General features: G+C 35.5%; 2 protein-coding genes across 18 annotated transcripts; both read right to left on the reverse strand.

The window, feature by feature from the left end:
• Window positions 1-35,219: 35,219 nt before the first annotated feature.
• Window positions 35,220-50,560, reverse strand: LOC141664082 (uncharacterized). Of its 17 annotated transcripts, XM_074469949.1 has the most exons (11): window positions 50,372-50,560; window positions 50,164-50,216; window positions 49,893-49,972; window positions 49,644-49,819; window positions 49,387-49,426; window positions 49,056-49,271; window positions 48,760-48,820; window positions 46,949-47,027; window positions 46,767-46,870; window positions 35,731-35,820; window positions 35,220-35,499 (listed from the first exon to the last, which is right to left on the reverse strand). In XM_074469949.1, exons 6-11 carry the CDS (start codon window positions 49,150-49,152, stop codon window positions 35,490-35,492), a joined length of 441 nt encoding a protein of 146 aa, XP_074326050.1. In that variant the 5' UTR covers window positions 49,153-49,271; window positions 49,387-49,426; window positions 49,644-49,819; window positions 49,893-49,972; window positions 50,164-50,216; window positions 50,372-50,560; the 3' UTR covers window positions 35,220-35,489. The 17 variants fall into 17 exon arrangements, 10 of the variants coding, with proteins under 10 accessions (XP_074326050.1, XP_074326052.1, XP_074326049.1 ...); XM_074469951.1 differs by lacking the exon at window positions 50,164-50,216 and having other exon boundaries at window positions 49,644-49,721; XM_074469948.1 differs by lacking the exon at window positions 50,164-50,216.
• LOC141668880 (uncharacterized) lies at window positions 42,268-43,434 on the reverse strand. Its single transcript, XM_074475924.1, has 2 exons — window positions 43,063-43,434; window positions 42,268-42,981 (listed from the first exon to the last, which is right to left on the reverse strand). Exons 1-2 carry the CDS (start codon window positions 43,390-43,392, stop codon window positions 42,433-42,435), a joined length of 879 nt encoding a protein of 292 aa, XP_074332025.1. The 5' UTR covers window positions 43,393-43,434; the 3' UTR covers window positions 42,268-42,432.
• Window positions 50,561-72,089: the final 21,529 nt, after the last annotated feature.

Below are 72,089 nucleotides of genomic sequence, written 5' to 3' on the forward strand. Positions count from 1 at the left end.
GATTCTGGAGCTACTCGTTCATTTATTTCTGAAAAAATTCTTGATAAGTTACATTGTGAAATCGAATAGTTGGGCGAAACGTTAATTATAAAATTAGCAAATGACGACCAAGTTCCGGTAGATCGAGTATGTTCTGCGTGTTATATAGAAATAGCCGGACATCATTTTTCGGTAGATTTAATTCCTTTTAAGCTAGGAGAATTCGATATTATTTTGGGAATGGATTGGTTAGCATGTCATAATGCTCAGATAGATTGCGCGAATAAGAAAGTCAAATTGCGGACTGCGGAAAATGCAACGGTAATATTCAAATGCGAAAAATAGCGGAAGAAATTTCTTACTGTGATGCAGACTAAACGATTGCTTCGATAAGGATGTGAGGCGTACATAGCTTACGTGTTAGATACTGAAAAAGAAAGTCCTAGAATAGAAGACATTCCAGTGGTATGCGAGTTTCCAGATGTCTTTCCAGACGAGCTTCCAGGGTTACCGCCAGATCGAGAAATCGAGTTCACGATTGATCTAGCACCAGGCACAGAACCAGTTTCAAAAGCTCCATATCGGATGGCTCCAGTCGAAATGAAGGAATTGTCAATACAACTGCAAGATCTTTTAGACCGAGTCATCATACGACCTAGTGTATCCCCATGGGGTGCACCGGTGTTATTTGTAAAGAAGAAGGACGGCAACATGCGATTATGCATCGACTCTAGGGAATTGAATAAACTCACTATCAAGAACAAGTATCCCTTATCGAGAATCGACGATTTGTTCGATCAGTTAAAAGGAGCAGCATGGTTTTCAAAGATAGATTTACGATCAGGTTATCATCAATTGAAGATTAAAGCTGGAGATATTCCAAAGACTGCGTTTCGTACAAGATATGGGCATTACGAGTTTTTGGTAATTGCATTCGGTCTGACAAACGCACCAGCAGCATTCATGGATTTGATGAACAGGGTATTCAAGAAATATTTGGATAAATTCGTGATTGTATTCATTGATGACATCTTGATTTATTCCGAGACGGAAGAAGAGCATGCGGAACACTTGAGGATAGCTTTGGAAATTCTGAGGAAAGAACAACTATACGCAAAATTTTTGAAATGTGAATTCTGGTTAAAAGAATTACAATTTTTAGGGCATATCATCAGTAGAGAAGGCATCCAAGTTGATCCAGCGAAGATTGAAGCTGTGTTAAATTGGGAAAGACCAAAGACGCCGATAGAAGTTCGAAGTTTCTTGGGGTTGGCAGGATATTCGAAGGTTTGTCAAAGATTTTGTGAAAATAGCAACGCCGCTGACCAAGTTAACTCGAAAAAGTGAAAAGTTTGAATGGAATGATAAGTGTGAAGAAAGTTTCCAAGAGTTGAAAAATCGATTAGTAACCGCACCAGTACTTGTATTGCTAGACGAGCAAGGAAATTTCATCATTTATAGCGACGCTTCGTATCGCGGGTTAGAATGTGTACTGATGCAGCACGGTAACGTCATCGCATATGCTTCGAGACAACTTAAACCTCATGAACAAAAATATCCTACTCATGATCTGGAATTGGCAGCGATCGTATTTGCGTTGAAGCTTTGGAGACATTATCTCGACGGTGAAAAATGCGAAATCTACACGGATCATAAAAGTCTGAAGTATATCTTTACGCAAAAGGAGCTGCACATGCGACAACGTCGATGGTTGGAATTGATAAAGGATTACGATGTCACGATCATTTATCATCCAGGGAAAGCAAATGTTGTAGCAGATGCGCTGAGCAGGAAAGAAAGATTGAATCGATTAACTTCATGTGAAGAATTAACCAAGGAATTCGACAAATTGGAAATTGAGATTCGTATTTCCCATGAATCTGCAGAAGCTATCTATACTATGACTTTCCAACCGGAGTTGTTAGAGAAGATTCGCCGCTGTGAAGATGAAGTGATGAGTCAAGATGACGACCTGACGGGAGAAGAGATCACAACTCAGAGAGATAATGAAGGAATTTTACGCTTTGCGTCGAGAATCTGGATCCCTAATGTGGTAGAATTAAAAGAAGAAATAATACAAGATGCACATAGTTCAAAGTATTCCATTCATCCAGGAAGTACAAAAATGTATCGCGATCTGAAAGAAAACTTCTGGTGGCCGAACATGAAGAAGGAAATAGCTGAATGGGTGAGTAAATGCTACACATGCCAGCGAGTTAAAGCAGAACATCAATGTCCGTGCGGATTATTACAACCGTTAGACATTCCAGAATGGAAATTGGAACATCTAGCGATGGATTTTGTAGTAGGACTACCAAGGACAAAAGCAAATCATGATGCGATATGGGTAATCATTGACAGACTCACAAAGTCAGCACATTTTCTACCAATTAACGAAAGATTTTCACTCGACAAGCTAGTGCACTTGTATCTCAAGGAAATTGTAATGCGACATGGAGTTCCAATATCTATCGTGTCCGATCGAGATCCTCGTTTCAACTCAAGATTTTGGAGACAATTTCAAGAATGTCTTGGAACCAAATTGAACATGAGTACCGCTTATCATCCGCAAACTGATGGGCAAAGTGAAGACATTTCAAACATTTATTATGCATTTATATATTTTATTATGCATTCATAGGTTTCATTTCAAACGTTTTACGACCCAAATAATGATTTTAAAGCCAGTATTTCAAATAAAATAATGGGCCTTATTTTTCATCAAATGGCTTTTACAATCGCAATATTCTAAACATCTAGATATTTTATAAATTTTCTCGTTTTACGAAAAATGATTTTTCCGGGCCCCATTGGGTGTCAAAAACCCCACAAAAATCACATTTTTATTTTTATAAAATTATAGGACTTTCATTTATATTATTTCTTTGCATTTTTGCATTATTCACAATTTTTGGGAAATTTTGGCATATATATTGTATATATAAAATATTTATAAATTAAATTTTAATACTCAAAAATTATAAAATTAGGGGCCTATTAATTTTAAAAAGTGTAGAATTAGGGCCTTAATTTTAATTACGAATATTAATTTTACTACTATAAATAGCTTAATTTTTATTTAATTAATTATAATTAATCATTAAAATCTGCAAAAATACACAAAATTCTCTGAAATCGGGTCGGGAAGAACAGGTTCGGGTCGAAGAATCAAGTCGTTATTTCTCACTGATTACAGCATCAAATCGTGTGATTCAAGTACTCAAATCGAAGGTTTTGATCCGTTCTTTCTGTTTCTTGCATCAATTTCACGTTTTATTGCATCGTTTTTGATTTTCGATTTCTAGGGTTTATGTTCGAATTAGGACTTTTTGATTCTAGGGTTATTTTGATGTTTTGATGATTGATAAAGCTTTGTTGGATGATTTACAGTCGATTTATGGTATTTAATTGAACAAACGATGCCTGGATAGTGATTCACGATTTCTAGGGTTTATGTCAGATTTTCAAAACACAACTCGATGATTTCTATGAATATTTGGTTCTTATAATGTTAGGGCTTTGATTGTATATGTTCTTAGCTTCAATTTGCACTATAGAACGTTGAGTTTGGTTTACAGAATCAAAAGATGATATTTTGGCCGGAGTTCATGTCGATTTTGACCGGAGATTGTGATTCTGAGATGTTTTTGGTATGTTTTGGCCGTGGTTAGATTGCTGTGTTGATTTGCAATGAAAAGCACTCAAAAACAGCACCAAACGGTGTTGATTTGAGGCTGATCGGAGTTGGTCGGACTCCGGGAACTCACCGGATTCTGGGAAAAATCCGGTGATGTTCTTTGCAACCCGGAATCCAACTCGGTTGACCCATTTCCAGAACCCGGGTTTGATCTGATTTTGTCAGGAATTGGGTTCTGACATGTGTTTCTGTAATTTTGATTTTTATTAATTTTAAAAATCAGTTTTATTTATTTTGTAAATTGATTAATTAATTGTTTAATTAATTGATTTATATTATAAATAATTCTGAATTATTTTCTAAAAATCAGATTGAATTATTTTCTTAATTATTTATTATTTATTAATTATTTAAAAGTGATTAATTATTTTGATAATTAATCAAATAATTTTCAATAAATCATAATAAATTCATTTTTATTCCAAAAATTATAGAAAAATTATTTTTAATTCTGATTTTTCTTAAATAATGATTTAAAAATTATTTTTGAGTTTTAAGAATTAGTAATAATTATTTATAATGATTAATAAATGGAATTATCAGTATTTAATTGATAATAATTCAACCGTTAGTCCGATTTGCGTGAAATGAAAGCCTGTTGACTCAGAAAAATGAATTCTTTTCATTAAAAATAAAATCAAAGCTTAATTTCTTTTAAAAAAATTAGTTGATTCTGTTACTTGTTTGATTATCAGTCGAGTTACGTGCCGAGATGAGTCCGAAAAATTCCGGAAAAATGGGAAATGAGTCAGATAACGATTAGTTGAGCGATCAGCGAGTCGATTTTGGTTTTAAAAATTATTTTAACCATAAAAATGATTATGTGCTTATGTGCTTATGTGTATTACGTGGTTAATCGAGTCTTACTTGCTTATATGTAATACATGAGTCAGTCATAAACGAATGGGTAGATGTTAAGAACGGTTTGAAATCGATTCAAGATGCAAATGAAGTACGACGTGACTTAACCAGTCTGCTTTGCCAACAGAAGCTAAGCCAGCCAGGCAAGTTGAGTCGGTAATAGTCCAAGGTGATAGACATAAGTGATTCAATTGCAGTGAGTCACGTAGAAGGCAAGTTTTTCCCCTATTCTACTTTCAGAATAGTGATATTGATTCAAATGTTTATCACATTTGCATTCTCTTGATTATTATTCTTGATCACTGATATACACTTGCTATTTCTTTGTTCATATTTCATTTCGATTCTTGATTTCTCCGTTTTTTTGGATTCTTGATTCATATTCTATTAGTGATACATGGAGATTGATATATTCTAGTGTTTGGAATATATCAAAGCATACCGATTATTCTGGTTGCTAAGCGATGGACTGGATAATGATATTTTTGGGATTGAGTGTGTCTTAATCCTGAGGACCGGGATGACTGGTGCCCCGACGGGATCTATATATTGAGATATGGATCTGCATTATATTCTGACTGATCAGCAGAATATAGATGCGAACTTGTGTCCAGTTTAGTTCATTTGTAATCGCCAGTAATGGCCTTCTTGTTATTCTCGTGAGGTTATATCTTTGCAGATATACCTGGAATGACGAATTCATTTAAAATACTTTGACACTGTTTATATTTTGTGGACTTATTGAGCAATTTTTGTCTCACCCCTTTTGTTGTTATTCACCTTATTGTTTATTGAGCAATTTTTGTCTCACCCCTTTTGTTGTTATTCACCTTATTGTTTTAAGTTAAGAAGGAATATGAAATCAATCAGGACTCGAGTGGTAAAGAAATGGGTCAAGCCTCGGGATCCTCTCATACCCAAGGTGTTGATCCCAATCCAGGAAGAAAGCTTTGAATTGCCCGAGTAGGTGGAGTGTTGATAGATAGTGTGTGTGTTTGAATAAAAGTTGAACTTAGTTTAAAATGAATTAGACAATGGGTTGTAATGAAGAGAGTTTGTGAGATTTTGAATGTTGGGTTGTAATAAAAGCAGTTAGTGGTTCTTGTTTTCATACTTCAACCTAAAAAGATCCTGGTTAGTGTTAAAGGGGTTTAATTTCATTTCTTTATTAATTGTTAATCAGATTGTACAGTTTTGGTGTTGGAACAAAACACAATTCCACTGTACCTTCCATCATATATTCCCTTATAAAATGGTACCTAATGCATATGTGCTTTGTCAATAAGTGTTGAACTGGATTACCTGTCATAGCAATAACACTTTGATTATCATAGTAAATAGGTATTTTAGAAAATTCTAACCCATAGTCCAGTAACTGATTCCTCATCCAAAGAATCTGTGCATAACAGCTTCCTACATCAATATAATCTGCTTCTGTAGTTGATGTGGAAATTGATTTCTGTTTCTTGCTAAACCAAGAAACCCGTCTGCCTCCAAGAAATTGGCAGCTTCCACTAGTGCTTTTCCTGTCTATTTTGCATCCTGCAAAATCTGCATCTGAGTAACCTATTAGCTTAAAATCTGATTCTCTAGGATACCACAATCCTAGATCAGCTATACCCTTGAGGTACTTGAAAATTCTTTTAACAACTATTAAACGAGGTTCTCTTGGATCAGCTTGAAATCTTGCACAAAGACAGGTAGTATACATGATATCAGGTCTACTTGTAGTTAAATAGAGTAAAGAGCCAATCATACCTCTGTAGTTAGTAATATCTACTGATGAACCAGTATCTTTATCTAACTTGGTTGCAGTGGCCATGTGAGTGGATGCAGTTGAACTATCTTGCATTCCAAATTTTTTGAGTAAATTTCTGGTGTACTTGGATTGATTTATAAAAGTACTTTCTTCATTTTGCTTGACTTGAAGTTCTAGAAAATAACTAAGTTCTCTCATCATACTCATTTGATATCTTTACTGCATTAACTTTGCAAACCTTTCACAGAGTTTGGCATTTATAGAACCAAATATGATATCATCAACATATATCTGTACCAAAAGTAAGTCCTTTCCATGGTTGAGATAAAAAAGTGTTTTATCAATTGTGCCTCTGTTAAATCCACTTTCCAGAAGGAATTTAGCTAAAGTCTCATACCATGCTATTGGAGTTTGCTTAAGGCCATAAAGTGCTTTGTCAAGTCTGTAGACATGATTAGGAAATTTTGGATCTACAAATCCTGGAGGTTGTTAATATCTACCTCTTCTTCCAATTCTCCATTGAGAAAAGCACTTTTCACATCCATTTGAAAGACTTTAAACTTTTTGTGAGCAACATAAGCCAAAAAGATTCTTATGGCTTCCAATCTAGCAATTGGTGCAAATGTTTCATCATAATCAATACCATCCTGTTGAGAGTAGCCTTTAGCAACCATCCTTGCTTTGTTTCTTGTAATTATTCAATCACTGTCAGTTTTGATTCTGAACACCCATTTTGTGCCAACAATTGATCTGTTCTTTGGTCTTGGAACTAGGGTCCAGACTTTATTTCTTTCAAATTCATTTAACTCTTCATGCATTGCTTGCACCCAATCAGCATCTTGAAGAGCTTCTTCCACTTTCTTTGGTTCAGTCTGAGATAGAAAGGAATGATAGAGATATTCATTTGATGTTTCAGTTCTAGTTCTGACACCTGCTTCAGGATCACCAATTATTAAGTCAGGTGTATGTGCTTTAGTCCACTTCCTTGCAGATGGAAGTTGTTCTCTAGAACTGGATCCTCCCCCATGATCCATGTTGTCTCCATCAGTATTTTCTGATGCTCCCCTTGTAGTTATACTCTCTGAGACTTCAGAATTTGAGTTGGATACTTCAGGATTTGAAGAATCAGAGTTTCCAGAATTATCAGAATTTGGCTCATCAGAACTTGAAGAGCCAGTGACAGGTTCTGATGCTTTTTGAGAGTCTTGAGTTGTGGTAGGATCTTCAGCTTGCTCCCCATGGACAGGTGCCTTTTCCCTTGGAGTAGTTACCATAGTTTCAATAACATCAGAACTTAACCCGTCAGAACTTACAAGATTAGGATTTAAGTCATCAGAATTTACAGAATCAGAATTTAAATCTTTATTTTCAAATCTCAGGTGATCATGATCATTGAAATCTTCAAGTCCAGTAATCTTCTTATCATTAAAAGATACATTGATAGATTCCATGACAACCCTTATTCTTAAATTGTAGACTCTGAAGGCTTTTGTGGAAAGTGGATATCCAACAAAAATTCCTTCATCGGCTTTTAGATCAAATTTTGACAGCGGTTCTGGACGAGTCTTAAGAATAAAACACTTACATCCAAATACATGAAAGCATTTCAGATTTAGCTTCATTTTCTTCACCATCTCATATGGTATTTTTCCATGCTTATTTATGAGTGTAGCATTCTGTGTAAAACAAGCAGTCTGCACAACTTCAGCCCAAAAGTAGGTTGGTAGCTTTGCTTCATCAAGCATAGTTCGTGCAGCTTCAATGAGAGTCCTGTTCTTTCTTTCTAGAACTCCATTTTGCTGTGGATTTCCAGGTGCAGAAAATTCCTGCTTTATTCCATGCTCTTTGCAGAACTCTTCCATGATTGAATTCTTGAACTCAGTGCCATTATCACTTCTTATAATTTTGACAGAATCTTTGACCAATTTATCTAGCTGTCTAACATGATCAGTTAGAGTAGATGCAGTTTCATTCTTTTTGTGCAAGAAATATACCCAAGTGTATCTTGTGAACTCATCCACTATAACCATAGCATATTTTTTCTTTGTAATGGACATGACATTTACTGGACCAAATAGATCAACATGCAGTAAGTGATAAGGCTCAAGAATTGAGGATTCAGTTTTGCTCTTGAATTAAGATTTTCTTTGTTTTGCCTTTTGACATGAATCACAAAGGCCATCAGGAGAAAATACTGATTTTGGCAGTCCTCTCACAAGATCTTTCTTTACTAGCTCATTTATGTTATTGAAATTTAAATGAGAGAGTTTCTTGTGCCAATTCCAGCTTTCTTCAATTGATGCTCTACTTAACAAACAGATTGCAGAGCCATCAGAGTTTGTTGAAAGTCTGGCTTCATAAATGTTACCATGCCTGTAACCTTTCAGAACTACTTTACTTGTAGAATTACTTACAACTTCAAAGTGTTCTTCAAAGAAATCCACATGATAATCTCTGTCACAGATTTGACTCACACTTAGCAGATTGTGTTTAATTCCTGAGACAAGAGCTATTGATTCAATGATGACATTCCCTAGATTGATATTGCCATATCCCAGAGTTTTTCCCATGTTGCCATCTCCATAAGAAACTCCACAGTTATAACATTTCTTTCTAGGAGCATTAGAAACAGGCATGTAATTATTGCTTTTATTCACACCTTCCTTTTTATTCCTATTTTTCCTATCTTCCTTTACCTTGTTGACATTTCTAATCTCTTTCACCTTATGCTTAAGCTGCTTCTTTGTCATTAAGCCTATGTTTACTTCAGCTGGTTTATCCTGTTTTAATTTATCAGAAGTTGATTTTTCTTTTACTTCTGTCCTAGACTCTTTCATCTTTTCAGAAGCAGACTTTACAGTTTTTGCTACAAACTTAACAGGATTTACCTTTGGCTTAGCAGTCTGTTTAATAACAATTGGCTCAATTTGCACAGTTCCTTTCTCACTTTTATCATCTCCATAACCTAAACCCTCTTTCTAGTTTCCACTACTTAGTATATCTTGAGTTGTTCTGCCAGAGTTAGTCCAAGTTCTGATAATCTCTCTTTCCTTTTCTAAATCAGTTTTTAGAGATTCATTCAATTTTAGTACTTCATCTCTAACATACAAAGCCTCTTCTATTTCTTTCTTAGTTTGATGAAGAAAAACTAACTCCTTTTCTAAATAGTCATTTCTGTTTTTATAAGCAAGATTTTCAGATGTTAATCTTTCACATGTTAAAGTCTGATCTTTATAACTAATGAACATGGTTTTAAGATATAATCTCAACTCAGTAATATCATCAGTATGAAAAGTATAAGTTGTTTGAGGTACCTTCAATTCAACAGTTTCAGGACTGCTATCAGCATTTGCCATCAAGGCATAGTTCACCTCATTTTCAGAATCTGAAGTGTCTGTCCAGCTTTTCTTCTTTGTGACAAGAGCCTTGCCTTTGTCACTTTTTCCTTTCTTGTAGTTAGGAGATATGTGGCCTCTTTCACCATAATTGTAGCGTTTGACATTTGAGTTGTCTCCTCTGTCAGATTTTCCTCCTTTGACTTCAGACTTTCTGAACCCTATCTTATCAGAACTTTCACCTTTCCTGGAAAACTTCTTGCCCTTTCTGAATTTCCTGTAGGCTATCTTTGTGATACCCTTTACCATAAGAGCACACAGTTGCATCATCTCTGCATCATCAACTTCAGATAAACTTTCCGTTTTTGAATCATTATCATCAGAATTTGATGACTCTGAATCATACTTTATGATGAGAGCCTTTCATTTGCCCCTTTTTGAGGTAATCACTTGAGGAGATTCCTCCTCAGCTTTAAGAGTAACTGTCCTTGACTTTCTTCCATGCCTCTTGCTCCTTTGATCCATCTCAAGTTTATGAGTCTTGAGCATACCATAAATTTCATCAAGAGTAGTTTCAGTAAGGTCATAGTTGTCTCTTATGGTAGTTGTCTTCAAATCCTAATTTTCAGGAAGAGCTAAAAGGAATTTTAGATTTGAATCTTCAAGATCATATTCCTTGTCCACCAGTGACAGATCATTAAGGAGTTTGACAAACCTATCATATAAGTCAGTTAATGACTCATCAGCTTTTGAGTCAAAGTGCTCATACTCTTGAGTGAGTATAGTCCTCCTTTTCTTTTTGATTGCATCAGTTCCCTGTCATCTTGTCTCCAAAGCATCCCATATCTCCTTTGCAATCTTGCAATTAATTACCCTGTTTGACATGACATTATCAATGGCACTATGCAGTAAATGCCTTACCCTTGCATCCTTGGAAATAGATGAGATGTCTTCAGCTATGTAATCACCTTTCTCCTTTGCTATGGACTTTGCTGGTTGATCAGCAACTGCAACAGAGAGCTTGGTAGGCTTATATGGTCCTTCATTAATCCTATCAAGGTATTCTGGATCTATAGCTTCCATAAATATAGCCATCTTCACTTTACATATGGGATACTTAGAAGGTCTTAGTATGGGAACCCTAATAGTCTCATATCGACTGTGGGTTTGGGTGTTTTGAGTTTCTTGAGTTTTTGTGGGCTTAGTTGGGTTTTGTGTTTCTTCAGACATGATTTTTTGGATCTTTACTGTATGTGTGTTAATAGATGGCTCTGATACCACTTGTTAGGTCACACAACACTGTAGAAGGGGGTTGAATATAGTGTTTATACAATCAAATCGATTTAACACAAGTATGTAACAAATATCAAGTATATTCAATAAACTCTGTTACAATATGAACTGTTGTTCTCTCTCAGTGATGAACAAATATCACTAAGAGCTGCTAGGTTACAATATATAATCTTCTCGATAATGATAACAAATATAGTGTAAACCCTAAGCCGCATTTATATAGTACACAGTTACAAGATAAATTCTAATTGATATGGAATATAATTCTGTCTCCTAAAATATATCAATCAGATATCTTCCACAAGTCTTCTAGTCCTCTAACTCTTTCCATGCATATTTTCTATTGTTTTAGTCTCGATCTTCTCCTGTAAATCAGCTTCATTCCTTACCTGAAAGTCTTCACGCACTTAAGTACTGCTATGTATCTTCTGACGACTTAAGTTCTGATATTAAGTTCTGACTTCAGTAAGTTCTGATTTTAGTAAGTCCTGATATGTTATGTTGTTAAGTTCTGAAAACTAAACAAAAATCATATTAGACATGACATCTCAAATATATCTAACAATATGTTATTAAGATCCCTGAGGAGTTAACAAAAGAATCGGAAAGAGTGAGGGTTGAAGTTTCAACAATTGAAGGTGAAAAGAAGCCTCTTTATGAAGTTCATCCTTAGTCTAAATTGATTGAAGAGATAAAGGAATTGTCGGGTCCTGAACTAGTTTACTAGATTGTGAATGCATAATATTGATTTAGGAAAGGTTAAAATTTACTCATGATATACAAAGGCCGAATGCGGATTTGTGTCGGAAGGATATAGAGATAAAAGTCGGAACATTAATATCACTGAAAGTTTCACCTTGGAAAGGAATAGTAAGATTTGAGCATAAAAGTAAGCTAAGCCCTAGGAATTTTGGATCGTGTGAGGAATTGAGAAAAGTATGTAAAGTCGTCTGTGAGCTAGCGTTGTTGCCATAGTGGCAACATAATCCTAGTGTATTTTGCGTCTTTGTGTCAAAGTAATATATTCTTTATTTAATTAAAACAGGGTGTATGACCCAATCTAAACCCTAGATCATAGAAAGCAAGACCTCAGGAATAAGTCTATTCCTATAGTAAACATGCTTTGGAGAAATCCCCGAGTGGAAGATTTCACCTGGGAATTAGAGTCAGATATGCTTGACAAATATCCTCACTTGTTAGGTTAAATCAGATTCTGAGGACGGAATCTTTTTAAGGGGGAAGGATGTAACGACTCGTATACTTTTATATTATTTAAAAGTGTAATTATTAAATAATTAGTTAAATAAAATATGTGTATAGTTTCTGTCAGCTATGTGTTGTTCTATTATTATCTATGTATGATTTTTCGGTGTACTTGTTCGCGTAATTAATTGTTGAGTAGTACTGAATTGTTTTCATTTTTAAAAGTGGATCTAATGCAAATTTATTTGCATAAATATTTGGAATATCTCTAAAATTGTTTTTATGGTTTTATAATTAAAATAATTATTTTTGGGATTTTATATAATTTAGAAATCAATATTTCATCAATTATTTAGTCCTGTATGATTTTCTGATTGCATTCATTCGTAAAATCCGTATTTAATTCCAGAACTCTTCAAAAATTATGAAACTCATATTTATATAAGTTTGAAATATTCCGAGAATTTAAAAAAAAATTGGGAATTTTTGGGATTAAGTTCGCCCGCGCCTTAATTCGTTTAATTGATAAAAGCAGGTATAAATTGCGTTTCAGAAATTATTTTAAAATTACAAAATTTATGTTTTCATAAACTTCGGGATATTTGTAACATTTTAAGACTATTTTCATAATTTTCTGAATTTGTTTTAAGTGCAGCTCGGTTCGTTAATTGTGAAATGCGGGTATGAGCTGCTTTTCAAAAATGGTTTAAAAATTATGAAAATTTTATTTGATTAGTTTTTATTTATTCCGTAAATTTTAAAATTAGTCTGAAAATTTTTTCGGGTTATTTTCCATTGCAAATATACCCATTAAAATCCAATTGCGGGACAAAAACCGGGTTACGGGAAGTTTATATCAATTTATTTTGATATGTGTCCAAATTTTTTTACTCTTCAAACACGTGTTAAGCATTGACTGGGGAGGAAAAAAAATATAAACAACAGAAAAACCCCACTCCTATGCTCGACTTCATTTCTTCTCGATGGTTCTGTGACCTTCTCGAGCTCAATCTGTCACTTTTCTCTCTATTAGTCTCTTATCTCCTCATTCTCCTTCTGTTTTCCTTTTCGTTCCCTTCTATTTTCTGTTTCTCCGGCGAATTGGTCACCGATGCTATGCCTGTTCTTCCTCCTCGCCGCCGCCTTATTCCGATTACAGTTCCGGTAACCGTGGTTCTGCTCCTCTTGTTGATATATATATACTTAGCTGTGTGTATGTGTGTCAGTCGAGGAAGTAGTGCTGATGTTGCTCTTTGTTATGTTGTCTTTTGGCGACCTATTGTTGCCGTGTTGCTTTCCGATGGTTCGTTCACTGGTAGTACACGCGCGTGTGTGTTCCTGTTTGAAGTTGATTTTTTTTTATTTCTGAAATTTCTGATTATTCAGATGTTTTGATGAAATTATTCGAGTAATTCTTGCTGGTTTATTCGAGAATTTTTCTAAAATTCGAGTGAATATTTATTTTATTTATTTGAATAACTTTAGCAAAAACTCAAATGAATCCTTGTAATTATTTGAATTAATTGTTACGAGATTACTACAAATTTTATCAGTAGAGTTAATTTGGAAACCCGAACATTATCGGGCACCAATAAATTTTACCGCCGTCGACGATGAGCCTCGACGAGCCGACGATGGGCGGTGATGATTTTTATTTGAGTCCTACCTTTATAAAACAAACAAATTTAGTTCATATAGTTATTCCCAGAACGAAGATATTTATTCAAAATGTAAAGGTTGTATCGAGGATCGAGATACATAATTGAATTGGTTGTTTGGTTGTGATGTCGGTTGGATTGTAATTGTAGATTTTTGGTGGCTGTTGTTTTGTATTGACATCAATGATATTTCGACGGGATAGTCCGATAAATAAAGGAAATGCTGCCCGATTTTCGGGAAATCAAACCACGGAAATATGGGAGCGTATCCGGTAATTATCGGGACATCGAGTGTATAAATATATAAATATACATATTTTATTCGAAACTTGATTGTATAATATAGTGAAGTATTTTGCCAAAACCAGTAACCCTAATTTCGTAAAATAACAAGTATACGAATTTTCTGGAAACAAACACCAAACCGATTTTCGAGAACGAGAACCCTAATTGTTGCGTGTGTTATTGTAATATGTATAATTATGAGTCGGGTTATGATATTGTTGGGTAGAATTGGTATTGAGGATATGTCAAGCATACCTAGACGTCTGTGAAGGGTTTCAAGCACATAAACGTAACGGAAACAATATTTAAAAATGTAAAAATCAGAATTTTCAAAATCCACCGCAAGATCCGTGCGAAAAACATATATTTTATTCGTAGATCAGATTATTTACCTTAAGAAACTTTACCAATTGAACGACTAATGGAGATCCAAAGCTTGTTCAATCACTACGCATCCCGCTCTCGCGATCTACGCTTTATCGGTATCCAAACGAATGCTTGAACTCAAGGATTGAATGTGTACTAGCATAAACTCGTTTCTTCTTGCTCTCTCCATCTTCTCCCTTGGTGGCTAGGTTTTTTTTGTAAAAGTCTTTCAAACCCTTAAAAAATCAGCCACACAAGAGATATTATATAAAGAGTAGAAAAATGAATTCTAACTCTTAACTAATTAGGAGTTATTATTAATTCAAAATTCCTATTTATATTATAATTAAGTCTCACTTAATTATTTAACAAATAAATTTCATAATTAATATTAGTAAATTTGAATATCATTATTTATCTAATTAATTAAGTCAAACTTAATTAATATTATAAATAATTCAAATTATTTTAATTTAATTTAAATCCAATTTAAATTAAATAATCCTTCAAGCATTCTTTGTGTGTGACCCTATAGGTTATTATTACATTGGCAGCGAATTTTAAATCTATTTTAAAATCTTAAAAAATGAGCGGCATCTAGTAATACATCATTGCTACCCAAGTAATAATAATTGGATCGGTGATCGATTAAACCTTTCGTGAATAATGTACAATGTAATATAATCCCTTTAACCAAATATTATAGATTAAACTAGAGACATGTAATGTGTCATCCTCATCATAGTTTAATCCAAGTTTCCTTGATCAATGAGTAGACTATCATATCAAATCAATATTTGAGTGTGGCCACACATTTCATAGTCTAGCTCACACAAGAGGCCAATAATATCACTCCTAAAATAGAAGGGTTAAATCCCATATAGATCATTCATATTTCTCATATGATTCATAGTATACCCAATGTCCACTTCAATCTTTACCCGATCAAGAATAACTTTTAATGGAGTCAATGTATATTAATTCTCGTATAGAAATATAATGACTTCAGGTCTAAGGACCATTACATCATTATCACTATGAAAATTACTTATGACACAACAGACATGTAAAATCTCATATTGGGTCTGTCTAGCACCATGTACATATACATTTGCCTGTGTTTTTGACTTTAGTATCAGTATACCTATGATGATCAATGAGATGTGATCATCAGTCAACAAACACACCAGTTTTAATGCATTATTATAGTCCCTTAATAATAATACTCGACTAGGGACCTTTAGGAATATTGATACTATTATCATAATCTCATTTCTAAGTCACGTACTTAGAGATATAGAATTGCATATCATATTCCAAGGACATTTATTAATCTACCATTTATATCATAGTAAATTAAGAATTAATAAATTATAAAGAGCATAATCGATAGAACATAAACATTAATAATCCTAATGTCTTAAACTAAAACATTATAGTGTTGTCTCTAGAGCACAAACACTAACAATCTCCCACTTGCGCTAGAGCCAATCACCCATGTATCTAATACTCATGGAACTAGTATGACCATCATACTTCTGCTACGACAAAGCCTTAGTCAGTGTGTCTGCAACACTATCATTACTATGCACTTTACATTTATATCTCCTTAATCATTAATCTCATTAATAAGGCGATATTGCCTACGGACATGCCTAAACAGTCTCCATGGCTGTTTAAAAAAATATCAATATATTTGGCTTCCATAGAATCATCAATGTTCTTGCTGTGTACTATTCAAGCTAACATTAGTTATATTTAGACAAAACACGAAACAGACATATACTCGTAATCATCCTTGTCTGTCCAAAAATTAGGTTCAGAAACTAGTATCAGTGTAACCCTTTACAACCAGTTCCCTATCTTTTCCATACACCAAAAATAAATCTTTAGTCCTCTTTAAGTACTTAAGAATATTCTTGAAAACTATCAAGTGACCCTCACCTGGATTAGACTGGTATCTGATCGTCATGCTCAAAGCATACGAAACATTAGGATAAATACATATCATTGTACATATTATAGATGAAACTGCTGATGCATCTGGAACTTTCTCAAACGGCCCTTATCATCTAATGATTTAGGGGGCAATTAGATTACAATCCCATGAGACATCGAAACATATCCTTTCTTTGTCTCTTGCATCATAAAATGATGTAATACTTTATCAATGTATGTACTCCGACTAGGTCGATTAATCTTTTCAATCTATCTCTATAGATCTTGATCCCTAATATATAGGTAGCATCGCCTAAGTCTTTCACCGAGAAACTATTTCTCAACCAAGTCTTAACAGCCTGTAGAGAAGGTATGACATATAATACTAGGTATGTCACATAGCTCCCACTAACCTTATTGCAAACACATGGTTCATCTTCATTTTGAATAAAGTCAAACTATTTGACGGTTTCATCAAAATAAATATTCATTCTCCTTGAGGCTTGCTTGAATCTATAAATAGATAGAAGCAACTTACACACTATCTTAGAAAACTTTGGATTGACAAAACCCTCAGGTTGTATCATATATACATCATCTTCAAGGCTCCCGTATAAGAAAGCAGTTTTGACATTCATTTACCAAATCTCATAGTCAAAGTAAGCAACTATTGCTAACAAAATCCTGATGGACTTGACCATAGTAACCAATGAAAAAGTCTCATCATAGTTTTTACCATGAATTTATTTGAAACTTTTTGCCACTAGTCGCGTCTTATAAGTCTGTACTTTACTATCCATGTCAGTTTTCTTCTTGAAAACCCACTTGCACCCTATAGGTTTTACCCCTTCGAGTGGATCAACAAAAGTCAGTACTTTATTTTGATACATGGATTCCATCTCGGATTTCATGGCCTCTAGCCATCTCTTGGAGTTTGAACTGTTCATAACATCTTGGTAGGTGAGAGGCTTATCATTATCCGTAAGCATCACATCACCATCTTGAGTCAAAAGAAATTCATAATTTCTCCCGGGCTCATGGTGAATCCTACTAGATCTACGAATAACCTGTGTTTCTTGGACATGATTACTTTCAAAATTTTGATGTACATCTTGATCTTATTCCAACTCTGGTTCAATGTTATCATATGGTTCTCAATCTTCATCAAGATGTATTATCCTCCCACTGATTTTCTTAGAAAGTAGTTCTCCCTCAAGAAATACAGTGGCCCGAGCAACAAACACTTTGTTCCTGGAAGGATTATAAAAACTATACCCTAGTCCTACTTAGGTATCCCATAAAATAACATCTATCTAATTTTGGTCCAAGCTTGTCAGAGGCTAAACATTTTACAAACGCTTCACGTCCCCAAATTTTCATAAATGACATGCTTTGACATTTATCACTCTATATCTCATATAGAGTATTTTGAACCGCTTTAGTCGGAACTTGGTTAAGTGTATATACAGCCATTTCTAGAGCATAAACCTAGAAACTGAATGGAAGATCCTCTTGACTCATCATCGATCGTACTATGTCCAACAAGGTACGATTTCTCCTCTCAGAATCTCTATTCCATTGAGGTGTTCCAGAAGGAGTAAGTTATGATACACTATTACACTCCTTCAATAAACTCTTGAAATTGAGGTTTAAGTATATTCCTCAACGATCTGATCGTAAAACTTTTATACTTTTCCCTTGTTTGTTTTTCTACTTCGTCCTTATATTCTTTGAACATTTCAAAAGAATCGGATTTGTTCTTCATAAGAACCACATATTTATATCTACTGAAATCATCAGTAAATGTTATGAAGTAGTATAAGCCACCCCTTGCCATGATACACATTTGACCACATACATCATTATATATAAGTCATAATCGTTCGGTGGCCCTTTCACCTGATCAGGTAAAAGAAGCTTTAGTCATTTTGCCAATGAGACAAAGTTCGCATCTTCCGTATGATTCAAAATCAAACTTATCCAAGTATCCATCTATATGTAACTCAGAAATGCGTTTCTCATTAATATGGTTTAACGACAATGGTAGAGGTAATGTTTGATTTGAGTCATCTTAGAACATATAAATTGTTAACTAATTGTGCAACATTATAGGCCTTATCATTAAAATAGAATAAACAACTATTTTTTATTTAATTAAAATGAAAACCTTTCTTGTCCTGACAAGAAATTGATTTAATGTATCCCCTAAAGGCAGGCACGTAATAACAATTTATCAAGTTCTCAATATCGCCTATATGTGCAAAATTGGGTATCAAGTTCCTTCAATTAGAGTAACAACTTTTGCTCCAATTCTAACCCGATACCTGAAGCTTGACCATTGCTAGTCTTCTTCTTTAGATCTTCCAAACAAGCTCGATAATTTAACTTCCAAACATCCAGTTATTTCCACATAAATGACAATCATCTCCTTTAGGAACACCACTATCAGGCTTCAAAAGCCCTTTGGGATTGACTTTGGTTTGGCACTGAATAAGATCAAACCTTCACCTTGCCTGTCACTTTCCTTTCCCATTTGCATTCCATATGTACATCATCAATATGGACGTAATTCATGTCTTTACCGTGTTATTTTTAGCAGTTCTAAACATGCTTAACAACTCAGTGAGTGTTCTGTCTATCTCATTCCTTTTGTTCTTAACAAACTAAGAATATAAGTTGTTCAAAAAATGTTTGATCAAATCAAGCTGAGTCTCTAGACTATTCTTGAAACCTAAAATATCAAGGTACATATACCTATCATCTTTAGAACATGTGGTCCAACCAGATATCATTCTCCCATTAATGCAAAGTATGGTGCCTTATTTTGTTAAATCTTTCTGACGAGCCTATCCTTCAAACATCCTTTGAAGGTGCTCAATTATTTCATAAGCATCATTCTGTTATTGTTGCTTTTAAAGCTCAACGCTCATAATTACAAGCATGAGACATGAAACATCAGTTGCATAATCAATTTGATTCAGGTAAGCATTTTGTCCATCACATGTTTCTTTCTCAGCTAGAAGAAATAAGGGAGGGGTTTGAGAGACATCCTTGAACCTGAGGAAAATCCTCAAGTTCCCATGTCAATTGAGGAAATTATTTCATGTTAGCTTGTCCTTCTCAAGGACTATTACATAAAGAAGTTAGTTATGTTATTTTTCATTTGATATCTACAATATTAAAGTGCATAAAATGACTTAGTCTACAAATGATCATTAAATTATGTTCAAGTGATTATTCATATATATATATACATAATATATATCTCCCACTATTTTTATCAAATCAATAGCCCTAAGTATTAATTCGGAAAGAATATCTTCTATATCCTTTCTAGTGAGCCAAGATCCATATTTCACCATGCGTTAGGTTAGCTTTGACTTTTCTCCTAAAACATGATTATTTAGGTAGACAACATTTGTCAATTATATCAACTATATAACTTTTGGATAGCTTGTTGGAACAACATTTGTTCATATTAATCTAATAAATATCTCCAAACTTTATCCCTCTAAGTTCACAATTCTATTGTGGTAACTTAGTTAAGTCAAACCCAATAGTCAAAAAGTATCAATATACTTCAACACATGTCCCACAATAGATGGGAGTACTTTGCTTTGGAGAACCCACTCCTGGTCGATCTAGGGTTAACGCATTGCACTCATTGGAAGGCATCTGATCAACTTAATATTAACTTTAGGGTTTTGTAAAATTTAAAATGATCATGATCCCATCATAAAGAGATTCCCAATTTTTCCTTGAATAAAATACTTTAAATTAATATTCGTCAATGGTTTGATTTCCAGGTAGTGAGGTACTCACAACGGTCTTGCTTAAAACCCACAACCTTACAAGTTCAATGAACTCGCTTTTGACAAAATCGCCCCATGTCAGAAACAAAGAAAATTTGTATTTTATTCCGTGTTTCATAAACACGAGAATCTCATAATCGTTTGTTCATTTTAAAATCTTGAATTGTTACAGATTTTATCTCGTTTAGCAAGCATGGCATGGGTGTCGTATCTAATACATACATCCTTAATCTAATTAGGCATGCATCTTTATAAACTACTCTACATATACATTCATCATATGCGCATATATATGTAAAGTGCAATAAATAAATGTGGCTGCTTATGGCTTCATCCTATGTGATCTTTATCAAGCTAATGACAAAGATATAAGTCAGTCTAAGGTGGAAAATAAATATAGGCTAACTATTACATGTCTTCTTTCTTGTATTGCTTCCTTGGATGGCCTCGGTGTGAGATTATCCTTGATCTTCAAATCTTCATGTCTTCATGTAAATTACAAGAATAAAATATGACAACTAATCTAATGAACTTACAAGAAGAACTCGAGTTACATTCGAGATTTAAAAATTACAAGATTAAACGACATGCAAGCCGTATTTGAAAAACCAAAACCATTAACCTAAGGTCATAAGCCATAACCATCCAGCATGCTCAATTAACACAAAATAATATGTTAAAACACATAATCTGATCTTAACATATCATACCCATCATGATGTAATCATAAAAATGAAATATTGAAAAAAATCAGAAAATTCGAAATTAAAACTGATTACATTAAATCGCAGATTACAGGAGCTAAACGACGTCAAACGCCATACAGATCAGTCGATGATAGCATTTGCTATCAGTTACGTTCAGATGCTCGATTCCATATGAAATAGCGTATTTGTTTGCCAAAATCGGATACCAGACATAGATTTCAGGAAATCCGCTGCATCCGATTCAGAATCGTATCAAATACGATTCTTATAATAAGAACAAACACAAAACATGTATATGTAAGTATATATACAGATTATACAACTCTCATGCCATATGAGAGTTGTGTACAACTCTCATATGATTATACAACTCTCATGAATATCAAATATTCAAAACATAAATATATACATACACATATATAAACATAACAACATGTAAAATATACAAAATTGTATACATAACAGTCATGGAATATTGCATATATGTTATCATCATAAAACCAGTTAACACATAAACGAATTAAACACTTTTCACAAGTAGCTTTGATGCCATTGAAGGGTTTCGAGCACATAAATACAATAGAAACAGTAATTAAATATGTAAAAATCAGAATTTTCGAAACCCACCGCAGGATCCATGCGAAAAACATATATTTAATTCGTAGATCAGATTGTTTATCTTAAGAAGCTTTAGATTGGTTGACTAATGGAGATCCAAAGCTTGTTCAATCATTTGAACTCAAGGATTAAATGTGTACTAGCACAAACTCGTTTCTTCTTGCTCTCTCCATCTTCTCCCTTGGTGGCTAGGTTTTTTTGTAAAAGTCTTGCACACCCTTAAAAAAATCAGCCACACAAGAGATATTATATAGAGAGTAGAAAAATGAATTATAACTCTTAACTAATTCGGAGTTATTATTAATTCAAAATTCCTATTTGTATTATAATTAAGTCTCACTTAATTATTTAACAAATAAATTTCATAATTAATATTAGTAAATTTGAATATCATTATTATCTAATTAATTAAGTCAAACTTAATTAATATTATAAATAATTCAAATTACTTTAATTTAATTTAAATCTAATTTAAATTAAATAATCCTTCAAGCATTTTTTGTGTAAGACCCTATAGGTTATTATTACATTGGCAACGAATTTTAAATCTAATTTAAAATCATAAACAATGAGCGGCATCTAGTAATACATCATTGCTACCCAGTAATAATAATTGAATCGGTGCTCGATTAAACCTTTCGTGAATAATGTACAATATAATATAATCCCTTTAACTAAATATTATAGATTAAACTAGAGAAATGTAATGTGTCATCATCATCAGAGTTTAATCCAATTTTCCTTGATCAATAAGTAGACTATCATATCAAATCAACATTTGAGCGTGGCCACGCATTTCATAGTCTAGCTCGCATAAGAGGCCAATAATATCACTCCTAAAATAGGAGGGTTAAATCCCATCTAGATCATTCATATTTCTCATACGATTCATAATATACCGAATGTCCACTTTTATCATTACCCGGTCAAGGATAACTTTTAATGGAATCAATGTATATTAATTCTCGTATAAAAATATAATGACTTCAGGTCTAAGGACCATTACATCATTATCACTGTGAGAATTACTTATGACACAACAAACATGTAGAATCTCGCATTGGGTCTGTCCAACACCATGTACATATACATCTGCCTGTGTTTTTAACTTTAGTATCACTATACCTATGATCATTGAGATGTGATCATCAGTCAACAAACATACCAGTCTTAATGCATTATTATTGTCCCTTAATAATAATACTCCACTAGGGACCTTTAGGAATATTGATACTATTCTCATAATCTCATTTCTAAGTCACGTACTTAGAGATATAGAATTGCATATCATATTCCAAGTACATTTATTAATCTAACATTTATATCGTAGTAAATTAAGAATTAATAAATTATAAAGAGAATAATCGATAGAACATAAACATTAATAATATTAATGTCTTAAACTAAAACATCATAGTGTTGTCTCTAGGGCACAAACACTAACAGTCTGACATAGAGTATTTCGACCCTGTAGGTTCTAGTCGTAAAACCAAAAGTTGATGTCGAACAAAAGATAGCCTAGTGATCAGTCGACCAGCTCAGCGAGGTTCCAAGCAAATAACCTGAGTGTTGAAGTCGGATCCAGGATAGTCTACTGGCAAGGCGATAAAGTCGAGCGTCCAAGTCAGTCCAAGGTCAATCGGTATTAGTTGAAAAGCTCTGCAAGGCAAGTATCCCTGACCATACTCTTATGGTTCATTATATATCAATAGCTGTTATTTTAATCTCGTAATGGAATAGAAATGTTTTAAGTTACGTATCCCCTGTATTTGGAAATGTTATTTAAAATATATTTTGGGGAAAAGTAACTTCTGAAAGCACCAATCTTTAAACATGATTAAAATAAAAAGAAGTTTTGAATAGTGTGCTATGACAGAATGGTTTTAAAAAGAGATAGGTGATAGTGATTTTGGAAGATGGATAAAAGAAGTGTTTTGATCCACCTATGTCATGGAATGTTTTGATCCACCTATATCGTGGAAGGTTTTGATCCACTTATGTCGTGGAATTTGAAAAGAGGTAAAAAGGGAATTCAGTTGATCTATTGGAATTGAGTAGGCGTAAGTGGCTAATTCGGTTGGGCGTTCTGTTTAACCGATTAGTCCAGCGTGGGGGTAAGACCTAGCTAGTCTTTTCCCAAGTTCTGGAACACATTATTTATTCTGGATTGCCTTTAATCGTTGTCCGGTGAGGGTAGACTGATCAGCTATCTTCACCCATTGAACGTCCAATAGATTCGATTGATTCAGTTTTGAAATTGTTTAACAAATCAACTTGTTTGAGACAGATGATCTGAAAATAAAATAGCATGTTAAGATTTAACTCTTGTATTTATATACAGCACATGACTGATATTATTATTTTTCAGAGCATGCTAGTTTTGAATATCCAGTTTATGAATGTTTACCATGTTTTGCAAACGAGCTATAATCTCTGTTCCTATCGCTGTTTTATCATAAATTGCTTAATTGTTATTCATATAGTTGTACTGCTGAGCAATTAATTGCTCACCCTTGCAGAATGTTTTATAAATGTATTGCAGATGCTGGGAGGTTCTTTCGCAATAGTCAGGGCAGAGTTCAAGTTTCTTCCGTGCCAGGCTCCTCTGAGGTAGTTGTGTTGGAACAAAGATGGTATATTGAGTTGCTGTGTTAAGTTAGTTGTGTCAGGATGGTTTGTGTAAGTTGGTATTGTAATAGTTGTAACCTAAATCATACTTAAACCTGGAAAAGATCTTGGTAAAGGGGTCGTATTATATTCTATCATTGAATTGATTATATTATGTTTGTTATTGTTGTTGTTGATGACGTCAACTCTTGACCCCGGGGTTGAGGCCGTCACACTAATGACAATTCGTATACTATTGATCTGAGCTAAAATTTACCTTTTAATTAAATATAATAATCTTTCGTAAACACGCCTATAAATATCAATAAAAATATAAATTTTAATCATTACATTATTTTTTAAAACTGTAGTATCACTAACTTATACACTTATGTGTATATTAATATGTATTATCAAATCATATTATTAAAATTTCAAATAAATAAGTTTCATAATTAAAATTTTTACTTAAAATTAAATTCAAAATAATCATGTAATACTAAAAATAATCCGTGCATCGCACGGGTTTTAGGCCAGTACTATATTATAATAGGCGAAATATTAAAAGTTTGGTAGTCGGTCGGTCAGTACTTGCTGAAATTACTTAATTGCCCTTAATTAGTTATTTTAATTCTAATTGTTTAGTCGGTCTATCGGTCAATTTTAATTCTAACTGATAGTGAAGTCAATTTTTTCTACCAATTTAAATTATATTTTATATCAAACTCTTTACCATTATTATGGATATTAAAGTAAACTTCTTCTACCAGCTTTAAATTCTAATTCACATCGAATTACTTCTTCTATCAATTTAAATTATATTTCATATCGAACTCTAATCACTATTACTAATACTAAAATCTACCAATTATAAATTCCAATTCAAATTTAGTTTTATATTATTCTAATTCATACTTCTGACTAAAATCAATTTAAAACTAAATATAATACTACTGATCCGGCTAAAATAGTTATACTATTGAATTAGGAATAATATATTTATTAGTCATGTCAGATAAATAATCTATTATATAATTGATCCAAACTAACACAAAATTATAATCAATAATTCGACTAACTAAAATAAAATCATATATACTCTTTATTCGGACGAAATAAATTTATTTGATTGATCAGAACATAGAACAATTAAAACTAAACTAAAAAATTAGTTAAATTTGGTCACATTAATTGGCCTCGGGCTAAAATAAAATAATGTACACCACCTATGGGGTCCAATTAATATCATACTAACATAATTCGTATCCTATTGGTAAGAACCAATAATTAATTTTTAATTAAAACATAATAATAATAATTATAATTAAAACACACATGAAATTATCAATAAAATTATATGTTCAATTAGTGATATTGTTTGTTTTCAAATAACTCTTATAGTCGATTAAGTATTAACATCTATAAAATAATATTTTTGTTAAGGTTCCAACATAGTGAAAATATTGTATTTTTACTCTCAGAAAACTATAATATCGCAATAATAATATTTTTTCCCCGGTACCGAGGCTATTTCTTTACTCCCTCCGTCCCTAAATACATGTCTATTTTGTCTTTTGACCGGTCAACTTAACCAAATTTTGACTGAAGTTTACACGTATCATGTAATTGAAAAAATTAATAAAGAAATATTTTCATGGAAAGTACATTTAGTATATTTTAAAGGGTAACTTTCAAATTTTAAAAATAGTTAATCCATAATTTTTAATATTGAGCCAAAATTTGGTCGATTTTACTCCCAAAAATTAAAATGGACATATAATTAGGGATGAATGGAGTAAATGTGTTTAACTGTTCTAAAACAATTATGAACATATATGTGTATTAATATAAATATCATGAAGTCATATCATTAAATAATTCATATCATGAAGTCTTTGAAATTGAGGTGAGAAAGTCTTTTATGCAAGTTCCAGCTATCTTCCACAGATGCTCTACTAAGTAGACAAACTTCTGATTCATTAGTGCTTTTGGAGACCCTGGCTTCATAGAAACTAACACATAAGTCAAATCATTAAAAGATAGGATTTAGTACTTTTAAAATTGAAATCAGGTCAAAAATAGTATTTATCGATCAATTATTGACTCAGAACGACTTGCAAAACAAGCAAAAAAAAAGAATTTAGGTCTAAAAAGTATTTTTATTGGAAGCAAAATATTTTTCAGAGTCTATTTTTCATATTAAGTGGATGAACGATATATTTATTATGAATAAAATATAAATAAATCAATTAATAAAGATATTAATGGATTATTAAATACTTAAATATAATTTTTAAAAGCTAAAAATATTTTTTAGGAATTATCTGATTTAATTATAAATAATTATATTTTATTTAACTATTTATAAATAATTATATTTTATTTAACTATTTATAAATAAAATTAATTGATTAAATGAATTAATGAATTAATTAAATCTATAAACAATTAATTAAAATAAATTATAAATAATTTAATAAAATTTAAATTTTTGAAAATAATAAAAGAAAATAATTTTTTGAATTTAAAATAATTTAGTTAATTATTTAAAATAGTTAACTAAATTAATTTTGAAAATTAAAATCAATTTTTGAAAATAAAAATGAGTTTTGAATTAATTAAGGCAGAATCAGGTTCTTAAAACAGATATTGGAACAGGACAGATCAAACAACAGACTTCCCAAGAACATGACCGGATTCAAGAAGAACCCTACTGGAATTTCACCAGTTTCTGGGAAATTCCCAGATTCCGGTGAAACTCCGTTGAGTTTCACTAAAATCGGCAATTCGAAAACGCGGCCATAACCGGTCCGTTTCGATGAATTACCTCACCCAATCAATTCTATATGAACCCAGGACCTTAATTGTCCCAACCCTATCAACAACCAACCCGAAATTTAAAGATTCCGATCAGAGTTAAATCAAAACACCGCTACTTCACCTGAAAACTCAAATCGGACAATTCTAAACTAAATATATTGTTCTTTATACGAAAATGAAGATCAGGATCTATACAATCATTACCCATAACCATAATCAACAAACAATTAACCATAAACTCAGAAAATCAAATTTAAAATCCTACAAAAAACAAGAACTCGACTTAATCATTGAAGCAACAGAACGAACCTAAAATACCATAAATCGACTCTCTAAATCATGGTGAAGCTATTCAAATCATCAAAAACAAACAAACCCACCTGAAATCAAAGATTAAATTTCGAGCTTAAGAACGAGAAAATCAAATTTAATAAGAACCCAACCTCAGATGATGATTTTGGTATCAAAACGAAGGGTTCGATGAGAACTTTGATTTGGAATCACTCGATTTGTGTTCAAGAACAAATCACACCCCCAATTTTGGATTTTCTATTTTACTGAATTTTTGGATAAATGTGAATAATAAAATATAAAATCCAGCTATTTATATTTTTGGAAAAATAAATACCCCAAAATTAATTAAGGGTGTTTTTATCCCATAATTAAAATAATTAGGCCCAAAAATAATAATTATGGGAAATAATTTTTTTAATAGAATAAATATAAAATTTATGCCAAATCTTCCAAAAAATTATGAATAATCCAAAAATGCAAGAATAACGAATCTTTGAAATATGTATGATTTTATAAAAATGAAAATAAGAATTTTGTGGTCTTTGACGTCCTGGTGGGATCCTGGTCCGTTGATTTTTGAGAAACCGAAATACTTCCTAAATTAACAGAAAACCCCGAATACACATAAAACGCATGCAAACGCACACAAAATAAGATAAAAAAGTAACTCGATAAAAACACTAATAAATATGTGTCCAGATCACGTATTCTTTTATACGATTGCATTTTAAACACGGAATAAATAATCAAAAAAAATTCTGGTCCCTACGGAACCACAGAAAACAACTACTGCATGTCATATCATGGAAAAAATCATTTTAAACTCATATAAACACATAATATCTATTTATTTATCACAAAATAGATACGGAATTTTCCTGGTTATTATATTAGGACTACCTAAAAAAGAACCATTCACCATTACAGTTGGCCAAAACTATCATAAACAGTATATTGATAAAATACATGCCATAACACCAAGCTTCCTCCGAAGCTTGGTGTGAAGCTTGAGTTTCGTTGCCGGTCCAGATATATCAGTCGTTAGGTAAAGACGAATTCACCCACTTGAACTAAAAAAGTGGAAGGACTTTATATTGCTTCTTCACAACATCAGGTTGTGCTAATACATTTAAATTAAGATTCTAAAACATGTATTAAGTTATTAACGAATTTTAAAAAGCCTTGTCTAACATATGCTAACTTACCGTCCCAAAAACCTTTTGGATTATTTAATAGCTGACAACAATTTACCCTGCCTAAACTCTATTTTAGAAATTATTATTACTCCAATATGTTTAAATTATTCTTTGAATTATTTAAACTGTAAATAAAAAAATATGAATCTATATTCAAACTGAAACCTGAATTTTCTTTAGAAATTATAGACTTTAAAGAATGTATGCTTTGAAATTTACTTTCTGATGAGTTCTTTATATTACACCACCCAATCATATGACATGTTTATGAAAACTATCCTCAATCTCAAATTAAGAATCATATACCATGTTATAAATTTAATTATTTACCCAACTACATTAGATTTAATAAGTTCTATATTTAATAAGTCATATCATGAAGTCTTTGAAATTGAGGTGAGAAGTCTTTTATGCAAGTTCCAGCTGTCTTCCACAGATGCTTTACTAAGTAGACAAACTTCTGATTCATTAGTGCTTGTGGAGACCATGGCTTCATATAAACTACCTTGTCTTAAACCAGTCATTGTAATCTTGCCATCAGACTTAGTGATAATTTCACAGTGACAATTTCACAGTGCTTCTCATAGAAGTTCACATGGTAACCTTTGTCACAAATTTGACTCACACTGATCAGATTATGCTTGAGCCCTGCAACCAGAGCTACATTCTCAATGATGACATTTCCAATTTTGATTTTTCCATATCCCAATATTTTTCCTAAGTTGCCATCTCCATAAGAAACACTCGGGCCAACTTTCTCCTCAAATTCTGATAGCAGGGATTTATAACCAGTCATGTGTCTTGAGCATCCACTGTCCAAGACTAGAGTATTTCTCCTATTACCCTACAATCAGTATTTAAAATCAGTTAGTGTTTTTAAGGACCCAGAGTTGCTTGGATCCTTTGGCCTTTTTAAGTTTGTTAATATATGCAGCAAAAGACTTCTTATCAGAGTTAATGTTAACATCCTTATTATCAGTATTTACACATGTAAAAACAGATTTTGCTTTATCTAAAGAGGGTTTCAGTTCATAATAATCATAATACAAACTGTGATACTCTTTACATGTATAAATAGAGTGCCAAACACTACAACAATGAAAACAAGGACTCTATGGTTTATATCTAACTGTTCTATTCCCAAACTCTGATTTGGAAGGAACAACATTTATCTCTTTATTCTTCCTGTAAGAATTAGCAAGATGATTAGTGCTAATATAGTTCAAACATGCCTTTCTAGGTGCATTGGGAGGAATTATATAATTACCATTCTTATTAACATCTACCTTGCCATTTCTATTTTTCCTAGGCCTTTTCTCCTTGTCATTCATGTGTAAATCCTACAGCTTTTGTTTGATCTGTTTCTGAGTCATTAAACCAATATTTACTGATTTTGTGTGAACTTGTTCGCTCTTATGAGTAATTAAGTTTGAACTAGGTGCTGAGGTTGATCCTACCTCATTAACTGATTTAACAACATTAACACTTGGATTAAACTTAATGGGCTTTAACTGAACCTTGTTCAGTTTGACCTTGGTATCAATATTTACTGGTTTATTTTTCTCAGTTTCTTCTTCAATTTTCATATCAGAATTAGATCTATTAGCATATCATAATCCTGATCCCCAACATCCATTCTCTAAAATTTCCTGAGTTGTTTTTTCCTAATTAGTCTAAAGTTTAATAACCTCTCTTTCTTTAGCTATCTCTTTTTCTAGATAATCATGTTTTTCTAATAATTTTTCTTTAATATAAACAGTATTATCTCTTACTTTTTGGATTTCTAGCATGGAAAGCAACTCAATTTCTAGGTGATCATTCCTTTTCTTTAACTCAGAGTTCTCACTCTTGATTCTATTATTCTCTAAAGTTTGATCCCTATATCTAACATGCAGAGATTTAAGAAACAATCTTAATTCACAGATATCATCAGTATCAAAAGCAAGAGTAGTCTGACGTACCTTTAATTCAGCATTGTCAGCCTCAATATCAGCATTTTCCATGAGAGCATAATTGATCCCATCATCTGAATCTGATGAATCATCCCAGTTTTTCTTCTTTACAATCAAGGCTTATTTCTTCTCAACTTTGGGTTTTCTGCAGTCAGCTGCAAAGTATCCAATTCTATGACAGTTGTAGCATCTTTCCTTTGACTTGTCAAGTTTTCCAGATTTTGATTCATTCCCATCAGTAATTCTTCTGTTGTTCCTCTTATCAGAGTTTGAGGAACTGGAACCTTTTCTGGAAAATCTTCTTCCTTTTTTGAAGTTCTTGTAGACCATCTTCTTTAAGCCTTTAACCAATAGAGAACCCATTTGTTCCATGTCTTCATTGTTGTCATGATCACTATCAGTATCTGATTCATTATCAGTATTTGAGTCATCATCAGAATTTGATGATTCAATATAAAACTTTGTAATCATAGCTTTTCCTTTGGAGTAGCCTTTCCTCCTAGCTTTCTCCTTTAGCTTCTCTTCAACTTTGAGTGCAACTGGTCTAGACTTGGGTCCTTTCCTCTTGCTCCTTTGCTCCATCTCTAGTTCATGAGTTTTTAGTATTCTATAGATATCATCAAGAGGTGTTTCATCAAGTTGATAGTTATCCCTTATTGATGTGACCTTAAATTCCCACTTTTTAGGGAGAGCAAGTAGAAATTTCAAGTTTGAGTCCTCTAAATCATATTCCTTGTCGACAAGAGACAGGTCATTCAGCAGCTTCTAAAATATGTCATAGATCTCAGTTAAGGACTCATTATCTCTTGAGTCAAAGTGCTCATATTCTTGAGTAAGTACTGTCCTTCTATTCTTGATAGTAGTTGTGCCTTGACACTTTAATTCTAAAACATCCCATATCTCTTTTGCTGTTTCAATAACTCTATTGGACATAACACTATCAATACTGGTGTGCAAGATGTGTCTGGCTTTTGCATCCTTCATAACAGATGAAAGATCTTCAGGAGTGTAGTCCTTCCTTTCTTTGTCAACCATCTTTTCTGGTTCTCCTGCAACAGAAACATCTACCTTCATTGGTTTATGAGGACCATCATAAATCCTACTTAGATATTGAGGATCTGTGGCTTCCAAGCATATGGCCATCCTGACTTTCCAGATTGGATATTCACGTATCTTTAGGATTGGCACCTTGATGGCTTTATACCTACTCATGTTGCTACTAATCTGTGATGTGGCTGGGGGTGGTGGTTGTGGATTCTGTGGTGCTTCTTTGTCTGCCATTAAATATTAATATTCAGATCTTAAACTGTTTGTATGTCAACAGCAGGCTCTGATACCAATTAGTAGGTTCGTAATCAACTGTAGAGGGGGGTAAATACAGTTTATTCATATAATTCGACAAAGCTTCAAAAGAATCAACATTTTTTATATTAACAGATAAAAACTTATTACAAACCTACTCTCTCAAAAGGATGAACAAATATCCTTGAGAGCTGTTAGGTTATGCGAATGATATAAGAATGTTCGTAATGCTTATAGCATGAAGCTAATATGTGCTTTATATAGAGCACACTTACACAATCAATAAGGAATCATATTCTATTACAATAAGGAAACCTATTATATATCCATGTATGATTGTGTCTGAGATAAAGTCCTTCACCTCCTTGAATTCCTTCTTTTCTTTTCCTCCTCAAATATCTACTGAGGTGACAAATCCCGATGACATCATTTGTTGATCATCAAGTACTGCAATAAGTACTGATGACGTCACTCTTCATTAAATACTGATATAAGTCCTGATAAGAACTTCTAATAGTTTCTATCCAAATATCATCAATTATATCTAACACTATTGGTGGGAATCCAAACGAGCGTTGGAAGGAGATGAGTTTGTGACTTGGGAAAGGTTTACATAACTGTTTTTGGAAAAGTATTTCCTGAGGTATATGAAGAATCAAATGGAGATCAAGTTTTTAGGTCTGACTCAGGGTAATCTTACTGTCGATGAGTATGAGGCCAAGTTTACTAAATTGGTGAGGTTTGTGCCCAATCAAGTTGATACAAATGAGAAGAGAGCAAAAAGATTTGAACAAAGCCTAAAGCCTTGGATTCAGAATAGAGTGGATACGTTTGAGTTGACTTCATATGTGGCAGTGGTTCAGAAAGCCATGGTGATTGAAAGTAGAAGTGACACGTCTCAGAAAGAAAAGGATGGGAAGAAAAGAAAAATAGAAACCTCGGAACGAGGTCAACATCAAGGTAATTTCCATGGTCGTTTCAACAAAAGGCCAGAGTTTCAGGGTAACAAAAATGTGGGATTCAGAAGGTAATTTCCATGGTCATTTCAACAATCAGGAAATGGGGGACAAGGCAATCATTTTCAGAACTTAAATCAGCAGAGGTCCAATCATCCACCAATGTCAGATTGCAAGTTTTGTGGTAGAAGGAACTTTGGGATTTGTAAGGCTAATGCGTTGTGTTTTAAGTGCAATCAGAAGGGGAACTATACTAATGAGTATCATAATCAGACTTTAGCACAGAAGTCGGAGACAGTGTGTTTTAAATATGGAAAGATGTGGCATATTTCCAGGGACTGCCAGACAACAGATTCAGTAGCTAATGTGGCAAGGATTGAAGGACCACCAGCGAAGAACCAGCAAAAGGCCATGATGTTCAATATGAATGTAAAGGATGTTGTTCAGAGTTCTGATGTGGTTGTAGGTACTCTTCCAGTCAACTCTATAGGTGCTAAAGTTTTAATTAATTCTGGAGCTACAAGGTCATTTATTTCTAAATATTTTTTCGATAAAATGTATTGTGAAGTTGAATTATTAGAACAAGCGTTAATGATAGAACTAGCTAATAAGAACCAAGTTCCCGTGGACCGAGTATGTCCAAGATGTGACATTGAGATAGCAGGACATCATTTTTATGCCAACGTGATACCTTTTAAGTTGGGAGAATTTGATGTTATCTTAGGAATGGATTGGTTGTCAGAGAATAACGCTTAGATTGATTGTAAGAATAGAAAAGTGAGACTTCAGACATTGGATAATAAGAATAAGGTGATATTTCGGGGATATAAGCAGGAAAAGAAGTTTTTAACGATAGCTCAATTGAAAAATTTATTGCGTCAGAGTTGCGAGGCGTATTTGGCCAATGTGTAGATACCAACAAAGAAGTTTCCGCTCTCGAAGCAATTCCAATTGTCAATGAATTTCCAGATCTCTTTCCAGATTATTTTCCAGGGTTACCTCTTGAAAGAGAGATTGAGTTTGCAATTGATTTAGCACTCAAAACGAAACCTGTATCTAAAGCTCCATATCGAATGTTGTGGCGCCCTCCAAACCCGGGTCAGAAGTTTGGGGTCCACACACAACTTATTTATAACCTGCTTATAACAATAATAAAGATAATAATAATATGCAGTGACCCTACTTACCAACTACCACAGACCCCAACAGGTTAAAGTATGCACACAAGCCGAACACACACTTATATTACAAACCGTTCAAATCCCAACTATCCAAACTCAGAACTGAGTATTAATCATCATTAAAAACTTTTACAAACTTATATTATCCCAAAAGAAGACTACTAGCTCAGCTCGATCAACCTGAACCCCTAGCTCTCGCGCTGGACTGGGGATCCTCGTTACCAACCTGTTCCTTCTTAACTGGAAAAGAACATAAACACCATCGCACAAATGAGCTAACTAGCTCAGCAAGTCACAATGATAAAACTGAGAATAATGATCATTAGGTGAAAATAGTTACGATATCAAGTGAACAATGAATTATGATTTAGAATTGGACATTATACTTTCATTTTAAAAACCAAGGTTAGGCTGCTGATCAGTCACGCACTAACCCCGAGCAAAGCACACAACATTGCTCTAACTACTGGATCCAAGGCACACATTGGCCTAATTTGACCATCATATGGTCTGACCACGAATCTGGTCCACAATTTTTATAAAAACAATCCAATTCTAGCATAATAACAGAATAAGCAATAATAAACAATAAATAGAATCATTAACAATATTGGATGTTTCATAATGAAATGGTTTCAGAGTTCATGAGGATCAATATGGCATTTTCAAAGCTTAGCTGTTGGGTAATGAAAGAATTGGATAACAAAGAAATCAGTTTTCAAGGTTTCAAGGATTTTTCCTTTCAAAGCTTAGGATACAATGGTTTGAGTGTGAAGCACTAGTACAAACTGGACTTTTAGCATCGGTTAAAACAGCACTAAGGCGTCGGTCAAGTTGCGAAGTAAGTGTGGGAGACGCTATAGGTATGGACCTACAGCGTCGGTTAAACGAGCGACACAGAAACATTTATTGCGTCGATTAAACAACACACGTCATAAGTTAATCAACCGACGCTATAGGTTGATTTATAGCGTCGGTGTTATATATATAACCGACGCTATTTGTCGCCTCACAATGCGTCGGTTGGATAAAATGCCGATGATTTTGGTTTGATTAATTGCGTCAATTATTTCTAATGCTGACGCTATTGGTTCTCACATGTTGCGTCGGTTCACTAAAATGCCGATGCATTTGCTTGTCACCTGTTGTGCTGGTTCACCTGTTTGTTAACCGACGCTATTGCTTCTCACCAAATGCATCGGTTAGCAAAAATGCCGACAGACTTGCTTCTCATCAATAGCATCGGTTAGCTAGAGTGCCGACACTTTTTGTCACTGAAAAATTAATTTTTTTCCTGTTTTCTATTAATATTTTATATATTTTCTATAAACCTGTTTCATTATACAATTAATATTAACATCCCAAAAATACAATACAACAAAAAATTAAATTGTACAACTTAAAAATTATATATTACAATAAATTTAGAAAATTTAAATATACCAATCTTGGAAGAAAAGTATATATTGAATTACAAATACCATCCAACTTTTTCTATTATGGCTCCCTTACAGATAAAATAACACATAATGTGTCTCCCCTAACAAGTACTTCAAAATCTTCAAGTCCCCCTTAAGTCCCCCTTTTCTTTCTGTAAATCGAGATGGCAAAACTACATATTGTCTTTTGACACGAACATGGGATGCTTTTAAATGCTTGACCTTCCGTTCTCATTTTTCTCTGAAATGTTCAATAAATAATAAATTCATAATCATGCAAATTATAACCAGCACGAAGATTCTATATTTCAGTTAAATGTTTATAATAGCAAGGTAAGAAATGCTTTTATGCTTCTCCACACATATTGTAAACAAATAAAATCAACCAACACATCCAAGTATAAAATGGTTATATTCTTCTATCAAGTACTTATAGCACAAATGAAGGATCTAAAAATTTAAAAGAAATTACCTTGTTAGAAACATTCTAAAGTAAAAACTGTCCCCAAAACTCTCGTATCTCTTTAATTTCCTTTTTGGTATAGTTCCTTGAACCAAGACCCTTCAAAATATGAAAGACATTGATAGGGATAAATAAGTCCTGGTTTTATAATTAATGGGCTGCTAGGCCCAATAAGAAGATGTATGATATTCAGACCAGAAAGGTTAAGCCTGACGGACCAGATCAGGCCTGGTGGAATAAAAAAAGGCCAAAAAGCCCTGATTATTAATTAATTTCGTAATTAATTAATAAGGGAGAAATCAGATGTTGAAAAGAGTCCCGATGAGGATATAAGTCCTTAGAGATTAGCCTCAAGGGAACCTAAAAGGATAAGGAATCAGCTTCCTACTTCCTAGGATTCCTAAGTCTATCCTAATTCAGAGGCTTATCCACCAAGTCTCCTATACCAAGTCCAATTCAAGGACTCCCACATCTATATAAGGGGTCTCACCCCCACCCATCAGAACTACGTTTTTTGACTTGATCCTTGGCAATCGGCAAGGTACGTAGGCATCTTGTTAAGGCAGATTGAGTCACGAAACACAAGAGCAGTCAAATCGAGCCTCGAAGCTCACGTTCCTTAGTATTAAATACAGCAATTATATATAGTAGTTTTAATCCATAACATTTGGCGCCGTCTGTGGGAAATACGCAACAACAACCATGGCGAGAACACGGAGAACAACCAGCACTCTGGAGGAGGGAACACCATCAGGGACAACCCAGGTGATTTCATCAACCGTGGAGGTTCCTCCCCATTCAACTTATGCATCTACTCAGGGGGAAGCCCAGACAGGGGCAACTCATCCTCAGCCACAAGGGACAACTCCCCCGACTGTTCAAGGTACGAATCCTCAAGTTCAACAAATACATATACCTGTGAATTCTCGACCCGTCGGGTATGAATACTCAACTATTGTTACTACTAACCCCCCTTATGGGATGCCCCTTCACCCTGAGGTTGGAGGAAGTGGATATGCTGGGCGAAGCGAAGCACGAGGGCGGTCGCCCCCCTATATACAAGGTTTGGATCCTATCCCTGAGGATCGGGAATTTTCTGGTCCATACACTGAGAGAGACTCCGAATCTTCGGATGATGAAGTGGCCCCGAGAAGGAGGCGTCCTGGGAAAGAGCCAATGGCCGATGGAAGGCAACGCCCCCAAAGCACCCCAGGGGCGAATCCCCAAGAAGTGCAGGAAAAGATCAGGGCTCATGAGGCTGAAATCCAAAGGCTGAGGCGTGATTTGGAGGCTCACCAAGCCACCAGACCCCACATACCTCCTAGGGGGAGAAATCCTCCTCCTATCATAGACCTGGATGGTCCGGTAAGAAGAAGGGCTGCTGTCCCAAGAACTGATCCAAGCAATCTCCTTCCCCTTGGAGATCCTGATGATCCAACTCCACCCTTCACAGAAGAGATAATGAATGCCCATATCTCAAGAAAATTTAAGATGCCCACTATCAAAGCCTATGATGGCACGGGAGACCCCGCTAATCATGTTAGGACATTCTCTAATGCACTGCTGCTGCAACCCGTGAATGATGCTATAAAATGTCGGGCCTTCCCTCAAACCCTGTCGGGTATGGCTCAAAGATGGTACAGTCGCCTACCCCCAAATTCTATTGGATCATTCAGAGAATTAAGTCAGGCTTTTATTAAGCAATTCATCAGTGGAAGAGTCCATGAGAAAAGTTTAGCATCTCTTATGAGTCTTGTGCAGGGAGCTAAAGAATCCTTAAGAGATTACCTAAATCGTTTTACAAAGGAGGCTTTAAAAGTCCCAGACCTTGATGATAAGGTAGCCATGATAGCACTGCAACAAGGAACTAGGGATGAGTTTTTCAAGATGTCTTTGGCCAAACGACCCCCTGAGAGCATGTTGCAGCTCCAAGAGAGGGCAGGGAAGTATATCAAGGTTGAAGAGAGTATGAGGAAGACCGTAGTAAGTAATGAGCCCACTGGAGGCAAGAAACGAAAAACTGATTTGGAGTATATCGCTAAGGATAAGTATCCTAGAACTGAACAAAACCCTGATTCAACCCCCAAGAAGGGAGGACCTGGGCAAAAGTTCACTGAATACGCTAAGCTGAATGCCCCCAGAAGTCAGATTTTGATGGAGATTGAGAAAGACAGAGATATTCGCTGGCCTAAGCCCTTGAAGGCTGATCCCGCCAAGCTAGATAAGGGCAAGTATTGCAGGTTTCACAAAGATGTTGGCCATGACACCGATGAGTGTAGGCAGTTGAAAGATGAAATTGAGTTTTTGATTCGAAAAGGAAGGCTGAACAAGTATACTGGAGATGGAGGAGACAGAAACAATAATGGAAGGAAGAACTTTGAAGATCGTAGGAGGGACCAAGATGATCAGGGGCGGAATCCCCAACCTAGAGGACCAGTTATAAACACCATTTATGGAGGGCCGAGACCTCGAGGGCCTGTGATAAACACGATCTTTGGAGGTCCAACTGCTGCTGGATTGTCCAAAAATTCCAGAAAGGCATATACTAGAGAGGTTATGCATATTGTTGGAGAAGCCCCGAAGAGGGCCAGGACAGAAGTAACATTGGCTTTTGATGATTCCGACCTAGAGGGTGTGAAGTTTCCCCATGACGACCCGCTGGTCATAACGCCGATAATAGGAAATAGCCCGGTTAAGAGGGTCCTTGTGGATAATGGTGCTTCTGTGGATATCTTGCTCCACGACACCTTTCTAAGGATGGGGTATAACGACTCCCAGTTGACACCAACCGACATGCCGATATATGGATTTGCTGGAGTAGAATGTCCTGTGGAAGGGATAATTAAATTACCAACCACCATAGGTACGGAGCCTAGGCAAGCAACGCAGATGCTGGATTTTGTGGTGGTAAAGGCTAGTTCAACTTATAATGCTATCATGGGGAGAACAGGGATACATGCTTTCAAGGCAGTCCCCTCCTCCTACCATTCAGTCATGAAGTTCCCCACCCGAAACGGGATTGGAGAAGAGAGGGGAGATCAAAAGATGGCTAGAAGCTGTTATGTGGCCTCTTTGAGGGCAGATGGAGTCGGGGGGCAGGTTCTTCCTATTGAAGATATGGATGTTCGAGAAAATGATGAAAATAGAGGAAGGCCAGCAGAAGAATTGGTTTCGGTTCCTTTAGATCCCAAGAATCCTGAGAGGATGACTTTCATTGGAGCTACATTAGAGGAGCCCCTTAGAGGGAAGTTAGTGAAATTTTTGCAAGAAAATAGTGATGTGTTTGCATGGTCAGCAGCTGATATGCCAGGCATAGACCCGGGGTTAATTACCCACAAGTTAAACGTGGATCCAAGCCGGAAGACAGTGAAACAAAAGAAAAGAAATTTTGCCCCGGAAAGACAAGAGGCTATAAAGCAGGAAGTGGAAAAGCTCTTAGAGGCTGGTTTCGTTGAGGAAATTCAATTTCCGGAGTGGTTAGCAAACCCTGTAATGGTGAAGAAGGCTAATGGAAAGTGGAGGATGTGTATAGACTTCACCGATCTGAATGATGCATGCCCCAAAGACTGTTTTCCGCTGCCTAGAATTGATACTTTGATTGATGCCACCGCTGGACATGAGATGCTGAGTTTCATGGATGGATTTAGCGGATACAACCAAATCAAAATGCATAAGGATGACATTCCAAAGGTATCATTTATCACTGACTTTGGTGTTTATTGTTATCTTGTTATGGCGTTTGGTCTCAAGAATGCAGGAGCCACCTATCAAAGGTTGGTGAATAAAATTTTTAAGGATCTTATTGGGAAGACTATGGAAGTCTATGTTGATGACATGCTAGTCAAGAGTCTAGTAAAGACTGATCATATAACCCATTTGAGGGAAGCTTTTGAGGTCCTGAGGTACCACAAGATGATGTTGAATCCCACGAAGTGTGCTTTCGGAGTAGGATCTGGAAAATTCTTGGGATTGATGGTCTCAAAGAGGGGAATTGAGGCTAACCCCGATAAAATAAAGGCAATCCTGGACATGGAACTGTCAAGGATGTTCAGAAACTCACAGGAAGGGTTGCTGCGCTAGGACGATTCATCTCCAAGTCAGGAGACAAGTGCTTGTCATTCTTCAAGTCATTAAAGAACATTAAAGACTTTGTATGGAGTGAGGAAAATCAGAAGGCATTTGAAGAGTTAAAGAAGTATATGGGCCAGGCCCCGTTGTTGGCCAAGCCAGTTCTGGGTGAAGTTTTATTCTTGTACTTGGCTGTTTCGGAAAGCGCCTTGAGCGCGGTATTGGTTAAGGAGGAACTGAAAGTCCAGAAACCCGTATACTATGTCAGCAAAATTTTGCGTGGTGCTGAGTTGAATTATTCAGCCATTGAGAAATTCGCTTTAGCCTTGGTGATGGCTTCAAGAAAGCTGCGTCCTTATTTTCAAGCTCACCAAATTGAAGTGCTAACAAATCAGCCACTGAGAAATATCATTCACAGTCCCAAGGCAAGTGGGAGACTAATTAAGTGGGCAATAGAGTTGGGAGAGTTCGATCTCAAGTATAAGCCACGTATGGCCATAAAAGCCCAGGCACTAGCTGACTTCGTGGTGGAATGTACCATACCCAACCAAGAAGTCGGGGGGCAGGAAGATACCACACCTCAAGACAAGGGAGTCGACAATGGGGACAAGGAAAAAGAATATTGGGTTCTCTATTTTGATGGAGCATCAAAAACAAATTCCAGTGGAGCAGGGTTGGTTTTGCAAAGCCCTGATGGATTCTTAATTGAGTATGCCATGAAGCTAGACTTCCCAACCACAAACAATGAGGCAGAGTATGAAGCCCTGATTGCTGGCCTTGGTCTAGCTGGGACACTTAGGGTCAAAAACTTAAAGGTCCGTGGAGACTCGAAGTTGATCATATCCCAGGTAAAGGGAGAATTTGAAGCAAGGGATGATACGATGGCAAAGTATGTTCGCCTAGTAAGGGCTGTGATGACCCAATTTAATGAATGCCATGTTGAACACATTCCAAGGGAAGAAAATGCTAAAGCAGATGCGCTATCAAAGTTTGCTTCATCTGAGATTGAAGAAAGTTCAGGAAGTGTGTACTTCCGTGTTTTGAAGACACGAAGCATAGATGTTAAACTTGTGGCTCCCGTAGGCTTGGGGACGTCATGGATTGATCCCATCAAGGCTCACATTCAGACCGGTTGGTTGCCAAGCGATACAATTGAGGCACGGAAGTTAACTGTTCGAGCACTAAGGTACTCTTTGATAGATGGGATTCTATATAAAAGATCTTTCGTGGTTCCTTACTTGAGGTGTCTCAGGCCCGATGAGGCACGCTTGGCTCTTGAGGAAGTGCATGAAGGCATTTGTGGGCAACACTTGGGGGGCAGGGCCTTGGCTCATAAGATAACTCGTTTAGGCTTCTATTGGCCAGAAATGATGGCTGATGCCAAAGAATACGTAAAGAAGTGTGATCGTTGTCAGAAGCATGCACCAGTCGCCAGACAACCCCCCGAGATGCTGACCTCTATCAACTCACCTATTCCCTTTGCTATGTGGGGGATGGATATTCTAGGGCCTTTTCCTATGGCCACAGCACAAAGGAAGTTTCTGATTGTAGCCATTGATTATTTCACCAAGTGGATCGAAGCCAAACCTTTGGCCAAAATCACAACTAAGCAGGTTGCACAATTCCTGTGGGAAAACATTATGTGCCGATATGGAATTCCCCGTATCCTCGTCACTGACAATGGAACGCAATTCAACAATGAGGAATTCAAGAAGTATTGTGAAGAAAATGAAATTGAGTTACGATTCACCTCTGTGGCTCACCCGCAAGCCAATGGGCAAGCGGAAGTAGCAAATCGGATAATCCTGGATGGACTAAAGAAGAGGATCGAAAAGTCGAGAAATAATTGGGTAGATGAGATACTTCCCATATTATGGGCTTATAGGACTACCTGTAGAGTCACGACAGATGCAACTCCTTTCATGTTGGCATATGGGGCGGAAGCAGTAGTTCCCGTGGAGATATCACATTCTTCTCCAAGGATTCAGGCTTTTGATGAAAAAGAAAATGAGGAAGGGCAGAAGTTAGCCCTGGATTTAATCGATGAAGTACGAGATAAAGCACACGCAAAGATAGTAGAATATCAGAAAAAGGCTTCATTCTACTACAACCTAAGGGTTAAAGAGAGGTTTTTCAAACAAGGTGACCTAGTCTTGAGAAAAATAGAGGCTTCTGGTGTCGGACAGAAAGGAAAGCTTGCCCCAAATTGGGAAGGGCCGTATAGAGTCAAGAGCGTTCAGGGTAGAGGAACCTACAAGCTGGAGACTATGGATGGTTTTGAAGTCCCGAGAACCTGGCACGCACAAAACCTGAAGGTTTACTACGTGTAAGATGGTCGAAGTACGATTCTCACTCGTCAGGATGGCGAGTAGGTTGAAAAGCACCTTGAAGCTTTGCTTGCTTAGGATTTATATGTTTTAGTTTTATTACGAAATTTATTAAGACTTGTGTAAGGGACGAATCCCAGACAATTTTATGAAATTCATAAGTTCTTCAAAGTATGATTGTGGCCTAACAAATAAAAATCAAATGCATGGATGCAAAGCATAAAAGGTGATAAATGAGATAGATCTGATAGATGTTACAAAAGTTTGATAAATAAAGTCTCGAAAATAAAAAAAGCCACGCAGGGCTGAAAAAGCTCTAAGGAGCTGAGGTGCCCTCGGCGTCCATATCATCGTCTTCTCCGCTCTCGCTAGATGTCTCCGTCGTCTCGGAGGAGGAAGAGCTGTCATCCTCAGCAGGTCTGGAAAAAGACTCGGGAGGAGGAAGAAGTGGATCCTGAGGAACATGATCCGAGACAACTACTCGGGTACGAAACCTCTGTAGCAAAGCCTCATCGTCAGGGCAGATGTAGTCCGCCGGGTTAATATCAGGACAAGCCTCGTTCACGGTCCCAAGGGCCGTGTCCCAGCCAGTCCTAAAAAACTCGGGAAAGACTGAATCATCCCTAATCCTCATGGATTGGGCAAACTCCTCCGAGTCCAGATAATTGTCTATAGCTTTATCCTTCTCCGCCCGAAGTACCACCAGCTCGGCGTTAGACTCTCCGAGTTCTTCCTCCTTGCGCTTGAGCTTCTTCTCCAGGGTAGCATACTTCTTCTGCTGCCTCCTGAGGGCATTATCGGCCTTATCAGAAGCCCGCTTCCATGATTCGGCTTGCCTCACAGCGCCTTGAAAGTAGGCGTTAGACTGAAACAAAACAATTAACAAAGTATAAGGCAAGAAAGTGCTACAAGAACGAGAAATAAGTTTAAAAAAGAGAAGGCATACCGAAGCCAGAGACTGGGCTCCCATGAGCTTAATCCTCTCAAGGTCAGGGGTGGCCACCACATCAGTAAAGTCCTTTGGGGTCACGCTATGGTAGGACCAATCCCAAGCATGCTTCGTGGAACCAACCACGGTATCCCCTCGGCGGAATCCCCAGAGAGGCTGAAAGGCGCCTGTAGCAGCAGCAGCAGGGGCAGCAGCAGTGATAGGAGCATTATGGCCCTCAGCTCCTTCAGTTGAAGCCTCCCCCATAGGCTCCTTGTGCTTTCTCAAGAAGATAGGCTCTGTCGCCTTTCCTCTGGTGTCTAGGCCTGCTAACCGAGCTTTCTTCATCCTAGCTGTTTCCTCGACCAAGGGGACATTGTCCTCGTTAATCTCCTTAGCAGCTGAAACAAAGCAAAAGACAAAATAAGTGATGTTAATAATGCGTGAAATAAAGAAAAATTGAGAAGGGAAGAGAAATACCCTGTTGAGAAACAGAGGATAGTCCCACATGAATCAGGGAAAACTCTTCTAAAAGAGTCCAGCTGGTGGTGGTGCCATCATCCTGAGTGAGCCCATTATAAATGATAGTTTCTTCAGGAGTTAAGTGAATGGATTTGAGGCTACCATCACTGACCTTCCCGAAGGAAGATCGAAAGAGCGTGCCCCAATCGCCATTCTCCCAACGTAACCCGACGAAACTATTCCTCCAATTTGGATTATTATCCGGAATAGAGGCGCTGTTAAAGATATGTTTGCTTTTGGGCCTTTGTTTGACATAAACCCAGCCACAAATATTGGAAGAACTATTGTAACATTGAAAGACTTTCCTAAAAACGGCTACAGAAAGAGGAAAGCCCTCCCTAAGACAACAAACCATAAAACATAGAATATTCCTCCAGGCGTTTGGAGGAAGCTGACACGGGTTAATTTGTAAGTCAGCCAAAAGATGAGGGATAAAAGGATGAAAAGGGAACCTGAGCCCAGCATTAAGGGCGTCGGTGTAGATGAAGAGAGTATCAGGCCTCCAGTGGCAAGTACGGTCACCACCAGAGACTGGAACTAGTCTAAAGGGAGGAGGGACGTTATAACGAGCATTTAGTTTATTGAAATCTATGTTATGCCAAGTATTACAGTGATTAAAGGAGTCGAGATGTGCAGTGGAAGGATATTCATCCCCCCTAGTATTAATCATATCAATTAAAGACATATATGAAGAGCGGATCTCGATATCCTTACCTCGTTTTGAAGCCGAGGCTATCTTGGCCGCCCTCTCGGAACTCTTGTCGGCCATCTAGTAAAGACTGGAAAAGACTTGGGAGGAAGAAGGAGTGGATTTGAGAGAGGAGAAGATTAGAAAGTTGTAGGTGAAGAGAAATGAAATGAGAGGTGTGAAGAATCACACTCTCATCCCACCTATATATAGGAGAAATAAATGGGTAATGGACCTTAAAAAGCCCATTTGGGCCCAAAAGTTGGAAGGTTCTGGAAGTTCCTGGAAAATTCAAGAGAATTCTAGTAAAAAAATCAAAAGAAAAACTTGAGTTTTTTCAAGATTTTGGAAGAATCCAGAAAGATATTAGAAGAGTTTGGAATTTGGGCTTAGAAATGAGGCCCAATTCTAAAAAAAAAAAAAACCTTGAAAAAATAAAGCCCAGCTAAGGGCCCAAGCGTTTAAAAAGCCCAGAAAAGGGCCCAGATATTTAAGGTTAACAGCCCATAACCCAAAATCCAGTCATAATGGGCCAAAAGAATGAAGGCCCAGCTAAGTGAAGGTGGCCCAAAAATAAAGTCCAGGGAGAAATGGATAAAAAGATCAGGAATATGACCCAATTCGACCAGGAATCATGTGGAAATCCTGGTCGAAATACAGGAGGTCGAAATTGCTTCGACCTGGGCAACAAATGAAGGTTAATTCGGTCAAAAAGCAGGACTCCTGACCGAAAGGAACAAAATTTCTGGTCGAAAATTGTAAAAAAAAAAAAAAAAAAAAGAGGAAGGGGTGAAAATCCTGGCCGAAATTCGACCAGGATTCCTGATCGAATGAGCCCTGCCCGAATTTGCATCGACCTGGGCAACAAATGAAGGTTAATTCGGTCAAAAAGCAGGACTCCTGACCGAAAGAACAACAAAATTCCTAGTCGAAAATTTTCTACTCGAAAAATTCCTAGTCGAAAATTTTCTACTCGAAAAATTCCTAGTCGAAAATTTTCTGCTCGAAAAATTCCTAGTCGAAAATTTTCTGCTAAATAAAAAAAAAAAAAAAAAAAAGGGGGAAGGGGTGAAAATCCTGGCCGAAAATCGACCAGGATTCCTGATCGAATAGACCCTGCTCGAAATTCAGTCGACCAAGGCACACTGAAGGGTAATTCGACCAGGATCCTGGCCGAATGGATTCCTGATCGAATTTTATATTAAAAAAAAAAAAAAAAAAAGAAAAGAAAAATCTCTGAAAAATTACAGAAAAATAAGGAAATTCCTTAAATATTTTCTGAAAAATGTTAATATTTTCAGAAATAAGGAATAAATCCAGGAAAATTGGATAAATCCCAGAAATTAAGGGAAAAATCCAGAAAATTAGGATAAAACCCAGAAATTAAGGGAAAAATCCAGAAAATTAAGGATAAATCCCAGAAATTAAGGGAAAAATCCAGAAAAATAAGGAAATTCCTTAAATATTTTCTGAAAAATGTTAATATTCTCAGAAATTAAGGGAAAAATCCAGAAAATTAAGGATAAAACCCAGAAATTAAGGGAAAAATCCAGAAAATTAAGGATAAATCCCAGAAATTAAGGGAAAAATCCAGAAAAATAAGGAAATTCCTTAAATATTTTCTGAAAAATGTTAATATTCTCAGAAATAAGGAATAAATCCAGAAAAATTAGGATAAATCCCAGAAATTAAGGGAAAAATCCAGAAAATTAAGGATAAATCCCAGAAAATTAGGGAAAAATTCCTGGAAATTAAGATAATTTCTGAATAAAAGGAAGATTCGTTGTAAATGTGTAGGTCGCTCCACACTTTACGCAAAAACGAAACCCTGTAAGGGAACGAATAGATTTAACTTCTGCGAAACCTAATCAATGTTTCCCAAAAGTTGGGGGGCAAATGATAGGGATAAATAAGTCCTGGTTTTATAATTAATGGGCTGCTAGGCCCAATAAGAAGATGTATGATATTCAGACCAGAAAGGTTAAGCCTGACGGACCAGATCAGGCCTGGTGGAATAAAAAAAGGCCAAAAAGCCCTGATTATTAATTAATTTCGTAATTAATTAATAAGGGAGAAATCAGATGTTGAAAAGAGTCCCGATGAGGATATAAGTCCTTAGAGATTAGCCTCAAGGGAACCTAAAAGGATAAGGAATCAGCTTCCTACTTCCTAGGACTCCTAAGTCTATCCTAATTCAGAGGCTTATCCACCAAGTCTCCTATACCAAGTCCAATTCAAGGACTCCCACATCTATATAAGGGGTCTCACCCCCACCCATCAGAACTACGTTTTTTGACTTGATCCTTGGCAATCGGCAAGGTACGTAGGCATCTTGTTAAGGCAGATTGAGTCACGAAACACAAGAGCAGTCAAATCGAGCCTCGAAGCTCACGTTCCTTAGTATTAAATACAGCAATTATATATAGTAGTTTTAATCCATAACAGACATAGTATTAAAAAAATCTCTATTTGATCAATATTTGTAAAACAATGTTGAGATTATTTTTCTTACCACTTTCCAATTATGGTGGAATTTTTTTGAGAAAGCATGATTATGTCGTGTATGTACCTCATAACGAAAAAATCACAAGCCGTGCCTCGTTCTTGTTGAGGACACTACGCATAGAGCAACATCATTTTTCAAGTTATGTATAAAAAAACAAACAAAAGATCAAACATGTAAACAAGTAATACCTGAACCTCAGAATGATGCCAGAGAAATTCTTTTCTATTATTCATTAATCCACCTTCTCGTACGTATAATTTATACGCCCTGTGAATTAAACATACATCATTATTCATATTTATTATGAAATTTATACAATACATTATGCAAAGTTGCCAATATAGTTTGAGTTTATTTACTGATATTAAGTGCAAGTAAATTAATCTTAAGCATTTTACTTGAGTTTGATAAATAAATCATTTAACTAGAAGAGTTGTCTGAGACATCTTTATGTTCTCTTAATCAGTATCAGAGGTTATAGTTTTGTTGTATTGTACAAAAAAATCCTAAGCACAAAATACTTTTTAATTGCTCTTGAATCAGCTTTTAGTAATACAATACACGACTTCTCAGCATGCTTGAATATATAAGCTGAGAAAGTACAGGGGAATGGCAATGAGAGTATCATAAAATGTGCACATATAAAATAATTGATTGCTGACACATAGGACTAGTAGTCTAGTACTAATTCCTAGTATTATCACTATGGCAGATTTAATATTAAAAACATATGGTGATGATTGAAGGTTGGAGTATGACATACAAATTAAATTCCAGAATAAAATCAAAGAAACATTAGCAAAAAGGATTCATTTTACACATAAATATATTAGAGAAGTGATTACGGAGCCTGCTCAGTGTATGCAACTTAAGGGTCCATCGTCTACATTATCTGCAGCTTCGAAAGGGGTTGTACTTGCATCTAAAAGTGAAGAGAATACAAATATTGAGGATATGACAGAGCCAGCAGAAGTAGGAAAAGAAAGGCAGAAATATGCAGACATGCAGTTAAGACCTCATCAGGAATTTGCAGCTGATAATTATCTGATGCCAAGGGGAACCACTTATCACAGTCAAAATGTTTGAAGTTACAAGCACAAAACTTAATATGTATTTCACCAAACAAAATGTATGCCATGATCATTGATCATATTCAGACCTGTGAAGGTTCCATAGGAATTTTCATCGTTAAACGAAACAAACAAGAACATTTTAAGAGCTAGTAAGAAAGAATCTCAGGGCACATAGAACACTATCACAGTACGCGATGTAGGGAAAACAACCAGATTGTTACGTATATTGTGAGTGTTTAGTATCCAACAGTGCATTTCACGTCTGGAAACCACCAAGAAGCTTGTTTCTCAAACCTGTCCACCAAGTGACTAACGAAACAACCTTTTGTCTTAAAACACAACCCCCTATGCCTATTTGATAAGCAGAGATTTTTTATTATATATATAGATGAATGTCCTTGGAATGTGACATTACTAACAGCTGGTTCTGTTAACACCAGGGGGCAGACGAGGGTGAAGACCAATACCCGGAGTATAGGAATTCTTTGGCCGATATATCAAACAAATCTGGCATGTGCCATAGCAACGATGGTTGCACAGCTAAGTCACACATGACTTGAAAATATTTTGGGATGTGCGAGACTGTGTGCATATCTTAAATGCGAATCACTGGCGCATGATTCTTAAATGTGAATCATTTGTGCATCATGCTGGAGTTGCTAGCTCATTCTAATAATATGGGATAACAAAAAAATACATAATGGCCCGTGGAATACTAGTACTTCTACTTCTGGTTTACCACTGTCACGCATAGTTCAGATACATCGCGGTATGAATTATAGCAGAGGATGAAAATATGAAATATAGACAATTTTAAAAACAAATTGCTGCAGGCAATGTCTCACAATCTAGGGATATAACAGCCGAATAATGCCCAGAGCAAGTCCTACGAAAAGATCAAAGAGAAATATTCAATGTTTCTTAACCTTAAATTATATAATACAGTATCAGTGATGACCGGAAAATGAGTCATGATCGGAAAATGATCTGTAACATAACCAAAACATTCAGATTGGTGAAAGGATTTGAACAGAACTGGAATAGAGATGTATAAAATATAACACAATAAAAAAATGCTTAATGAATAGCTAACCCATTCCTAGATATTAAGTTGTTTGATGAAAAATGATCATGGCATACATATTAAGTTGTTTGATGAAAAATGTTTGATGCAAACACAGCTTAATTTGATAATTTATCATGTAATAAACAAAAAATTTACCAGTAGTCATGAGGGAAGATTGTATTGCTGAAGCAGACCATTTGGGGTGTAATGATTTTACATAAGCTGCTGCACCAGAAACATGAGGACATGCCATTGAAATTCCCGATAATATACTATATTTCAGAGATCCTTATCGTATTTGATATCGTCTGAAGGTGAAACAGCTGGTGAAAATGCTGCCAAACCAGCCACTCCTGGGGCAATTATATCCGGCTGAAATATCACTAATTAATCACAACACACATTACAATGGCCTATATATAACAAGAACTTTCAAGCATCAATATAAAATATATTAGATTAATGAAAAATAAAATATATAAAATACCTCTGTATTCACTTGATCCGCAAAATTGAAAACACAACAACTGGATTTGCAAAATGTAAGAAACACAATTATTTCAAAACATAGTAAGCTTATCGAAAGCTCTACTAGTAACCGAAATTTTATAGTCAGCAGACTTGCACACTAACCTGTCATTGATAAAGAGAATACCAGACAGCAGACACTTCCATCAAATTCACTCTACAAGTGATAATTACATCATTTAAACAATAACTATCAATTCTTGTGGGACAAATTACCTGCATCGACCGTAATAATGCCCTCAAATCAGCGTTCTCAGCAACTAACTCTTGATTTTTTGACTCATAAGCATCCACCTGATAGCAATACTAATACTAATAACTCCATACAATTTCTTATAGAAGTTATTGCCAGCCTTCTTTCCATTCCACGTCCCATGTTGCCGCCCTTCTTTCTATTCAAAATATATAAAGACATTTAAAAAAAACTATATCTTCAATTAGGATTGTTGAATAGCAACCCATTACCTGAAGTAGATTCATTATTTCCATGCCTGATCTAGATTGCTTCTTTTTCTCCATTACTACTTGGTTCAACCTCTCCTATACTGAGACAAATTACATATCATATAAAATTTACCAATCAGCTATTAATGTATTGTAACATCTACTCCACTTACATAAGAAAACGGAATCCTACCTGCAGCTTCACGTACTCTATACAACATTTAATCAATGAAATAAAGAAGCTAACGATACAGTCCATCAAAATGTGAATACAAAATCCAAACTAAAATACCGTTGTCTCTGCTCACTAGCAGACTCTCTAAACTCAATATCGCGCTGTCTTTGCTGCAACAGTGAGTACATACAATTACTAAAACCTAAGTAAATAATAAACCTATCAACAATTTCTAAGAGATTAACAATCAAACCAGATAAACAATCTAACTACTTGAACATAGAGTCACACAACAAAGATAGAGGAGATGATACAGGCACGGTACCGCAAGAACAACACAGATGGGCAACATACGATGAGCACAAAGGAGCAATACACGATGATAAGCTAATTTAGCGATTGAGACAAGTAAAAATAGAACTAATTGAAGGGATTGAATAGAGCTAGGGTTCTTCAGGGGAATGTGTTCGATGAGTGAGAGGAAGTGTTTGATAAGTCATGTGTGTGTTTAGTTTTATATTTTTAGATTTTTTATTTTTAGTGAGTTTATATTTTGAGTTTTAAGTTTATGTTTTTGTCATTTTGGTTCAAGGCGGGGGATGAATTTTGGTTAAGGCTTGGTTCAATGTGAGGGGGGAAGACGCGGGATTTTTTCTAAGGGAAGCTTAAGACATCGGTTGAAGGAGAAATTGATGTCCAAATAAACGTTAGACATGGGTTATGTGAAAAGTGATGTAAAAAATATTTTTTACATGGGTGGTAACTTTAAACGATGTTAAATCCCTGATGTCTATTCTACTTTTTCTAGTAGTGGGCAAGAAGAATAGGGTAGTCCCTTTTGCTTTGTTAATAAAAAATAAATAATTTTTAAATATTTAAAATACTTATAGACTTACTTTAAAATAATACTTGTTTGTACTAATTATATATCAATATTCTTCAAAAAATTAATTATATTTTTTCATTTATTTATTAAAGATATCAAATAACTACTAAAATTTAAAATTATTAAATTACATAACTACAAATTATATTTCTAAAAATATCATAATTTATAATTTAAAACTCGACACTAACTACAGATAAATAAATATACACCTCTAACATATATATATAAATATTATTTATTAATTTTTTTGTAATAAGTTAGTTATTTTCAATTTTTGTTTTTTAAAATATTTTTTTTTTAAAATACTCCCTTGGAGGTTAATTATCGCACAATACTTGTACATATCTATTTTCTACACAATTATATATTATATGATTAATTTTCATTATAATATACAATATAATTAATGTAGGTAAAGATGAAAATTATTATTTATGTTTAAAAAAATTAGAGTAAATTACAGAGTGTTGGTCGTACTTTACACCGATTTTCAAAATAGTTGCTAAAGTTTCAAATTTTCAAAATAGTGGCCAACTTTTCTTTCTGCTTTTCAATAAAATGGCTGTCGTCAACTCCCGTTAAGGCTTCTCCATTATCTAATATATTTAAAGTGTAAATTGCATACTGGTGGCCGTACTTCACACTTATTTTTAAAATATTGGTTACATTTTTAAAATTTTTAAATAATGAGATTTTTAAATTTTCATTGTACGAAGAGTTTTAAAGATTTTTCCTAGATTGATCTACTAGGTGTTGGTTGACAAATCATTATAACTTTGATTATAAATTTTTTCAATGGGTGGATACTCTTCTCTATTTTTTTGCTAATTTTTTTTTCATATTTTTATGTGAGGAGGTTGAAAAAGCATAGAAGTGAAAAAACTGATAATTATATAAGTTGTGTTTGTACCTATTTATTTAGCGATATTATATATTTTTTATGACGATAAAGATGTGAGTCGGGGTAGCAATTTGACGAAACCATTCTTTTAAAAGGTGAAAAAAGATTTCAATAATTTATAAAAGTTTAACCACTATTTTGAAAATAAGTACGAAGAACAGCCATCATTCTATAATTTACGCTTTAAATATATTATTTAACAATGAAGACTTAATGGGAGTTGATGGCAGCCATTTTTTTCAAAGGCGGAACAAAAAGTTGGCCATTGTTTTGAAAATTTAAAAATTTGGCAACTATTTTGAAAATCGATGTAAAATGCTGTCAGCCCTCTATAATTTAATCAATTTTATTATGGAAGATTTTTTCAAAAAAGACATGTATTATGGACACGGCCGGGGGAGTATTTGCATGTAGTGCATTATCCACTAGTACATGTGTGTTTATTAATATAAAATTAAAATTTCAATTAATTTTCATAAAAATTGAAAACTAAAATTTCAAATCTACTTATTATTAATATTTCAATTCTTTTGTAACTATAAAATTATTTTATTCAATTTTATTTATATTTTAAAAGAATTTAGAGTTTAATATATCATAGATATTTAATTTTCTACTATTTTTTAATGATTTTAATAATTTCCCATCCATAATTTTATTAATTTTATTTCATATTTCATAACTATACTTAAAATTTTTATTATTTAAAATTTTACTAAAAATTATTTTAAAAAAATCACAACCTATAGCGTCGGCATTTAGAAGATGACGCTTTAAACCAAATCTACAGCATCGGCAATTAAATGCCGACGCTTTAAACCAAATTTGTAGCGTCGGCATTTACAAGCCGACGCTTTAAACCAAACCTACATCGTCGGCACTTTAAATGTCGATGCTGTACGTAGAAGCTACATCATCGGCATTATAAAGACCGGCGCTATATATGATTTTAGGCGTCGGCGTTTTAAAGCCCGACGCTACAGATTGTCAAAAGCGTCGGCTGTATCAAAGACCGACGCAACAGACCATGCACAAATGCCTTCAGGCGTCGGTTAAAGTTACAACCGATGCTTGAAGTGTGTTTAAGTGTCGGTTCTATATTCAACCGACGCAAAAAGTGCGACGCAGAAGGACCTTTCTGTACTAGTGAAGATAATTCGATTCAGTGTTTGGTATATAGTTTGTATGTATTTGCAGAATGATATTGTATATTTGTGGTTCGGGTTTAGGTATACAACAATCAATGGTCTAGAAAGAATCAGGTTTATGACTCAAGATCAAAACTGGAATCAGGGTTTGGGTTTTAGTGCTTTAAAGTACTTGCAATTTAGAACAGGACTATCAATCACTACAATATCTCGAGAAAGTTCAGAACACTTGCCTGGTGTTAGCTTACTAAACTATACTCGCTTCCAATCTCAACCGCCTTACTCCTCAACTACCTGTTTCCCTTTCCTACGTTTTACCTCTTCTGCTCACATATCATAAGCATCTATCAATAATCAACTCATACAATTCTATTCAACACATACTTCTATCTACCCTTCGTTTTACCCAAATCCGATTAACGGATTGAAAGTTATGCAATAAACAAGTACACATCGAATATAGAGACTAACAGTCAACCAACAAATCACATATAACACATAATATGTCACATAATCAACGACATGTCATTTATAAAGAAGTTTCGGGTCATAAATAGGCTTTTTGGTATTTAAAATGATTTTTAAAACATTTTTCGGAATTAAAACGGGTCGTTGGATCAATTTCAGGTTAAGAAACAGGGTTCGGTTAGCCAATTCTGGCTTCGAAACAATTTTATAATAATTATCGAGCCTTGGAAATAATTTGGAATAATATTTAAAGCTCGAAACTATTTTTCAAAATTTTTAAATCATTTTTAAATAATTAAATCTAATTAAATAATTAATTTAAATCAATTAATAATTAATTAAATCAACTAATCAATTAATTTCCGAATTAATTGACCAATTAATCAATTAAAAATTAACTGAAATTAATTAACTAATTAATTCAGATTTATATTTGAATTAAAAATAATTTTTTGGAATTAAAATAATAATTTTTAGAATTTTCAGAAATTAAAAACGAATTTTTCTAATAAAAATAAATAGGAAATATGATTTTCAAACATTTTTAAAACAGGAATCCTAAATTTGCAAAGTCTGGAAACTTCAGGGACCTAACTGTATCGTCCCCAAAAGTTCAGGTACCAAACTGCAATTTTTACAGGGGGTCGCCGGAAAATACCTTGTCTCGCCGGAGAACACGATCCAGGGGTGCTCAGGCCACCACCACCTCCAGATCACAACTACACTTCACCAGGAACATACCCATGCCAACAAATCAACCTAACAGTCACTGAGTTGGCCGGAATTTGACCGTGAAGTTTGCCAGTTTCCGGCGAACTTCGGAAATATTTAAAACACAACTCCCTTCTCTACAGACCTCGTTGATTCTTGAAACTTATACGACTGGATTGCAAATTTCACAGAGAACACAACCCACTATATCACAACATCAATCTATTCCAGAATAAGAAACCCCCAAATTTCAATTAAGAACATTCATACGGGTTATAAACCCTAATTTTAAAATTCAAAAATCAAACTCAAATTTGAACATGTTATTGAACTCCAAATCAGACGTATAATATATCAAAATCATCAGGAAAACAAGCTCTACAACATGCAATCATCAAATCATACAAACAATCATCCGAACAAAAATTCATATTTTTACTAAAATTAATTCAAAAAAAATAAAATTATAGAAAAATAACCTTGATTTCTGCAGGTGTATGGATTACAAAATCTGGTAGAGCTCTTCAAGACCTTCAGATTGGTTACTCGAGCTTTCCAAACCGAATTCAATAACACCTCCAAAAGCTTGTTTGATTCTTAGAACAGTTTATGAAATTAGGGTTTTTTTCTCTGAAAATTATATAATTATCTGTCTGCAAATGATTTTGATACGAAATAAAATGCGGGTAAAGGCTATTTATATTTACGGAAAATTAGTATCCCGTTGGAGAATTCCGGATATAAATCGGTACGTTTATTTATAAAAACTGATCCAAACAGTATAGGTTTTCGGGATAATTATCCAAATCAGTACAATTTGTACTGCGGTCTTGGTCTCAGCGCCTGGTTACACGTACTACAAAGTGATAATTTTGATAGTTTAATAAAAAGCTCCCGTTTATCGAAAATACGAGTTTTATTGATTTACCGAAACGAATATTGTATCGAAAATGTTGCACCGGGACCCGCGCAGGACAAACCGTACGCCGGATCGAAAAAGTCGAAACATGGAAAATGCTCGGAATATTACAATTAGGTTAGGAAGGAGTTCTCGGAAGAGTTTCGGGTTCCAAAAACGTAACAACGGGTGACGTCGGTTGGTTCCCGTTTTTATAAAATAGATTTTAAATACCCGGAAAAAGATTTTATAAATTTTATATGATTCTTATAAATTCATAAATCATCATAAAAATAATTAGGAAGATATGGAAATTATCTATATTTTATTTTAGACATATAAAAATTAAAATACTCAATTAATATTATTTTTGAATATCCAAATACAGATAACATTTAACAATTAATTCACTGAATATATACTGAACACGTATAATAATTATTTAATATCAAAATAATTACACGATATATCCCGGATATTACATCATCCCCCCCTTAAAAAGGATTCTGTCCTCAGAATCTCTTAAGAAAACAAATGAGGGTACTTTTCTCTCATATCACTTTCTAACTCCCAGGTTGACTCCTCAACCTTTAGGTTTCTCCACAACACTCTTACTAACTTTACCACTTTATTTCTCAATACTTTATCTCTCTCCTCTAGAATCTCTATCGGACTTTCTACATATGACAAATCCGCCTGAAGCTCTATTGGCTCATATTCTATTACATGTCTGGAGTCTGGATTGTACTTCTTAAGCATTGATATGTGAAAAACATTGTGAATGTGTTCCATGTGCGGTGGTAACTCCAACTCGTAAGCTACTTTGCCAACGTGCTTTAGGATCTCAAAAGGTCCGACATATCTTGGACTTAGCTTTCCTTTCTTCCCAAACCTTGTTAGTCCTTTCCACGGTGATACTTTCAGTAATACCAAGCTTCCTTCTTCAAATTCCATGTCTTTCCTTGACTGGTCTCCGTATTTCCTCTGACGATCTTGTGCGGCTATCAATCTCTTCTGGATAATTTCAACAACTTCCTTTGTCTGCTGTACCAGTTCAGGTCCAAGTATCTTGCGTTCTCCTACTTCATCCCAATATACTGGAGATCTGCATTTGTGTCCATAAAGGGCTTCATAGGGTGGCATACCAATACTGGCGTGATAACTGTTGTTATAAGCAAACTCTACTAGGGGCAAATGCTCGTCCCAATTTCCTTTGAAATCAATAGCACAAACGCGTAACATGTTCTCGATTGTCTAGATCGTTCTTTCACTTTGGCCGTCCATCTGGGGGTGATAGGCCGTACTCATATTCAGTCTTGTTCCCAAACATTCTTGAAAACTCTTCCAAAATCTCTAGTTAAATCTTGGATCTCGATCAGATACGATAGACACAGGAACTCCATGATGAACTACGATTTCCTTCAGGTATATATGGACTAACTTGTTGAGCAAAAATCTTTCATTTATAGGCATAAAATGAGCTGACTTGGTAAGTCTATCCACTATAACCCAAGTGGCATCATGATTAGCTCTTGTCCTTGGTAATCCAACTATAAAATCCATGGCAATATATTCCCACTTCCACTCTGTAATCTCCAATGGCTGTAACAATCAACTTGGTCTCTGATGCTCTGCTTTAACTCTCTGACAGGTATAACATTTGCTAACCCATTCTGCAATTTCCCTCTTTATGTCTAGCCACCAATAATTCTTCTTTAAATCTCTGTACATTTTGGTACTCCCTGGATGGATGGAATATCTTGAACTATGTGCCTCTTGTAAAATTTCATTTTTTAGCTCCGTCACTGGTGGAATCCAAATTCTAGATGAAAATCTCAGAATACCTTGATCATCCTTTTGCGTGCATAATTCTTCACCTACCAAACGATTTATATCTTGATCCATTACATCTTCCTGACCTTTCTTTATTTTCTCCAGCAACTCCGGCTAGAAAGTCATACTGTACACTTTCGCTTCTTCAGGCTTGCAAACTCTAATCTCCAATTCCAATCTCTGAAATTCCTTATATATCTCTTCAGGTACTGATAACTCATTTAACCTTTCCTTCCGACTTAACGCATCTGCTACAACGTTTGCTTTACCGGGATGATAATTAATCGAGCAATCATAGTCTTTGATCAATTCTAACCATCTCCTTTTCCTCATATTAAGTTCCTTCTGGGTGAATATATACTTCAAACTTTTGTGATCCGTATAAATCTCACACTTCTCTCCATAAAGGTAATGTCTCCAGATCTTTAAAACAAACACTATGGCTGCTAGCTCCAAATCATGAGTAGGATAATTCTGTTCGTGTGGTTTCAATTGCCTTGATACATACGCAATCACCTTGTCGTACTGCATTAGAACACATCCTAATCCTTTGTGAGAAGCATCGCTATAAATTAAGAAATTCCCTTGATCGTCTGGAAGTGACAAAACAGGTGATGTGATTAATCTTCGCTTCAACTCCTGAAAACTCTCTTCGCACTTATCGTTCCATATAAACTTTTCATTCTTTCATGTAAGCTTTGTTAATGGTGTTGCAATTCTTGAGAAATTCTGCACGAATCGTCGATAATATCCTGCCAATCCCAAGAAACTTCTTACCTCGGTGGGTATTCTCGGTCTCTCCCAATTCGTAATTGCCTCGATCTTTGCCGGGTCCACTTTGATCCCTTCATTACTAACTATGTGTCCTAAGAACTGAACTTCCTGTAGCCAAAACTCACACTTCGAGAATTTAGCATATAACTTCTTTTTCCTTAAAATCTCCAAAGCTGTTCTTAAATGTTCTGCATGATCCTCTTCCGTCTTTGAATAGATCAAAATATCGTCTATAAATAAAATAACGAACTTGTCCAAATATTCCTTGAAAATTCTGTTCATCAGGTCCATAAATACTGCCGGGGCATTGGTTAATCCAAAAGACATTACTAAAAATTCATAATGTCCGTACCTTGTTCGGAAAGCTGTCTTTGGTATATCTTCTGACTTGATCTTCAGTTGATGATATCCTGATCTTAAATCAATTTTGGAGAAATACTTGGCTCCCTTCAATTGGTCAAACAAATCGTCGATTCTAGGTAACAGATACTTGTTCTTGATTGTAAGCTTATTGAGCTCCCTATAGTCAATGCACAGTCTCATGCTTCCATCTTTCTTCTTGATAAATAATACCGGTGCTCCCCACGGGGACACACTGGGTCTGATTACTCCTTTCTCTAACAGCTCTTGCAATTGCTTTGCTAACTCTTTCATCTCAACGGGCGCCATTCTATACGGGGCCTTGGATACTGGTTCTGTTCCAGGTGCTCAGTCGATCGCAAATTCAATTTCTCTATCTGGAGGAAGTCCTGGTAATTCGTCGGGAAACACGTCTGGAAATTCATTTACTAATGGAATATCTTCAATTTTTGCTGGTTCCTGACTTCTATCGATCGCATATGCTACGAATGCTCGCATCCTTGCCGTAATAACTTCTTAGCTTGAATCATTGTTAAGAACTTCTTTACTTGCTTCTGGCCCTTGAACGTTACTATCCTTTCATCTGGCGTCTTCACCATTACCTTCTTATTTCGACAATCTATCTGGGCATTATGCTTAGATAACCAATCCATCCCTAATATAACGTCAAATTCTCCTAACTTAAATGGTATCAAATCTACACAAAATTTACTACCAGAGATCTCAATCTCACAATCCCCACAAACTTGATTAACAGATATACGTTCTTGATTTTCTAATTTCACAGTTGTTATTTCATTTAAATACTCAACTGGACAATTTAACTTACTAACAAAATCCTGTGAAACAAACGATCGAGTTGCTCCCGAATCTATTAACACTTTGGCACATAAAGAATTCACATTAAGCATACCTGCCATGACATCCGTATCCTGGATAGCATCCTTCACAGACATGTCAAAAACTCTAGCCCTTGGAGTCTTATTCACTGTTAGGGTAGATCCCATAATCCTCAATGCATTACTGACTGGGGCTGGTGTCTTGCAATCCCTGGCTATATGTCCTGGTTTCACACATTTAAAGCACGTAAATCCGATAGCTAGAACCTTCACTGCTGGATTCTGGATTGGTTGATCCTTATTTGCTGGTTCTCTTGATAGCGGATTTCGGCACTCCCTCGAATAATGCCCTTTCTGGTTGCATTTGAAACATACCACATTCAACTTATTACAAACTCCTCCATGCTTCTTTCCACAAACTTGACAATATGGAAAAGTTAGTCTCAACTGATTTGGATGATTCACATTAACTGGACGGTGGCCCTGGCCTCCGTCACCTGCATTCTGTCTCCTGAAATTAAGATTTCTTCCTGGCGGAAACTTGCCCTTCTTAAAATTTGAAAACTTCCCTGGTTGTAACTGAACCTCACTTCCCTCAACTTTCCTTTTCTTACTTTTCTTCTCCTTCTGTGACATCTCACTCTCTGTCTCCGCGATCATGGCCTTCTATACCACTCCTGCATAGGTCTCCAATTCAAAAATAACTACCTTCCCTCTGATCCATGGCTTCAAGCCTTGCTGGAATCTCTTAGCTTTTTTCCTGTCAGTATCCATATACGACGGCACATACCTTGACAATTCTTCAAACTTACTTTCATAATCTGCCACCGACATAGTTCCTTGCTTCAACTCTAAAAACTTCAGCTCCATCTGATCTTAGACAAACTGAGGAAAATACTTTTATAGAAAAAATTCCTTAAACCTCTACCAAGTAATAGCATTTGTACCTTCCAATGTCTTCACCATCTCCCACCAATAGGTGGCCTCATTCTTCAAATAGTAACTTGCAAACTCAACCTTCTTCTCCTCTTTCACTTTTACCAAGGCAAGTGCCTTCTCTATTTCCTTTAACCACATATTTGCTTCAATCGGTTCCAAGGAACCCTTGAATTCTGGTGGGTTTACTGCCTGAAAAATTTTGAAGGTTACCTGGGGATTGGTCTGCCTTTGTTGTTGTGCCAGGTGAACTGTTTGTTGGGCCAAGATTTGAAGAATCTGGGCTATTGCTAGGTCTATGGGTCCTGGGTTCACATTCGGGTTTGTATCATCTTGGTTGTTATTGTTGTTGTTGTTGTTGGTTTTTTCATTCTGGGTGTTGGTGCGGGTATTTCTTCTGGGAGGCATTTTCTGTAAAGAATCAAACAACTTATTTAGCTTTTGAATCAAATCTTTTGCATAAAAGAAAAGTTTTGTAAAACAGAAATATCTCTTTTTGAAAACAGTTGTAACTAAGTAAATCACATGATTCTTTACAGAATATAAGCAGTTATGGAAAACAGGGTACATGGTATTACAGGGTATAACTGGTGCAATAAATAAGGTAAAGTAAAATAGGGGCAATAAAGGAAATGACAGTAATGGAAAGAAAAAGGTACCGATATATATAGATCAAAATTTTGGGTAGTACAAGCGTAAAGACGCTTCGAAAGTAAAAGCAAAAGGGTACAACAACCTACTCACTAGTCAACATAGCTAGTCTGTAAATACAACTCAAAAGCTTACTGATACACACTACACACTACTGTACATACTATACAACCATACAACACTACCCAGTATCTCCATCTCTGAATCTCTGACTCAGCTCCAAGGAAACTCTGGTCCTGCCAGCCTCTCAAAGTCCTCCATCACCTCAGTAGCCCAACCCATCAGTGCATTAGGGCCTCTGCCAGGTAGTGTAGCTCCATGTAGCCTAGCCTCAAGAACCCTCCACGTCATATGAATGTCCTCTCGAAGCTCCCTCACACCACGATCAACATCTGTAGTCCTGATGATATGCTGTAGCTCTCTGATCTGAGCCAACAAGGAATCACGCTCCAATAGAAGAGCCTCATATCGGTAATAAGGAACTGGGGGCAATGTGGACTGAAATAGGGCACTCACAACTGAATGCCCAGTGGAATCTGAATCAGCTGGTGGGGGTCCTCTAACAGGGGGCCTCATGTCTGGGGGTGGAATAGCCTGTAGTGGTACGGGCTACAACACAGGTGGAGGTAGAATAGCCAATGCTGGTGGAATAGCAGGACGTGGATCCGATGATGGCGCTCCAACTGAAGGCTCTGAGTGATCAGCTGATACGGGAATAAAAGAGTCGGCCATCGCTGCTATCTGAAATCATATCACAATATAAGAATCTCGAACCACGACGCGAATTATACTAATATTGGTTATACCGTAACACTCAACCTCTCGACGTTCTATCATTCTATTCCTTACTCCTAATCCTAACCCTCTACCCATTCCCGTCAACCTAGGCTTGTGTCAGTGACTTATAACCTGTAGCTCTGATACCAAACCTGTGGCGCCCCCCAAACCCGGGTCAGAAGTTTGGGGTCCACACACACACCTTATTTATAATCTGCTTATAACAATAATAAAGATAATAATAATATGCAGTGACCCTACTTACTAACGACCACGGACCCCAACAGGTTAAAGTATGCACACAAGCCGAACACACACTTATATTACAAACCGTTCAAATCCCATCTATCCAAACTCAGAACTGAGTATTAATCATCATTATAAACTTTTACAAACTTATATTATCCCAAAAGTAGCCTACTAGCTCAGCTCGATCAACCTGAACCCCTAGCTCTCGCGCTGGACTGGGGATCCTCGTTACCAACCTGTTCCTTCTTAACTGGAAAAGAACATAAACAACATCGCACAAATGAGCTAACTAGCTCAGCAAGTCATAATGACAAAGCTGAGAATAATGATCATCAGGTGAAAATGGTTACGATATCAAGTGAACAATGAATTATGATTTAGAATTGGACATTATACTTTCATTTTAAAAACCAAGGTTAGGCTGCTGATCAGTCAAGCACTAACCCCGAGCAAAGCACACAACATTGCTCTAACTACTGGATCCAAGGCACACATTGGCCTAATTTGACCATCATATGGTCTGACCACGAATCTGGTCCATAATTTTTATAAAAATAATCCAATTCTAGCATAATAACAGAATAAGCAATAATAAACAATAAACAGAATCATTAACAACATTGGATGTTTCATAATGAAATGGTTTCAGAGTTCATGAGGATCAATATGACATTTTCAAAGCTTAGCTGCTGGGTAATGAAAGAATTGGATAACAAAGGAATCAGTATTTCAAGGTTTCAAGGATTTTGCCTTTCAAAGCTTAGGATACAATGGTTTGAGTGTGAAGATAATTCGATTCAGTGTTTGGTATATAGTTTGTATGTATTTGCAGAATGATATTGTATATTTATGGTTCGGGTTTAGGTATACAACAATCAATGGTCTAGAAAGAATCAGGTTTGTGGCTCAAGATCAAAACTGGAATCAGGGTTTGGGTTTTAGTGCTTCAAAGCACTTGCAATTTAGAACATGACTATCAATCACTACAATATCTCGAGAAAGTTCAGAATACTTGCCTGGTGTTAGCTTACTACACTGTACTCGCTTCCAATCTCAACCGCCTTACTCCTCAACTACCTATTTCCTTTCCTACGTTTTGCCTCTTCTGCTCACATATCATAAGCATCTATCAATAATCAACTCATACGATTCTATTCAACACATACTTCTATCTACCCTTCGTTTTACTCAAATCTGATTAACGGATTGAAAGTTATGCAATAAATAAGTACACATCGAATATAGAGACCGACAGTCAACCAACAAATCACATATAACACATAATACGTCACATAATCAACGACATATCATTTATACAGAAGTTTCGGGTCATAAATAGGCTTTTTAGTATTTAAAATGATTTTTTAAAAAAAAATCGGAATTAAAACGGGTCGTTGGATCAATTTCGGGTTAAGAAACAGGGTTCGGTTAGCCAATTCTGGCTTCGAAACAATTTTATAATAATTATCGAGCCTTGGAAATAATTTAGAATAATATTTTAGAGCTCGAAACTATTTTTCGGAATTTTTAAATCATTTTTAAATAATTAAATCTAATTAAATAATTAATTAAAATTAATTAATAATTAATTAAATCAACTAATCAATTAATTTCCGAATTAATTGACTAATTAATCAAAGAAAAATTAACTGAAATTAATTAACTAATTAATTCAGATTTATTTTTGAATTAAAAATAATTTTTTGGAATTAAAATAATAATTTTTAGAATTTACAGAAATTAAAAATGATTTTTTCTAATAAAAATAAATAGGAAATATGATTTTTAAATATTTTTAAAACAGGAATCCTAAATTTGCAAAGTCTGGAAACTTCAGGGACCTAACTGTATCGTCCCCAAAAGTTCAGGTACCAAACTGCAATTTTTACAAGGGGTCGCCGGAAAACATCATGTATCGCCGGAGAACATGATCCAGGGGTGCTCAGACCACCACCACCTCCAGATCACAACTACACTTCACCAGGAACACACCCATGCCAACAAATTAATCTAACAGTCCCTGAGTTGGCCGAAATTTGGCCGTGAAGTTTGCCAGTTTCCGGCGAACTTCGGAAATATTCAAAACACAACTCCCTTCTCTACAGACCTCGTTGATTCATGAAACTTATACGACTGGATTGCAAATTTCATGGAGAACACAACCCACTATATCACAACATCAATCTATTCCAGAATAAGAAACCCCCAAATTTCAATTAAGAACATTCATACGGGTTATAAACCCTAATTTTAAAATTCGAAAATAAAATTCAAATTTGAACATGTTATTGAACTCCAAATCAGACGTATAATATATCAAAATCATCAGGAAAACAAGCTCTACAACATGCAATCATCAAATCATACAAAAAATCATCCGAAAAAAAATTCATATTTTTACTAAAATTAATTCGAAAAAAAATAAAATTATAGAAAAATAACCTTGATTTCTGCAGGTGTATGGATTACAGAATCTGGTAGAGCTCTTCAAGACCTTCAGATTGGTTACTCGAGCTTTCCAAACCGAATTCAGTAACACCTCCAAAAGCTTGTTTGATTCTTAGAACAGTTTATGAAATTAGGGTTTTTTTCTCTGAAAATTATATAATTATCTGTCTGCAAATGATTTTGATACGAAATAAAATACGGGTAAAGGCTATTTATATTTACGGAAAATTAGTATCCCGTTGGATCATTTCGGATATAAATCGGTACGTTTATTTATAAAAACTGATCGAAACGGTATCGGTTTTCGGGATAATTATCCAAATCAGTACAATTTGTACTGCGGTCTTGGTCTCAGCGCCTGGTTACACGTACTACGAAGTGATAATTTTGATAGTTTAATAAAAAGCTCCCGTTTATCGAAAATAAGAGTTTTATTGATTTACCGAAACGAATATTGTATCGAAAATGTTGCGCCGGGACCCGCGCATGACAAATCGTACGCCGAATCGAAAAAGTCGAAATATGGAAAATGCTCGGAATATTACAATTAGGTTAGGAAGGAGTTCTCGGAAGAGTTTCGGATTCCAAAAACGTAACAACGGGTGACGTCGGTTGGTTCCCATTTTTATAAAATAGATTTTAAATGCCCGAAAAAAGATTTTATAAATTTTATATGATTCTTATAAATTCATAAATCATCATAAAAATAATTAGGAAGATATGGCAATTATCTATATTTTATTTTGGACATATAAAAATTAAAATACTCAATCAATATTATTTTTAAATATCCAAATATAGATAACATTTAACAATTAATTTAGAGAATAGATACTGAACACATATAATAATTATTTAATAGCAAAATAATTACACGATATATCCTGGATATTACAAATGTCACCAGCGGAGATGAAATAATTGGCAACTCAGTTGCAAGATCTTTTGGAGAAAGGAGTTATAAGACCCAGTGTATCCGTGTAGGGCGCACCAGTTTTGTTTGGCAAAAAGAAAGATAAGAGTATGCGACTTTGTATTGACTATCGAGAATTGAATTAGTTGACCATTTAGAACAAGTATCCGTTGCCAAGGATTGATTATTTGTTTGACCAAATGAAAGGCGTTGTATGGTTTTCTAAGGTTGATTTAAGTTATAGATATCATCAACTAAAGATTAATCCAGAGGACATTCCGAAGACAACATTCAGAACCAGATAGACATTATGAATTTTTGGTGATGGATTTCAGATTAACAAACGCACCAACAACTTTCATGGATCTAATGAATCGAGTATTCAAGAAATATTTTGATAAATTTGTTATTGTGTTTATAGATGCCATTTTGATCTATTCTAAGACGGAAGAAGAGCATGCAGAGCATTTGAGAATAGTTCTGGAGATACTGCGATAGGAGAAATTGTACGCGAGGTTTTCCAGGTGTGAATTTTGGTTAAAAGAAGTACGATTTCTTGGGCACGTGATTAGTAATAAAGGAGTGGAAGTGGATCCATCAAAGATTGAAGCTATAATTAACTGGGAGAGATAAAAAACACCAACAGAATTAAGAAGCTTCTTGGGATTGGTAGGTTATTATATGAGATTTGTGCAAAATTTTGCAAAGATAGCTACGCCATTGACAAAGCTCACCAGAAAGAACCAGAAATTTGAATGAAATGAGAAGTGCGAGAAAAGTTTCCAGGAATTAAATAAAACATTAGTATCTTCTCCAGTGCTAGTCTTACCATCATAGTGAAGCGTCGTATAAAGGTTTGGGATGTGTTTTGATGCAACATGACAAGGTCATAGCCTACGCTTCAAGATAACTAAAACCACATGAAGAGAAGTATCCAACCCATGATCTGGAGTTGGCAGCTATAGTGTTTGCATTGAAGATGTGGAGGCATGATCTTTATGGGGAAAAGTGTGAGATCTACACGGATCATAAAATTTCGAAGTATATCTTCACTCAGAAGGAATTGAATATGAGGCATGGAAGGTGGCTAGAATTGATCAAAGATTATGACAGTATAATTAGCTATCATCCAGGAAAAGCAAATGTGGTGGCAGACGCTCTAAGCATAAAATATAAGTTAAACTTGATCACTTCATCTCAGGAATTGATCAATGAATTTGAGAAGCTTGAAATAGAAATAAGTATTTCAAGTATGTCTACATATATGTTGTGTGCAATATCTTTTCAACCAGAATTATTAGAGAAAATAAGAAGATGTCAGGAAGAAGTAATGAGCCACTAACAAGTTAACAGGAGAAGAGAAAATGAATCAAAAGGATGATAAAGGGATACTGAGATTTTCTTCCAAAATATGGATACCTAACATAGCCGAGCTAAAAGATGAAATTGTTCGAGACGCTCACAACTCCAAATATTCAATTCATCCCGAAAGTACAAAGATGTATAGAAAATTGAGAGAAAACTTTTGGTGACCAAGTATGAAGAAAGAAATTTCTAAATGGGTGAGTATGTGTTACACTTTCCAAAGGGTTAAAGCAGAACATTAAAGGCCCATTGGATTGGTACATCCATTGGATATTCCAGAATAGAAGTGGGAACATCTTGCGATGGATTTTGTAGTTGGATTGCCGAGGACCAAGTCAAATCATGATATTATTTGGGTTATTATTGATAGATTGACTAAATCAGTACATTTTCTTCCTATCAACGAGAGATTTTTATTGGATAAATTGGTTAAGCTATATTTGAAGGAAATTGTAGTTCGACATGGAGTTCTAGTATCCATAGTTTCGGATAGAGATCCTCGATTTAATTCAAGATTTTGGAGAAGCTTTCAGGATTCTCTCGGAACGAAGTTGAATATGAGTACCGCGTATCATCCGCAAACAGATGGTCAAAGTGAAAGGATAATTCAGACTATTGAAGACATGCTAAGAGTATGTGCTTTGGATTTTGAAGGAAGTTGGGATGAACATTTACCATTGGTTGAATTTTCCTAAAATAACAGCTATCATACGAGTATTGGAATGCCTCCATATGAAGCCTTGTACGGTAGAAGATACAGATCCCCAATTTGTTGGGATGAAGTTGGTGAAAGAAGGATTTTGGGTCCAGAACTAATCCAATTGAAAAAGAAAAAAGTAGAACTCATTCGGAAAATATTAGTTGCAGCTCTAGATCGTCAACGCAAATATGATGATCCTGCCAGAAAGGATATGGAATTTGTTAGTCCCTAACAATGCAACAAGAATTATAGAAGAGGGGTTGAATGGAATCCTTGAACCTTTTTCAAAAATATAAAATGCTCTAGCTTAAAATATATATATATATGATAGTGTTTTGATTTGCAAAGTGCGGAATAACAAGTTGAATATAAATCAAAACACAAAGTAATAAAAACACAAGTCTTTAAAACTTTCTGGTGGATTTAAATGTATCCACCAGATATATATATATATATTAAGAGAACTCTATGAAGCTTGAATAGCTCACAGCTGCTTACAAAATGAGAATAACTAAACTTATAGAGAAATGCTAAGGATACAGCTTACAAATGTTTCTTTGAGAATTTTCTTGCTTAGTTTACTTTAGTTGTTCTAATTGCTACTCTTGGTTTATATATCACCAAGATTACACACTAATAAGGCAAGATAATAAAACAAAACCTATCAAGTCTAATATTATGCTGCTTCATTACTCTATTCCAGCATCTTTAAATATCTTCATAATAGCATGGAAATGGCAATGCTTCTTTATTCTCAAAAACCCAGTTGAATAGGCTTCCACATTCCTTTTGCATACACTCGACGCACGTGACTGTGTTGTCACTGTCAATAGATGTTTGAGTTGATTATCCGTCAGGTACATGATCATCCGTCGGGTTGCCTTGTTGATCATCTGTCGGGTAGCTTTGTTGATCATCCGTCGGGTACTTATGTGGCACTTGACTTCATTTAGTTTATGCAGAATTACAAGACATCATCTATGTACAATTAATCAACCTATTCTGCATATCTAATTAAAGTCAATATGACTTATATGCTACTACAAAATCTAAACAAAGGTGTTTACAGAAATGTGCTACATGACTCATTATTACACAAGCTACTCACTCGATGGATAATAAATCATCATCCGTCGGGACAATATTGAGTCATCCGTCGGGACTATAATCCTTATCCGTCGAGTGCTATATTTTTAACTAAGTTAAATCTACTAAGGTGTTTTGTTAATAAAATCATCAAGTTCACAACATATTCACAATAATCTCCCCCAATTTATGTCTATTAGAAATGTAGCCATAAATTAAGAGAAACTTGATGATAACAAAACACCCTAAAAATACAAATTTAAAAGGAAGTAGATAAAACTATTAAGTACTTTAATTAACAAAATGTACAAAGATTTGCTCACAGTCATTTTCAAGGTGCTCCTCTAGCCTGAGCAGATTAATCTATTTCCTTGAAGATCTGGATCTCTTTAAAAGCTTTCTGTTGTTCTCTTCTATCTGATTTTGGAGCTGTCTGTGGAATTCCAGTTTATCAGATTCTGATAGGTTTAACATTTCTTGCATTTTCAAAAGAGTCTCATTGTTAGAGATGCTTAATTGGTCTTCTAATATGAAGAATCTTCTAACTCCTTTGTCATCCATGAGCTCCATCATCCAGTAGGGCCTTAGATGCACTCTACTCCCTGTGTAAGGAATAGTTAGAGTCTTTGGGAATGCATCTTTAGCTCTAATACTCCTCAGTTCTTCAATCTTCTTTAGAACAAGTCTTCTAGCTGTCACATTGAATCCAAAGTTCTTCTTAAAGGATGAATAAACCTTTATCAGCACATATTGGCTTTCTTGAAGGATCCTGTGAAGTGGCCATTGAATCTCCTTTCCTCCCTTGTACTTGAATACTAACCTTTCAGGTAGATTCCTGTAAGTATCAATCCCTCTAACTTCTTCCTGCTCATCTAGATAGAGGTTTAAATATGAGAATTCCTTGATGTCACATATGTACATGATATCTCCCTTGTTGACTTTGGTTTGAGCTTTGGTTAGAGACTTGGATCTGAGAGTTGATGGCTTTACTTTCTTGACTGCTCTTGTCTTTGTCTTCTTTGGCTTCATGAAGTGAGGTAGATTGAGTTCAGGTATTGGTAGACTATCCCAGTCTATTGGCTCATCCTTAGGAATGATAGGTTCACCATAAAAATTCTTGGTTGGATCTATCTTGAATTTTTCTTGTGCCACAAAAGGCATGGATGTTTGAGTTGCTGTAGAAATATACTCTTTGGGAAGGTACCCTTCCATCTCCTCATCACTGAAATCCAACTTTCTCTTTATTCTTTGCTTGTACCTTGGCTTTTTTGTCTGTGCAAATTCATTTTGCATTACTTGATCTTGAGATTCAACTATTTCAGATGGTTGTGCAGAAACTTGTTGTGTAGGTTTTACAACTTGTAACTTGGTCAAGATAGCAGCTTGCTCCTTCTTTTGTTTGACCTTTTTAGCATCTAGAGCATCTTGCTTCTTTTCTTGCTTCAATCTTGCCTTTTCTTCTCTCTTTGCTTCAACAAATTGAGGGTTTCCAGCCACAACACAAATTTCTTTACCATTCCTGAAAAATTTAGCAATTCTTTTTTTCAATGCTGAATCAGCTGGATCCTTGTAGAATGCTATGGACCTGGCCAATAGTTTCTTTTCATCAGGATTTGGTGTCTCATACACTGTGTCTAAGGGGTTCTTTAGTGAAAATTTTGGATAATTCACCCTTGGCTTCAAAATTAGCTTAGCCATTGGAGATTTGATGCAGGATGGTTGTCTTTTTCCATATTCTTCATGCTCATTTCATTCATAGATATTTGCCTGATTTGAGAGTGATGAATGGCTGATTTTTCTGGCTTCTTTACTAACCCAAATTTCTTTTGTATATCCTCATCAATTTTCTCCCAGTTGATTGGACTCAACTACTTCTTCTCAGCTGCTCTCAGTGTAGCTGCTGCTTCATTTATTAGATCAATACTGTTTGTTGTTGGTGGCTTGGTGAAAGCAATTGCAGGAACAATTACTTTACTGACTTGAATGTTAAGTTGTTTCCCCCCTCACTTGGTCCTTTCTTCCCCTTTTTGTTATCATCAAGTTGTGTGGGAGGGAGTTGAGCTGCCACCAATTATTAGAGTAATGCAGTTTGAGCTTCGTGATTGTCTAGTATCTTGGCCATTGACTTCTCTACAATTGATAGTCTTGAGTCCATCGCCTCAACTTTCCTGTTTAGATCAGCCTCCTTCCTGAGTTTGTGAGGAATTTCAGTCATGGTGGTTGCAGGGAGTCTAGCATCCATCCTTTCTATAACATCCTGCTTGACTTTAGAGATTTCCTGCTTGATGGAATCCACACTTTGACTATGTTGGAGGGCTTGAATCTTATGTAGCTGGAGAGCTTCAAGATGTTCTTTGAGTAGTTGCTTTGTGCTAGCATTGGAAGATGCCTGAATGGCTGTTTGGGAGTCATGAATCAGCTTGAAAAGTGTTGATTGGAGATGTGAGTAGGAGCATTCTTTTGTGATCATCCAGGCAGGAGTATCTGTATCTCCCCTATGTCCATGCTATCTTCCTCACCATCACCACCATCATCCCCAAAAGAAGTCTCATCCAGTTCCAAATCACTGCCAATGTTGGAAGGCATATCAATGGTTGCATCCTTTGCTCTTTGTAAAGATTGTGTTGTATACACCAAATTCAACAATCTTTCAGCCTCCTCATTTCCATGTACAGCTAGAGTTTGGTAAGATGTCACAGGGTGAGTAAATGTCTCAGCATCCAGGGAAATGGAGTCTATAACAACTTCATATTCTTGCTGAAATAGCCTTTTCCTTTCTACATCATTGACACTCATTGACTCACTTGCAATGGTTTCCACCCTTATCACTCATGTACCTGCATTTCTCTCTTGATCTCTCTTTTATTGCATCAAGGTCTCACCTTGGTTCCCCACCCTCACACCCTCACACCCTCACCTCACCATCTAAGGTGGGACTCTTCACACTCATTTTTGCCAATCCTGAAGAATTGGATTGCATTTGGTCACTCTTTTCCTCTCCTTTTTCCTTGGAGCAACCCAGACTCTCACTCATTTCACTCCCTTCTCTCAATCCTAGGAGTGATTGCACTACCACTAAGTCTTCTGCACTTGTGATAATAGATGAAATTTGAAGCTGTGCAGAGACACTCGACAGATAAGGGATATCCGTCAGGTTAGTAGTTTGACTATCCGACGGATAACTGCTGTTAAGCTTATCCGTCGGGATACAATCACCACTCGACGGATGAACAATATCCATCGAGAGAGTAGAAATAAATGAGTTTGGAGTGGAGACTATTGTAGACTCTGTGCAGATTGATGAAAATTTTGGCACAAATGTCTCAACATTCTCAGAAAGAAATGGCAAGTGAGCCAACAAATCATCTAAAAGATGATGCTCACTTACTTGGATTTTTGGCTTCTCCAAGAGAGTTAAAGATGGAGAATTTGCAAGTGATGTATTTATCATATCTACATCCAAAGAGTGTGTGGAAAAGTTTGGTGTTTTAGGTGCTTCTATTATTAAAGATTTGGGCTGTGACTCCACATTTATTGGAGCCACATCAACCTGACATTGAGAAGGTGCAGTGACTGTGTCTTTAGCACCAGTTTGCACAGTGTGTGAACCTTGTGTATTCCCAAGGGTTTTTTGTTTCTTCTTTCTAGTATAGGTTTTGGGTGAGCTTGTGTCCCTTACCCTTTTGGCCTGTGCTCTTGGCTGAGAGCTTTGTTTAATAGTTACATCCTTTTGGGAGGATGCAACTAGCAATGAGCTTATATCCTTATTAAGCACTGCAGTTTGTTGGGAAACTGCAGTGTGGCTAGGCTGGGAAACACTCACCTCTCCAACCTTATCCTTAGGGTTTCTTTGATGTTCACCCTGTCCCTCACCTTTCTTACCCACCTTCACACTCCTCTCTTTTGGTGGATTTTACAACTGGCATCTTTTAAGAGACACCAGAGGGGGCTTTCTTTGTCTTGGTTTTTGAAATTTTGGATTTGGCAGCTTGGGTAGGCAACTGTTGGGTCAACGACACAGTTGCCATAGTTACACTAGAATGCAAAGAAGTGTGTGATATTGGAAGAGTAGGGACAGATGAACTTGCCTCACTTAC

Source organism: Apium graveolens, chromosome 6 (genome assembly GCF_009905375.1).
Source record: "Apium graveolens cultivar Ventura chromosome 6, ASM990537v1, whole genome shotgun sequence".
NCBI lineage: Eukaryota > Viridiplantae > Streptophyta > Magnoliopsida > Apiales > Apiaceae > Apium > Apium graveolens.

Excerpts from the sequence above, each read along its gene's own strand:
- LOC141668880 (XM_074475924.1), bottom strand. The coding sequence starts at position 43,392 with ATGAAGAAAGCTCGGTTAGCAGGCCTAGACACCAGAGGAAAGGCGACA. Across the intron at positions 42,982-43,062 it reads GAGCCCAGTCTCTGGCTTCG|TCTAACGCCTACTTTCAAGG; the intron begins GTATGCCTTCTC and ends GTTTTGTTTCAG.
- LOC141664082 (XM_074469951.1), bottom strand. The coding sequence starts at position 49,152 with ATGGCATGTCCTCATGTTTCTGGTGCAGCAGCTTATGTAAAATCATTA. Across the intron at positions 46,871-46,948 it reads GGCATCATTCTGAGGTTCAG|TGTCCTCAACAAGAACGAGG; the intron begins GTATTACTTGTT and ends CTCTATGCGTAG. Across the intron at positions 35,821-46,766 it reads TCCACCATAATTGGAAAGTG|GGTCTTGGTTCAAGGAACTA; the intron begins GTAAGAAAAATA and ends CATATTTTGAAG.